Raw genomic sequence first — 72089 nt, 5'->3', positions numbered from 1 at the left:
GTTCTCACTGCTACCATCAGGTAGGCGGTATCGCAGCATCAGGACCCGCACCAGCCGACTCCATGATAGCTTCTTCCCCCAAGCAATCAGACTTCTGAACTCTTGATCTCCCACGATCAAAATACATCAGCCCTGCACTTTATTACTCTTTTATCTCACACCGGACTGTCATAAATTATATTACTGTCATTATATTATGTCTCTCTTAACAACTGACTTAACAACTGACTATCAACCGACAGCCTGAATGTCAATACAGTACAATACTGTACATTCTATATATATACTTTTTTCATATATATTTTAATTTTTATTGAATAATGTGTATCTATATAGTATCTATATAGTAAAAAAAAAAAAAAAAAAACAGCATATTGTATACTGTACAGTGTATGTTATTATTTGTATATTGTTGAGTGTAATTGTGTATAACAGATGTTTAAATTGTGTTGTGTTAATTTGATGTTTTAAGTTGTGTAATTATGTATAACAGATGTTTAAATTGTGTTGTGTTAATTTGATGTTTTAAGTTGAGTGTAATTATGTATAACAGATGTTTAAATTGTGTTGTGTTAATTTGATGTTATTGTAAATTGGTATATGTCTCATCACTGTCACGACTGCTATGTTGATCGGAACTGCACCCAAGAATTTCACACACCATTGCACTTGTGTATATGGCTGTGTGACAATAAAGTGATTTGATTTGATTTGATTTGAGGTATACTGTACAACATACTAAGAAAGCTTTCTTTGGCTGTTATGTTATTTGGGGTTGTTGATTTCCGTTGCTGATCCAAATCCACCAAAACAGGCAGCTGTTGCAATTGGTCTGGAGGCATGAGCTGTACAAAGTGGGGCTGGTGATGCTGTGGATACTGAGGATGGCTGTAGCAAAGCGGGACTGGCGGCGGTGTGGGTGGATACTGGTGGAGAGGCTGGGTGGATAGAGGGTGGTACTGTGGCTTGGTAGGTGACGACGACTGGTTAGGTGGTGGCTGGCACTGTAGCCCGGGAGGTGGAGATGACCGGGTAGGTGGAGGCTGGTACTGTGGCCTGTGAAGTGGAGATGACTGGGTAAGTAGAGGGACACTGCGCTCCACAGTTTTTGGGTATTGCTGTGCAGAGGTGGACTGAACGGCTTGAGGCAGTGATTGGAGGTTATAGAATTTCTGGGCAGCTGCATCTCTTTTTTTAATGTCCTTCTTTGAGCCCTTCTTGGCATCCACTGTCTTGTCAGCTATTCCAATGTAATCCACTGTGGCATTGTAGAACTTGTTGTCAGACCATCTTGCTAGTACTACATCACCTGGCTTCAGATCTCTGAAGCAAGTAATGGGTTTATCATCTTTGTTTAGTACGTCACAGACCGTAATTTTTTTTTCCATGTATCCATCTTCAAAAGTCAAAAATACAAAAAGACCTGAAAATGAAGACAGAGTGAAAAATTGAGCTTTTGAGTAAACAAGTACATACTAAGATATCATAACTTTAATTAAACATACTACTATATCTCCATTCATAAATTAATAAACTACTCAGAATAGGGTAGGGCAATGCCTAATGAACTGTGACATCACAGTGTCCAAAGTGAAACATTGTAATGAACAATGGTATCGGCCCAGGGGGTGAGGGAGTGGTTATTTTACTTCACATTATATCACATTTTATGGTATGTTGTTGTTATATGAATTACATTGATATTTCAGTGTTTTAAATTATTTGAACCTATTTATGTTTTTCATGTTCTTCTGTATTTCATCTTGCCACCGGATCATCCCATGCATCATAGTGATCGCATGTGATAGTGACCACAACAATATTAAACATACTCAGCCCTCAACCTCTGTTCAGTCTCCTGCTCTTCATTATCACTTCTACTGTGTTTTAATGCAGCCGGAGTCATGATATAGTTCTGTCCCTTTCTGTCATCAAACAACAAAATAACTATGGAGTTGTGTTTTATTATGGGCCAAAAATCATATGAGTATGAGCAAGTGCACAGTGGTCGGTTCTAGGCCTGTTGTTATTATTTCAGTATTTAATAATTTGTTTAAAATGGTTTAATATGCTGCAAATGAAGTAGCTTTTTACATTTATTTATAATTCATTTAGGCTACCAGGTAGAGTGCACTCAGTCCACTGCGGCCCTAACCCTAGAAACTAAATATAATTTTGTATAGATTTTTGTAATCATAATATCATCCAAAACAATAGTTAAAATTAAGAAACATTTATTTAAAGAAATAACATCAAATTAAAAAGATGTGCAGTAAAATGTCAATGATTCAGTTACCATCCTGGTCATCTTTGGGTGAGCCAGTGTCTGATTCATAAAATCTCATCTTCTTTGGTGGGATGCGTGCTCTTTTGGGCATCTCTTTTTTTAAATTTCCCACTTGGCATTCCATTCTGTAAAATACATGAAGGCACAGCACACGTAAATGAAAAAAGCAGTTTTTGCCTATACTGCATTTTATTAACATAAAGAGTCATACTCATAAAACACATTTTCACCCATTTGAAAATGCCAGTTTTTCCATCGCCAAAGTAGCCTAACTTTGGTGCACTATTTAGCCCCCGACAACCTGTGTCGTCTAGTTTCATTTGATAGGTATCTTCACCGGCATCCTCGGTGAGGTTTAAGAGGTTACCTTGGAGCTGTAGCTTAAAAGCTGAGCCCCCTACACCCTCTGAAAGAAAGTAATTCGGCCGAGGTCGCAGGCTTTCCCGCGGGTTTTAACCCTACCATGCTGCAGTAATAGTTAGCTAACATTTACAAGTTCATAGCCACATACGGTCAAGGTTTAAGGCTAGCTAACCTTAGTGTATGCAGTATGTGTGGACCAGATTCTTCAAAAAGTTTCAGAACCCAAATATATACCTTCTAAATGTTACAAAATTAAACTTAACAAAGATTAAACGTACCTTCTTTTGCGAGGCCCCGTGGTTCTCCGTTGCTCCTGGCCACTTTTGCGCTCCCTGTGTTCCCCGTAATCAGCCCAACTTTTAGATTAACCAATCACGATGCAGGCAGAGCTCTTGTCCAATGAAATGTCCTAATGCTGGTTAACAGTTCACATCTTTTTGTGCTAAATTTGTTCAACCTCCGAAACCAGTAAGTGGATAAAGCTTGATATTACTTTTACCAAAAAGTAAATGATTAATTAATACTAATCAAGTGTAGTTATGCTGCATTTGATTGTACTCAGAAGTAGGAAAAATCTGTTGTGGAAGTTTGAATCAGTGAAAAAATTATATGTGAACAGGCATATCCGCTAAAACTTTTAAAAATAAAAGGTTAATATAGTTAACTAATAATGAAATTTTTTATTCTATACTCTTTATAATAGGTTTATCAAAATTGTTTATTCACACTATCAGAAGTGTTAAGCCAGGAATTCTTCTTCATTCTCAAAATGCCACTGTCTATAATAAACTGGACTTTTGCATGGACTTTGCTGGCTTTTGAAAGAAATTAGTGGTTATGATATGCCAGTAACAGTTCTAATGCTTTTTATGTGAAATCAGTGCACAGTTCCAGTGTTGAAGTGTGCCAATCAGCTATCATAAATGTTACAACTGTGATTTTTTTTTTAATGATTATATGCTACATCTTCATCTTAATCAGTTTATTAATAGGAAAAGTTGGACAAATGTACAATTGTCCTATTACTGTAACACTCTTCAGTCAGGAGATAAATGTATATCATAATCATGTGCACCAGTGTATGCAAAAAGTTGTAAAACCAACTGGTATGTATTAACTGTGTAAGAGTGTGCCTTTTCTGTCATCACTAGTGTCACCATTGTTTCAGCTCCATTTCTGACACCAGTCAAGCATGAATATTGCTCTTCCATAGAAGTTACATGTGTGTGTTTGATGGTATTGGGGTAAGTCTTTATTACACAACCTAGCTCTATGTGTTACAGACAAATACAGATGGATAATTTTTTAAAGGAAAAACCAACATTTAGTGTCTTAGCAAGATTTGGGCACCACAGGCCACCAGAACAGCTTCAGTGGGCCTTGGCATTCTATTTTCCAATTCTCGAAGTGAAGGGATGAAAACCAAAAGATCTGTATAGAGAGTGATAGAATGACACTGGTCTACAAAGATGTGGAAAAAAGTAATATGGTCAGATGAGCCATCCCTCTCCATATTCACGATTCAAGTGGCTGAGGTCATCTGTGGCGTACACCAAGAGAACAGGAGAGGCATGAATGCTGCACCCCTACAACAGGGGTCCGCTGGCTCTGGGGAGCTGGCATGTTTTGGGTCCTCTTGTCCCCTTAGAAGAAGAGGTTACTGCAAATCAATACAAAGTTGCTCTGAGTGATCACATTTATCCTACGATGAAACATTTCTATACTGATGGGAGTGGTCTCTTCCAGGATAACAAGGCCCCCATCCATAGGGCACAAGGGGTCACTGAATGGTTTGATGAGTTCACAGTCACCAGATCTCAACCCAGTTGAACACCTATGGGAGATTTTGGACTGACGTGTTAGACAGTGCTCTCCGCCTACATCATCACCATCAAAACACCAAATGAATGAATATCTTTTGGCAGAATGGTGTTCATCCCTCCAGTACAGTTCAGAGACTCGGAGAATCGATGTCAAGGTGAAACTGTTCTAGCAGCATGTGGTGGCCCCGCACCTTATGCTGTTTTTTCCTTTGTAGCCTTACTATAGTATGGTCCATGAATTAGTTGCAGTTGGAAATGTAAGGTAACTGAAAGAGAGAGAAGTCTTTTGATTTTGATTATATGATTGATATTTTATTCAGTTTTCAAATGCTTATTTGTACTCAGAGAGGTTATTTTGTATCTGTTGACATTTTTTCAGGCAAACGCAAAAGTTGACGCTTACTAAATTTGAAAATGGCACAGAGGTACGACTCACGCTGGAAAAGAAAAGTCAAAAGCCAGCAAAGTACTTGCAAAAGATACAGAAGAAAGGTGAGAACATTTCAGATGTTTTTGTTGTTATATGGACAGCTGTTATGTTCTTCTCCCAGCCACCTTTCAGCAGCTCCTTTGCTTCTGACAGCATTGCTGAATACTTTTATATACCTAAGAAACTGGTTTTGTTTGAAATGACTGTTTACTAAGAATATTAATTTACTTGCCAATTTATTAAGTACACTTGAATAAAAATAATGCAGTATAATCCAACAGCCCTTCAATAAAGCCTCCTTCATGGGGATTATAATATTCAGTTTTATTGATTTAATGTTCATTTTGTAGGCTGTAATTTGTGGTGCTGTTGAACTGTACTGCATTATACTGAAAGGTTTTCCTAATATTTTGCACATCCCATTAATATGCATTGTGGTTTAAGTATGGTAACTATTATTTCTCTCTAATTTCAGCTGGACACACAAGGAGTGGAGAACACAGGTAACAACTGTTCAAAAATGTAAAACATCTAACTCCATAGAGTAATGAAGCATGATAAGTTTTCCACACAAAGGATTTTGGTTCCATACTAACTGGGAAAATGAATATGGTATACTGTAAATTATTCCATCCAATGTCAGCACTGAATATTTTGGTTGACTGTAAAAACAAAGAATTGGCTGGAGAGGGCAAGGGAAACCACATACCTCCTCCAAAGCATGTGAAGTGAACTGCCACTCGGACAGCAGCACACTTATCTGAAAGCTGAAATGTGTAGGAAGGTGCTATGTCCCTGTATCCATCCAGGTGTGTCTGCACAGTTGGCTGGCATGCTTACTGGGCTACCATAATGTCATTTGCACTGTATTCATATAACTGTATAATAAATATTCAGATGTTTCAAAGATAGCATCTGGTCTATTCATATAGTGGCAATGTAAGAAATCCTATGTTATAGAGCTTTAAATTGTGATCAGTAGTAGTGTTAATTTCAAAGAAAAGCGAATGTATCCAATAAAACACTGTTACTGATGTGAGACTTGCATACGTCAATTGGTTTGCCAAGCTTTAAATGGCAGCGCAGGTTACTCTGACACTTTGATGTCTAGTAATTGGTAATGTGTTTAGACTGACAGATTTACTATGGAAAATAAACACAAGTAGACTAGTGAGCTCAAACTCACCAATGCTGCTTTTCAACATTTTGTGTACGTGACTGATTACAACAAGACAACAGATCTGTCAAATGTATTACAACTTTTTTGTTTCTAGAATCAATGTGGAGGCCAGTTGACTGCTGCACTGGAGGAGTACCTTATTCTGCTACTCTGGAAGCTGAGGACTTTGTTGATCTGGAAAACCCGTCAATCATGAATTCCTGTGACGTCTGTAACTCCAATCATACATTGTCCCAGTATTATGAACACACAATAGTGATGCATCGCACTGGCCTTAATGCAGAATCAGAGAGTGAACCGTCTTTTTACACAGGTACATTGGTTGATCAATTTGTTGAGGAGGGGACTTCAGATGATAACTTGACATTTTATGATGACCTATCATTTGAGGACAGTGTAGAGCTAAACATAGAGGAGGAAACAGGACTCAAAAACTCAACAAACACTGGAGATAGTTCACTTCACAGAAATGCACCAATTTTTGTTGCAGAGAGCCTTCTACTCATAATGACATTTGCAAACAGACACAAAATAACAGGAAAAGTGCTAAGTGACTTGCTCACACTAATCACTCTGCATTGCCCCTCTGACATCCAGACTGAATGTCTGCAGAATTTACAGAAATTCAAACAATTTTTTGATAACTCCTCTTCCTCTTCTCTACTTTTGCACAAATATTGTAGTGCATGCCTTATGTCTATTGAGAGTACAGTCACCCACTGTAAATCCTGTGAAGCAAATGTGTTGATCGAGGGCTCAACTTCCTATTTCATTGAGGTTCCTATTGAAGCACAGTTGAAGTCGTTGTTTGCTAAGGAAGGTTTTGAGGAAACACTAAAGTTCAGGTTTAATAGACAGAAAATGTGTCATGACAGTATCGAGGAAATATATGATGGAGAAGTTTATCAGAAATTAACAACTTGCAATGGGCCTCTCAGTGATCTGAGAAACATTTATTTAACTTGGAACACAGATGGCATACCCATTTTCAAGTCTTCAAAGTTTTCTGTTTGGCCTTTTTATTGTGTCATAAATGAGTTAAATTTTGTTCAACGCACAAAACGCAAAAACATGATATTTGCAAGTCTTTGGTTTGGGGACTCAAAGCCATCAATGTTGACATTCCTTGAACCACTTCTGGAATTTCTGTTCAGTTTGCAGGAGCTCAAGAACCTTTCATATCCAGAGTTTTTACCATTGCTGGAACATGTGATTTGCCAGCAAAAGCATTAGTCCTTAATTCTGTTCAGTTCAATGGACAGTTTGGGTGTCTGAAGTGTGAACAGCCTGGTCAAACAGTAAAGACAGGAGAGAGAGGTCATGTCCATGCCTTTCCTTTTCAGGAGGCAGATCCAAAAGGCCCCCCTCGTAGCCACAGGGGGTTTTCATCTATAAAACTATGATTTGGTCTTGGGTACCGGCATAGACTACATGGACTCTGTACAACTGGGAGTCATGCGTCTGTTGATGTTTTTGTGGTTTTCCACAGAGTTTTCCCGATGCGCTTTTAGTGTGGTCAAGTCAATCAGTGAAGTAGACAAACGGATGAAAGAAATACAGCCACCATTTTTTATTAGATTCCCTTGCTCTGTGGCTTCTCACAGAATATTCTTTAAAGCGACTGAGTATCGGTCCATTTTATGGTTTTTTGGGCCAGTTGTATTCCGGGGCATTCTTGCAGGCCTCTACTATAACCACTTCTTGCTCCTTAGTGAGGCTATTTTCATTCTTCTGATGGAGTCAATAACGCCTGCACAAATAGATCATGCTGAAAAACTGCTGTGGAATTTCTGTTCTCAGATGAGTGGCCTTTATGGTGAACGATACATGACAGTCAATATGCACTTGCTTGTTCATCTAGCAGATAGTGTAAGAAGTCTTGGACCTCTGTGGACACACTCTTGCTTTCATTTTGAAGACAAAAATGGGCACTTACTTCGTCTGATACATGGGACCCGTGTCCAAATGGTGAATGCTGTAAAGATTATACAATGTCTCCCTAGCAGCACACAAAACATAAAGCTGAACACTGCAGCCTCCGAGTTCTTGGCCAGTGACAGTAGTTATCAAGCAAGTAATGTTGTCAGCACTGTGGCAATGATTGGGTCATCATTGAGTCTATGGCTTGAATCTGAGGATAAGTCTCTTGTGGAACAGTTTTTTGGTCAGAGATTACATAATAAAGTTGTGAAGGCATATAACAGAGCTCAAATAGGGAAAACTATTTACACTTCAAAGCAGTATGTCAAAGCTAAACGAAGGAACAATTATACAGTGTTATTTTATGATGGGATGCAGAACAAATATGGCCAGATTGAATTAATGTGTTCTTACAAAGAAACCAGTGAATGTCAAAATGAGACCAAATTTGCATTTGTGAATGAATTCTCAGTTGCAGGCATAAATCTTCTACAGGATTCTCTGACAGATGGGACATGTTTTCACATTGTGAGCTTACTAGAAGTTCCAGTAAAAAGGACAGTAGTTGCACTTCAAAGTATTTTGGGAAAGTTGATGTTTATTGATTTGTCCTCAATTTCTGGTATTGTGTTTGTTGCACATTTCCCCAACAGGCTTGAAAGGGACTGAACATAAGTCAAAGAAGAGGTCATATTCTGAACAGAAGAGCCCATGATCTTTACAACTAGTTAAAATTTCTAATTGAAAATTAGAAGTCTAAGTTGATGGACAGATATTACATAGTTTGTATTGTGATGCCATACCGAAACAAATACTAGTGATCTCACAGTGGTCTTTTCAGGCATATCTATTGTCACACTAAAAGGTCACTTTTGGGCCCTGCATAAGAAGATAAAAAACATCTGAATATACTACACTTACTTACACCAGTTATGAGTCTGTTCTGAGATTTTGGCAGTTTTGCTTTGATACAGCTAAAATGCTGTCTTGTCCTTGTCTAAATGGCTGCATTACATGAAAGTGATAATTTTATAAACTTGAAAGACACTCAGAGCTGAGTGATATTAATGATATACTCTAACTGGTTATCATCCTCATTACTAATAAGCAGTTTTCCATGTGTATGTCCTATTTAAGAGCAAGTAATAATGTTAGATTATTGATGTTGAAAATATCCAGTGAAAATATTGTTATATTTGTTTTTGTCTGCATTATGTAACCCCAATTTTCACCATGTAAATATCAAAACATCTGTTTAAAATGTCTTGGAAGTTTGGTAATGTCATGGACAAGCATTTAATCCCATTACAATGAGGGCCATGTATTTGAGTTTCTTTTCAAAAAAATTCTTTATTTATTTTTTTAAGAAAAGAATGACAGTTCAGAGTGCTTGTGGAGAGCTCTTTATTTGCTCTGTCTGAGCTCAGCATGAGATGCATGAATTAGACTGGGGTGAGAATAGATTGAGTTCATAAAAAGAGCTCTCTGGTTTCTCTGCCTGAGATCAAAAAGAGGCACCAAACTTAAGAAAATCTGAGAATTATATTAGAGCTTGCGGAGATCTATTTTGAAACTAATTTGAGATTTTGTGTAGCTTTTTCTTCAGGAGAAAAAAAATGAGAAACAGGAGAAATAAGCCATAATCTCGTTTTGGTTTCTCACAGACCTCATTGTTGTCTAGGAGAAATACATCAGATATTTTTGAGAGCTCTTTTCTAATTTTCTTTTCCTCTGGGTTGAGAGTATGAGCCATGCTTATCAGGGATGGGCAGAGCACAGCAAGTCTTCTTTTAGCCCACCCTGAGATTTATGTTATAAAAACTGCAAAATATTGCTGGTAAAGGAAGGTTAATCTGAACGCTTCAGTGGAATCCAGTTGTACTCATCATTTGCAGTGGTTGATTTTTTTTGTGCACTGGAGCTTACATGAGCAGCCATCATAAACTTTGCCATTGTCATGACAATCACAGCAAGAGTTAAGAAATGTGTCCTCATAAGGCAAAATTTTGTCAAAAATGTAACATTCGGGAAGTGAAACTTTGATTCTCACGATTGATTAATGTAGACTGCATTTAAAAGTGTGTAAACACACATTTTCGTGGTGTAATATAGCACAGGCATAAGCCCGGAGAAGTCTTCCCGTGGTCACGGCATGATTATACAGTTACATACAACGTGGAAGATCGCTGACTTTTTGTGCATCCAAATTGTTTTGTTTTAAAGCTGCCCATAACTACTTCTCTAGGATCAGTTTGCATCAGAACTGCTCAGTGTTAAAGCATTTAACATTCAACATTTGGTTGAGTGAAATGCGATTGATTAATGTGTAAATACACACTGCATTAAAAAAAATCAGTAAACACGTTTAGGCAGAGGGATTATAAGACTAGTCTTCCACTGGCCACGGCATGATATACAGAGTGAAATACTCGCTCAGTTCACTGACTTATGCAGCCAAACTGCTCCGTGTTAGAGCTTCCTATAACTAGGAGAATGGGATGAGAAAAGCTGACTCTGGATCAGCGGCTGCGAGCAACGTTCTACGTGGTTTGTGTACGCAGACAAAATGTCTTAATTTCTTAAAACATTCAACATTTTTGTTTAATATTAAACAAGTAATGTGTTTTGTGAAACACACAGGTCTTATAACATTTTGGTAGCATTAAAAACGATTCCATTCAAGTTGTATCAACATGTACATTTGTAGTAGGCTGTCTGCAGTATGCACCGTGGATCAACTCAAAACAAGCTTGCACTGAGATGACTTAAGTGAAAAATATACAGTGATTATTCTTCATTATTCATGTTGGCTGCCATGTCGATGGAAAAATAAATCATGCATATTCCTGTTATTGAGTCCTACTGGTTGTAGACGTTCTAAATGTCTGTTTGTTTAGTATGTTGTTTTGACAAGAGTGTTGTACAGTAGCTAGCATGACCTGTAATGTCTCTTGTATGCAATGCATGGGTTATTTGTATGGAATGCAAAGCATAGAAGAAGAGTGGCGGTGAGAAAAAAATATGCAAAAATAAAGCAAAAGTAATGCAACGCTTTACTTTCCATAAAAAGTAACTTTTTATTAAGTTACTTTTTTAAGGAGTAATGCAATATTCTAACGAGTTACTTTTAAAAGTAATGTTACCCAACACTTACCAAGAGTATTGTTGTTCATCCGCTTTGAGTAAACAAACACAAACAGGAAACTTTCTAAAAAGATTCTTTAGAATTCTTAAAAGACTTTATAAGTCTTTAGAATTATCTGATCCTCCATGCAACCTTTTCTTTGATAGAGCCATCTAAATATGTAAATAAATGAAATTGAAAAAAAAAAAAACATAAATCTTGGACTATTGACCAACTTCCAACCTACACACTGTAAAACTTAAAAGATACTCAAGAGACTATTTGATTGCCACACTGGTGGAACCCTTTGGAGAACCTCTCTTAAAACCCTTTTAAAGAGGACAGTTGTCTAAGAAACTTGCAAAAAGGAACCAACAAGATGCAAGAACTCCACAGACTGTCAATGGTAACCACATTCTAAAGGCAAGGCTCTTAAAATATATATCAAAGTTTTTTAAGTACACAATAGGATTTCTGAGGCACCCTGAAAAGTTTCTCCAGAAGGTTCCACTAATGTGGCAATCTGAGGGAGCCCAAATGGTGCCTTTAATTTTTACATTGTATAATGTAAAAAGATACTCAAGGCACCAGTGGAACCCTCTGGAGATCCTCCAGACACCCTTAAAAGGAGACTAAAATATCCTATTTATTTACTCAGAGTATAATATATTCACTTTGAAGCCACTATATTTATAATGAACAGTCTGTGTGCAAAATTGCAGATTAAAGAAAGAGGCCACTTTAGCTTTATGCTAATCCTAGTCAAAAGCCCAGATAATTTTTTCCTCCATCAATCTAAATGTGTTCAGAAGAATTTTGCTTTGTATTTGATGCATTATAGGAGCTTTTACATATACCAAAATATGCTATTTAAATCACACATCAAAGATGCTATAGCAATCTCTATAATTTTTCAATTATGGTTTATACTGATAATTGCTATTTATTGCAAAGCGATAGCATTCTTGCCTTCCAAAACTTTCAAATTACTTTTTCATTAGCAAAACGTAACGTATGAAAATACTTGTCCCAAAATAGGAACAGGTTTTATCAATCATTGTTCTTTTTTTCACCCACCTAATAAGGTTATTAACAGTTTATTATAATCACTGTGCTGAGTCAGCCTAAATTCAGCACAAAAATCAATATTTGGCAAGCAACAGTGAATATGTTAAATCTAATGAGCATGCACAAGAGGAAAGGAACATTGCAAAACTCTGTACAGATTCACTCTTCAGCAAGCCATTAAAAGTCCTATAAAAGTATTTCCTGCACAGTTGACTTTGGTAACACTTCAGTGCTACTAAAGTGTTTCTGTAGTTCACCTGGCAGAGTGAGGTCAAGGCCAATGTCAAGGTCAAGTGTTTGTTCCCAAGAAACACACTTACTGACCAAATGTATACCTTGAATGTAAACATTGGGTAAAAGTGTCTTCCAAATGCACAAATGTTAACTTTACACTGCTGCTCCATCTCAAAAAATCTGTAGATGCAGAAATACAAATATGGATTTCTATTTGAGCCCACATAGTAGTATTGTCACCACAACTCAAATCAAGGGTGTAACCATGTCTTGAACATTGGGGGGGACCAAAACATTTTGGGGGTGGGGGGTCACGGGTGTCCTCGGTCCTTTAAAATAATAAATGCGGTTAATGCAATAATTTTTTGAATAAAGGATTTAAATGCATTAAAATTTATTAAATGTGACCAAAATTTGATAATATTTGATCAAATTTGATTTAAATATGTTTTTTTAAGTTCACACTGTACAAGACAAAAACTGTGTCGCATTGCTAGCAATTAGCCCATTTTAGTCATCTTTCTTTTTTGTACTGTATCAAAGAAAAGACAAATATAATTTGAATTTATTTTAATCATTGACGTATCTGTAAAATGACATGACATCAGCTGGCTTGCAAAAAGAAAATACACAAAATTACTTACTGTTCTCAAGTTGTCCTTCATTGTTTTTTCCCCCATAGAATCTTAATCTTTTCTTAAAGAATCCTAATGATGCTCTTTTACATACAAACATACTTCATATTGACCACTGCTGTCAGAATCAGAATGAGCTTTATTGCCAAGTATGCTTACACATACAAGGAATCTGTCTTGGTGACAGGAGCTTCCAGTACACAACAATACAAAACAGCAACAAGACTTTTAAAAAATTAGTAAAAATTTAATAAAAAATAAAGTATATATAGAATACACAATAGACAATATATATATATATATATATATATATATATATATATATATATATATATATATATATATATACACACATACATACACATACATTTATATATATATATATATAAATATGTATATATATATATATATACATACATATGTATATAAATACATACATATATACACATACACATATATATATACATACATACATACAGTATATACACATACACACACATACACACATACACATACGTAATGCAAATCTAAATACAAATCGGTTATATACAGTGCAAGGGAATGTAATGGCAGAACAGGTTGGATGTGCTGGATAATATAAAAAGACTAAGTTGTGTATTGTACATTAATTATTGCTCAATGAGGCAGTTTTATCTGTTCATGATATGGATAGCCTGAGGGAAAAAAACTGTTCCTGTGCCTGACAGTTCTGGTGCTCAGAGCTCTGAAACATAGGCCAGAAGGCAAGAGTTCAAAAAGTTAGTGGGCAGGGTGAGTGGGGTCCAGAGTGATTTTTCCAGCCTTTTTCCTCACTCTGGAAGTGTATAGTTCTTGAAAGGAGGGCAGGGGGCAACCAATAATCCTCTCAGCAGTCCGAACTGTCCTTTGTAGTCTTCTGATATCCGATTTCATAGCTGAACCAAACCAGACAGATATTGAAGTGTAAAGGACTGACTCAATGACTGCTGAGTAGAACTGTATCAGCAGCGCCTGTGGCAGGTTGAACTTCCTCAACTGGCGAAGGAAGTACAAACTCTGCTGGGCCTTTTTCACAATGGAGTCAATTTGGGTCTCCCACTTCAGGTCCTGTGAAATGGTAGTGCCCAGGGACCTGAATGACTCCACTGCTGCCACAGTGCTGTTTAGAATGGTGAGGGGGGACAGTGTTGGGGTGTTCCTCCTAAAGTCCACAATCATCTCCACCATTTTGTGCATGTTCAGCTCAAGGTTGTTTTGACTGCACCAGACAGCCAGCTGTTTAACCTCCCTTCTGTATGCAGACTCATCGTCATCTCGGTGGTGTCATCTGAAAACTTCAGGAGCTTGACAGAGGGGTCCTTGGTGATGCAGTCGTTGGTGTAGAGGGAGAAGAGTAGTGGGGAGAGCACACATCCCTGGGGGGCACCAGTGCTGATTGTACAGGTGCTGGAAGTGAATTTCCCCTGTCTCACAAGCTGTCTCACTGACAAATAGACGTGGGAACAGAGAGTTGGTGTAATTTAGTCCGGAGAATAGCTTGGATGATGGTGTTGAAAGCTGAACTGAAGTCCACAAAAAGGATCCTTGCATATGTCCCTGGTCTGTCCAGATGTTGCAGGATATGATGCAATCCCATGTTGACTGCATCATCCACAGACCTGTTTGCTCGATAAGCAAAATGAAGGGTATCTAGAAAGGGTCCAGTGATGTCCTTCAGGTGGGCCAACACCAGTCTCTCAAATGACTTCATGACCACAGACGTCAGGGCGCAAGGTCTGTAGACATTAAGTCCTGTGATTTTTGGTTTCTTTGGGATGGGGATGATAGTGGAGTGTTTGAAGCAGCATGGGACTTCACACTGCTCCAGTGATCTATTGAAGATCTGTGTGAAAATGGGGGCCAGCTGGTTAGCACAGGATTTAAGACATGCAGGTGAAACACCATCTGGGCCTTGTGTTTTCCTTATCCTTTGTTTGCAAAAGACATGGCACACATCATCTTCACAGATCTTAAGTGCAGGTTGAGTAGCAGGAGGGGGGAGGAGGGGGGTTGCAAGAGGTGTTGGTGTTTGTGTGAAGTGAAGGTCAGAGCGGGTGTGGGATATGAGATTGGGACTTTCAAATCTACAGTAGAACACATTCAGGTCGTCAGCCAGTTGTTGGTCCACCACAGGGTTGGGGGCAGGAGTCCTGTAGTTAGTAAGTTGTTTCATGCCACTCCACATTGATGCAGGGTCGTTAGCTGAAAACTTGTTTTTCAGCTTCTCAGAGTATCTTCTTTTAGCCACTCTGATTTCCTTATTCTGTGTGTTCCTGGCCTGATTGTACAAGACTTTATCCCCACCCCTGTAAGCATCTTCTTTGACCTGACGAAGCTGCCTGAGTTCTGCTGTAAACCATGGTTTGTCGTTGTTAAATGTTAAATAAGTCCTAGTAGGGATGCACATATCCTCACAGAAACAGATATATGATGTCACAGTATCAATGAGCTTGTCCAGATTGGTGTCTGCAGCCTCAAAAACACTCCAATCAGTGCAGTCAAAGCAGGCTTGTAGTTCCAGCTCTGCTTCATTGGTCCATCTCTTTACAGTCATTACTAAAGGCTTAGCAGATTTTAGTTTCTGTCTGTTGTTTGGAAGAAGATGAACCAGGCAGTGATCAGAGAGACCCAGAGCTGCTCAGGGACAGAGCGATATGCATCCTTTATTGTTGTGTAGCAGTGATTCAATGTATTTCTGTCTCTGGTTGGGCATGTAATGTGCTGTTTGTATTTGGGCAGTTCACATGTGAGGCTTGCTTTGTTAAAATCCCCAAGAATAATAATAGCTGAGTCCGGGTATTGTTGTTCCATGTCTGTGATTTGATCAGCCAGCTGTTGCAGCGTGGCATTCAAACACACGTTTGGCGCGATGTAAACACACCAGAATAAATGAGGAAAACTCACAACCTAAAAACTCAATTGAAGCAACAAGTCACAGGTCTTACCATGTTCTAGTTTTAATCTGAAAATGTTCAACTTTGTGTTTTATCAATCATTTTCTTTGACAATGTCAAGTGAAGTTTCTAAAAAATTTCCTTCAATATACACACATTTGCATATACAGGTGCATCTCAATAAATTAGAATGTCGTGGAAAAGTTCATTTATTTCAGTAATTCAACTCAAATTGTGAAACTCGTGTATTAAATCAATTCAATGCACACAGACTGAAGTAGTTTAAGTCTTTGGTTCTTTTAATTGTGATGATTTTGGCTCACATTTAACAAAAACCCACCAATTCACTATCTCAAAAAATTAGAATATGGTGACATGCCAATCAGCTAATCAACTCAAAACACCTGCAAAGGTTTCCTGAGCCTTCAAAATGGTCTCTCAGTTTGGTTCACTAGGCTACACAATCATGGGGAAGACTGCTGATCTGACAGTTTTCCAGAAGACAATCATTGACACCCTTCACAAGGAGGGTAAGCCAGAAACATTCATTGCCAAAGAAGCTGGCTGTTCACAGAGTGCTGTATCCAAGCATGTTAACAGAAAGTTGAGTGGAAGGAAATAGTGTGGCAGAAAAAGATGCACAACCAACCGAGAGAATCGCAGCCTTATGAGGATTGTCAAGCAAAATCAATTCAAGAATTTGGGTGAACTTCACAAGGAATGGACTGAGGTTGGGGTCAAGGCATCAAGAGAAAGGAATTTGGCTACAGTTGTCGTATTCCTCTTGTTAAGCCACTCCTGAACCACAGACAATGTCAGAGGTGTCTTACATGGGCTAAGGAGAAGAAGAACTGGACTGTGGCCCAGTGGTCCAAAGTCCTCTTTTCAGATGAGAGCAAGTTTTGTATTTCATTTGGAAACCAAGGTCCTAGAATCTGGAGGAAGGATGGAGAAGCTCATAGCCCAAGTTGCTTGAAGTCCAGTGTTAAGTTTCCACAGTCTGTGATGATTTGGGGTGCAATGTCATCTGCTGGTGTTGGTCCATTGTGTTTTTTGAAAACCAAAGTCACTGCACCCGTTTACCAAGAAATTTTGGAGCACTTCATGCTTCCTTCTGCTGACCAGCTTTTTAAAGATGCTGATTTCATTTTCCAGCAGGATTTGGCACCTGCCCACACTGCCAAAAGCACCAAAAGTTGGTTAAATGACCATGGTGTTGGTGTGCTTGACTGGCCAGCAAACTCACCAGACCTGAACCCCATAGAGAATCTATGGGGTATTTCAAGAGGAAAATGAGAAACAAGAGACCAAAAAATGCAGATGAGCTGAAGGCCACTGTCAAAGAAACCTGGGCTTCCATACCACCTCGGCAGTGCCACAAACTGATCACCTCCATGCCACGCCAAATTGAGGCAGTAATTAAAGCAAAAGGAGCCCCTACCAAGTATTGAGTACATATACAGTAAATTAACATACTTTCCAGAAGGCCAACAATTCACTAAAAAATTTTTTTTTATTGGTCTTATGATGTATTCTAATTTTTTGAGATAGTGAATTGGTGGGTTTTTGTTAAATGTGAGCCAAAATCATCACAATTAAAAGAACCAAAGACTTAAACTACTTCAGTCTGTGTGCATTGAATTTATTTAATACACGAGTTTCACAATTTGAGTTGAATTATTGAAATAAATGAACTTTTCCACGACATTCTAATTTATTGAGATGCACCTGTACACACATATTAATGACATCCGAACCACGTACTGTACTGACATATTTTCAATTCAAAACAGTGAATTTCGCAAAATGGAAAATAGTTTGCACCCTTGGAAATTACTTATGCTTGGTACAACATTTTAATCATAAAACAGTGGTCAAATTTTTCATATTTAGTTAGATACTTACATTTTACATGACACTAACACTCTACCTGAACTGTTTGCTGATGCGCGGCACAGGAATAATCCATGAGGTTCCCGCTTAACATCTTAAACTTGAGACCTACCTTAATCGATTTGATTGGCTATATCAAATAACATTGACGAGTGGTGTTAGACTACTGTGCACGCTAAAAATGAAACTTTTTTAAACCAGTATGTTATTCCTGCAACAACTTAATGACAATTATACATATGCACATAATGGACTGCATCAGAACATCAACAAGGATATAAATTATTGGGGGTGGGGGAGGACAATTTGGCCATATCTGATTATTGGAGGGGACTTTTGCCCCTCAATGTATATTGCTTTTACAGCCCTGACTCAAATTCATCAATTTCATTTTTAAGCTTAGACATTTTTGATGTACTCACCAAACATTTTTAGCTGGAGAGACAAGATACAAGTCACTAGCCAGGTGGCTGTTATTACACTGACATTTGAGCAGTCTCACTAAGCATTTTACCACTAGATTTACAAAAATAATGTACTTTTAAGGAGACACAGGGTACAAACATTACTGTGCAATGTAAACTCTGCCTTCCAAAACTTCATATCCTATCTACTGCAAACGATTCCATGTCAAATCTAAAGAATTCTAAAATGTACATGGCATATCTCGCCAACTCCTGATGAACACATTTTAATAATTATTTAAATTATCACTCTGTGAGACATATAATCATGTCTGTAGGGTGTGGTGTCTGGGTCCTGACTTCCTGTCTAGTTTGGTTCCGGTCTGTGTCGGGACCCAGACATTCATACTTCTTATCTCTCGCATCCGCTGACATGCATTGCACTCGCTTTGACAAAGGCAGGCCTGCACACAGTCGTAAAGCCTGACTGAGGCCTACACACACAGTCATATAATCTTACTGATAACAACCGCGCCAAAATCAAACAAAGGGAGTCCAAAACAGACTACAAATCCCATGAAGCCTTGCTCACTTTACACATATGTGTGAAATTCCAAAGGATCAAACTCTCAACTCCTTTTGGACGAGTCGCACGACAGAACGCCCCTCAACCATGACGTCATCAAGAGTAGAAATACTTGAGATCCTTCTGGGCATCGCTTCCAGCAACTTTGCATGCCGTGCATAGACGCAGCTCATCTCTGCTTTCAGGTGTAGCCTCGTTGCACAAGGAAGTATCGCAAGACTTGAAACTGTGGCCATACAATCTCCATCTCGCCGGACGAGTTGAGATTACTCTGCAGTCCACCGAACACTCTAACGGATCCGAAGGAGACTGCCGAGCAATCCGCATCTTCATCCGTTTGCCTGCAGAAGCGAATAAAGAAGATTTCTCTTCCCTCTTCAACAGAGTCGATGTCGCTGATTTCTCCACCAGCCCATCAAGAATCAGCAGCCGTACCGCCCGCCGACAGAGCGAGGAAACAAACTCCTGTCATCACCCGAGCCTCAAGGAACCAAGTCAGAGTCAAACGACGGATGAACACACATACTACCTGTGTCCTCACGCGATCCAAGTAAGAGGTTTACGTCTGGGCAGAGATAGAATATTATAGTGTATTATTCTTGTGTATCAAGGTTATTGCTTGTACAGTTTACGGACCGCTGAGTCTGCTCATTGCTGCTAATAATACTTAAGGTATTACTGTAACGTAATGTTATCACGAATGAGAGTGGTTGTAGTCAACCACGTTGGACTGCTGTGTATTTCCGCCATCTCGGATGAGACCGGCACACTGAGTTTATCTATTAAAGAACCAAAGACCGCGGGATGGTTTACGAGCCATTCACCGCGTCTCTGAGTGATAAACTAACAGCTGCTTTCTCTCCCACGATCGTGAAACCGGCTCCGGTGCCGCCACTTTATTCTCTCTCTCGCTCTCATACTAACCACACACACACACGCGACCCCTCACAAACATACCCGCACACACATTTGGCTAGAAGATAACTTGGTGATAAAGTTTAGCTTTGTCCCTAAGTTATCGTACAAGCGGAGACACGCGGTAAATGGGCAGACACCATTAACCGGCTTCTCTCCGCCCACATTCGTGGCCATATTGTCTGGTTATTAGTCCCTGATTCCAGGGTGGTGCCCCGGCGATATTAATCCTTATTAATATTCTATTGATTTTGATAATTATCTTTGATGACTGTTGAATTTACAGGATCAATAAGCTAGTGTTAATTCTAATCAATGTTTCATTGATTTTAATAATTAATGATTATCTTTGATAATAATTAATATTCTACTGAATTTGATAATTGATGGTTGTCTTTGATGATTGTTGATTTAAAGGATTAAAAAGCTAACACTGATTCTAATTAATGTTCTATTGATTTTAATAATTAATAATTATCTTTGATAATTATTAATTATTGCTAATAACCAAATCCACTCCTGAACGTAGTGCACAACACCCGGGTCGCGAGCTGTCTTCATGTTTGTGCTGAGTTTTGGACACTTCGGTGAGGTGTCAGGTGTGCGTGTGGCCAAACTCTCACACAAGTGTCTACTCTCGTCTTGTTTGTCGATTGGCGTATATTGCCTCATTGTCTTGGCGATGTGTGCTCATGGAAGAGGTGGAAGGGCTGGGGCCCATCTCCTTCTGAGATTTTGTGGGCTACATCTACCACCAGAAGGAGTGGATAACACCTGAGTACAGGCAGCTCTCCCACACTGGCCATTTCACCATTCCAGCCGGAGACTGTCAAGTCCCCAGCCGTTCCCGAACCCATACTAGGAGGAGGAGGAAAGGGGCACCTTCTTCTCAGTCACTGCCAGTGCCTCCAGCCATGAAGGCTGCTCCCCTGCTGCTGCCAGCACCAATGGCCAATGAGCCAGCGCCAACACCTGCCACGGCCAATGAGCCAGTGCCTACGTCTGCCACGGTCAACGAGCCTGTTCCCGAAGCCTTGTCCGGCCCAATGCCAGCATACCTGGTCTTGATGGCTGCTCCCACAGCAGTGCTGCTGGCCGTCCAGAAGATGAGGAGGAGAAGGGCTCCTGCTTCTCAGTCGCTGCCAGCGCTCCTGGTCATGGAGGCCGCTCATCAGTCCCTTCCTGCACTCCCGGCCACAGAGGCCGCTCCCTAGTCCCTTCCTGCGCTCACAGCCACCAAAACCCAGACTGACAGAGAGACAGGACCGTGGCATTATCCGCCCATGTCTGTCTTCATGTGAGTGTGTGGTCCCTGTTTTATTCCCGGTCGTGCCCTCTTCTGTATGTTGTGTTTCATGTCTGGAGTGTGGTGCCTGGGTCATGACTTCCTGTCTTGTTTGGTTCTGGTCTATGTCGGGACCCAGACATTCATACTCCTTGTCTGTCTCTCACATTCGCGGATGTGTGTTGCGCTCGCTTTGCACCGCACACCTGGGTCAAGAGCTGTCTTCGTGTTTGTGCTGAGGTTTGGTCACTTCGGTGAGGTGTCGGGTGTGCATGTGGTCGAACTCTCATACAAGTGTCTGCTCTAGTCTTGTTTGTCAATTGGCAGGAGTGTATATCGCCTCATTGTCTTGGCGATGTACACTCATGCCAATCGAATGTGTTGCCTCCTTGTGAGACCGTGTTTCTCGGTCTGTCTTCACACCCCGCCTCCTTGTTTGCTCGTTATTGTTTCATTGTTAACACCTGCCCTGATTTAACCCACTTGATTTCTCTGCCTTTTTAGTCTCCTTGTGTTTGCTGTTCAGTGCCAGTTCATCTTGTATTGTTCTCTAGTCAGTACCTGTGTGTGTACTTCCGTATTCCAGCCTTCCTGTGTCACCTTCCTTTTTCTGTGTGGTCCGGTTGGTCTTGTTTCCCTCTGCCATTCCTTGGATTAATATTGTCCCCTTCGGGGTTGTTTATGTTTTCCCCCTCATGGGATTTTGTTTGTTTAGTTAATAAAGTATTTTTGGTTTTTTGAACTCTGCGTTTGGGTCCTTCCTCTCCCCAGACCCATGACAACACATAGCCTAAATGCCTTACCAATTGCATTAGTATGGTAAAGTTGGTTTCAGTTTCGCAAATTGCTTTTGTACTCGGATTCAAATGTGCATGAACGTGCATTTTTGATTACTTTTGAGACATTTTTTTTTTTTTTGTGACATTGATTTATATAACTGTTCTGATCTGTTACCACACATGGATGGTGTTTTTTTATGCCGAAATTGCTGGAGTAAGACCACATTTGTTAAAAATCCCTGAATAACCGGTCCATAATTCTAGAATCTCTCATAAGAAATGCATGTTAACAGTACTTTATTATCCTTCTAAAATGCATGTGACATCAAACAAAAGCTAGGTCAGAGGTAATCCAAAACTAACCCAAAATAATTAGATTAGATTGCTTAAAACCGGTAATCTAAGAGATAAATAATTAATGGATTAAAATTTTAGTCATTTAATTTGTAATGTAGTACAATATTAAAATGAAGTAGTAATCTAACCAGCACTGTGATCCCAAGTTTTCAACAATCTCTCAGAGCTCCCTAACTTATTTACAGATTTTCTGAAGAGTTTTATTTGATTATGTAATGTAAATATAGTGCATAATTGTTCACTGCAAACTAACTTGCTAGATCACTCCATGTGACATTTAAATTTCACAGTGGTACATGATTATAACTATGCTGGAATTTAGTCAAAGAGTCCTGAAACTGCTTTTACACTTAAGAAATTATTATCAAAAGCTGCTACTTCAAAAGGCCTAATACCACTAAGACCAAACATAAAACCAGAGGCACTTTCAACCCCTGCTAGAGCAGTCAAGCCGAGATAAGCATATGCTTTTCCCAGACATACAACACATAAACAGTAAATACTTGCTGAATTCAACACACAGGCAGTAAGACAGAGAGATGATAGAGTGTTTAACAAAAAGAACTTATTTTTATTTGAAAAACATCTGTTAAATTATTATTTTTTTTTTTTTACAAAAGTGTCAGAAGATGACAAGTGGAAGTGGGGAAAAAATGAAATGCTGATATAAAAGAGCAGATTATGTCTCTGATGGAGCAAGAGAAAGAGAGCAGGAGAGTTAGAGGGTGGGAGGGAAAGCAGTCATTTTAATAGCCTGCACAGAACAGTTAAGGATTTGGACTCAAACATCATTGTCATTACATCTGCATAAAATAAGCAAGATCTTCCCATGTGGTTAAGAGGGATGAGACACACTGAAAAAACTGATTAATTAAACTCATTCTAAACACAAATTATTTGGCATAATTGGGTCCTGATTTGTCATTTTAATTCTGGAATGCAGCCATGTTACAACTCAAAGTTATTTATAGATCACCCACATTCTTGACTAATTTCATCCCATTTTCACAAGGCTGCCTGTTTTTCCTCTAACACAGTGTCCTAACCAGGCATGCCGCCTCAAAGCAACAAGCAATAAGCTCTTTATAATAAAATCTATTCCATGTTAATCCAAATTCAGTTGTAAACAGCCATGGCAATGACAAGTGACGAGTGACAATAAATTTGGTCTATTTCTTTTTTGTTGCATCAGGTAGCCCCGCCCACACCAAAAACTCACTGGGAAAAATCCTACTCTGCATGTATATTAAAGGGGTCATGAAATGGAGAATCAAATTTTCCTTGATATTTAGACATATAAGAGGTAACTGTACTATAAAAACATACTGTAAATTTCAGAACTCAGAACTTCCTCACCAGTCTAAAAGGAGCATTTAGTGTTGCCACCCTGCTAAAATGTCTCATTTTTAAATCTGTCTGTTCGTGACATCAAGACACATTGCTGATTTGTATTTTCATATCCCACAATAAAATCGCACCCTTGGCCCCGCCCACCGGTGCGTAGTTCGAAAGAGCAGGCTTAACTATTTCTGAACACCAAAAGGGACACATATTTGAATTCATTTGTAAACAAACTTGAACTACATAGACTCGCTGACTGCTGCCACGTATCTCGGCACTTTTAAAAGACATGGTGTCAAGTTACAACTCTGAAAGGGAGAAACAACTGTCTTTCATTCAGCTGCATCTTGTTGTTTTGAGCACAAACATGTCATGGACACTTTCTTTCGGCCATCTGCGCTATTTTTAATTGTTGGTGTATGTAAACGTGAACTAGATGGGGGCCTTGACCGTTTCTATGTGTTTCTGGCAGTGTCTACCTCAGTGGGCATACAGTATGTATATGTGTGTGTCATTTCACCGTTCTTTGGACTATGTGTGTGCTCATGTCAGTGTGGATTGCTTGTGAACCAGTCATAATACGATTCAATCTTTGCAAAGGAACTGCTATGGAAGAATGGGGCAGTTAAAAACATTTGGACCCAATCAAAAACCTAAGAATACCATTTAATTCATGAATATTTCAAATGTCATGACTGTTTGATAGTTTATGGTGCTGAGTGTTAACAGTTGAGGTTGGGTTGAACAGTTTATTATATTTGGATGCAAAGTGTTGTATGTGCATTATGTGTAAACCCTGCAATTTTGTTTTATAATGTTGAGGGGCTTGTTCCATCTCTTCCGTTTGAGTTTTCTGAATTTGAGGGGCTCCATTATGTCAGCCAATCATAACATTGGGCATTTACGTTGAAGTTTTAAGGAGGCGCTTAGGCCAAAACTGAGCATTTCAGACAGAGGGCCAAAAACAGGGTAGAAAATGATCATATATTACTAATTTATGACTGATATGGTGTAAAAAAATATATAATTTATAACATTATTAGTGGTCCTCAGGGAAGATAATAAAATGATAAAAAAAAACACTTCATGACCCCTTTAAACAGCAAACATGGACGAGGTGAAATTGATTGAGAAGTTGTGGAACATCGGATATTATATGACAAATCCCTCAAGTTCCACAAGGAAAACCATAAAAAGAAGGCCATCTGGAGAAGCATCACTTAAGTTATCGAAATACAAGGAAAATGCTCTTAGTTTTAAGCTCTTCAGCCAGTGGGGGGGCATCTTACTGGTGGTTTTCCGCCTTTACAGAAAAATCTGGAAAAATGTATCCACAACAAATGATTATTTCTCTAAAAATTGCAATCAAATTACATTATGGATTACTTCATGAAAAAAGTAATTACATTACTAATTTACTTTTAAGTTACTTTCTAAAACACTTTTTCGCTCAACAAATTCAAAATAATCTTTATTTTCCTTCTTGTTTATTTTTGCGCACAAGTCATACACTTAAAACCGACACGTTAGTGACTCTTCAGCTGTCACAGAAATGTACATATACTTTATGGACGTATATGAACATAATTTATGTTATAAATGTATTCAGCATAAATAATTGTATTTAGAAATCATCTTGGTTACTGATGTAACCTCTGTTCCCTGATGGAGAGAATGAGACATTGTGTCAATGACACTAGGGGTTCGATCTTGAGAGCCCCAATCACCTTTGCTTAAAATAGAAAAGGCCAATGAGACTTGGCGAGTGAAATTTGCATGCCATTCTCTGCCCTCCGGACATACGGGTATAAAAGGAGAAGGCATGCACCACTCATTCAGATTTATGCTGAGGAGCCGATAGAGAGTCCCAGCCATGTCAGCGGCCGGTTCAGCACCACGGCAGGAGGGACACAATGTCTCGTTCCCTCCATCAGGGAAGAGAGGTTACATCAGTAACCACGACGTTCCCTGTCTGTCACTCACTCGAAGTTGTGTCGATGTAGTGACACTAGGAGTTCCTATAGTGAACCATGTCACGAGGTACGGAAGAGTGGAAATGGGCAAGCTGCTGCGTGCCTCGTCATGACCTTCCAGCGAGTTAGGTAAGGCATCTTCCTAGTCCTGTTAAAGGGGGGGAGGAGGCACTTACCCAAGTAGGCTACCGGTGGTGCCTTTCCTAATTTGCTGTTAAGCAATTTCCCGCCGAGCACTTTCTAGAATAGCGCTGGGAAGTGCTCTTCCCTCTCCAGGAAAGAGAGCACTACGGAGACCACATCCTACCGGAGGGAGGGTGACATGTGGAGAATACCTCACATGGACCAACGGGGAAGTTCAAATATGGAATGATACCACCGGAGGACCCTATCTACAGAGAGGGTATGCAGCCACAATGGCCGAGGCAGAGAAAGATCTGGTGAGGGGAAACACAGGGTTCACCTAAGGGGAAACTGAACAGTGGAAACTCATCATACAGAATTACCAAGGGGGAACTACCACGCATGGAGCACATGGGCTCACCTGAAAAGGGGCATACCACGAGTACTGGGCCTGGTGTCATTACTCCTCCGCCGAGTTTGTCACCGAACAGTGCTTAAGAATTAAAGAGGTGTCCGGGGTTCACCGGATACGAGGAACTGTTGTGGACAAAAAGGCGCACATTATCACCTTTGAAAAAAGGGGAAAGGCACAATTCAAGCTGTACACCCAACCGGCCACCCGGTCTACCTGCTGTTACCGCGTAACACTCGGGTCAAAACCGGGTCTATGCATAGGTTATAAAACCTCGCAAAGGTATTGGGTGTAGCCCAACCCGCAGCTCTGCAAATGTCTGCTAGAGAGGCCCCCCTTTCTAGTGCCCAGGAGGATGCAACACCTCTAGTGGAGTGCACCCGGACTCCCAAGGGGCACGGCAAGTCCTGAGACTGGTATGCAAGAGAAATGGCATCCACAATTCAATGGGCTAGCCTCTGCTTGGAGACAGCTTTCCCCTTCTGCTGTCCTCCAAAACAAAGAGGTGCTCCGAGCGTCTAAGGCTCTGAGTGCGATCCAGATAGATTCGCAGGGCGCGAACTGGACACAGCAATGACAAGGCTGGGTCTTCCTCCTCTGAAGGGAGCACTTGCAGGTTCACCACCTGGTCCCGAAAAGGAATGGTGGGAACTTTGGGCAAGTAACCGGGCCAGGGTCTCAAGATCACGTGAGAATATGCCGGCCCGAACTCCAGGCATTCGCTGGTAACAGAGAGCGCCTGCAGGTCCCCCACCCTCTTGATGGAAGTGAGTGCTACCAGGAGGGCCATCTTCAGAGACAAAGTGCTGAGCTCGGCCTGCTCCAGGGGCTCAAAGGGGGCTCTCTGTAGGGCACGTAGGACCACAGAGAGATCCCAAGAGGGAATCAGGCATGGTCAAGGAGGATTCAACCTCCTTGCGCCCTTGAGGAAACTGTTGATCAGGTCACGCTGTCGTGAGGGCCTCCCATCCAGTGTGTCATGGTAAGCTGCTATGGTAGCCACGTACACTTTCAGGTTAGAGGGAGACAGCCATCTCTCCAGCCCTTGCTGAAGGAAAGACAACACAGACCCAACGGCGCATCTCTGTGGGTCTTCCCACGGGAAGAACACCAGTTCATGAAGAGATGCCACTTCAAGGCATACAGCCGCCTCACAGAGGGGGCTCTGGCCTGAGTGATTGTGTTTACCACCGCTGGCGGAAGACCCGCTAGGTCTTCCACGTCCCGTCCAGGAGCCAGACGTGGAGATTCCAGAGGTCCGGCGGTGGGTGCTGGAGCGCACCCTTCCCCTGAGTGAGAAGGTCCTGCCTCAGGGGAATGCGCCAGGCAGGTGCTACTACCAGGAGCATCAGATCCGAGAACCAAGTCTGGTTGGGCTAGTATGGCGCAACGAACAGGACTTGCTGCTCGTCCTCCCTGACTTTGCACAGAGTCTGTGCAATGAGGCTCAATGGAGGAGATGTATACTTGCGCAACCCCCGAGGCCAGCTGTACGCCAAGGCACCCATGCCGAGGGGAGCCTCGGATAGGGAGTACCAAAGGGGGCAGTGAGAGAACTTTTGGGAGGCGTACAGGTCTACCTGCGCCTCCCCGAATCTCTCCCAAATCAGCTGGACTACATGGGGGTGGAGTCCCCACTCCCCACAGAGCATTACCTGCCGTGAGAGCGCACCCGATGCATGGTTGAGGACACCTGGAAGGTGAGTGGCTGCAGCGACTTCAACGTCTGCTGACTTCAGAGGAGGCGGCGGCAGGCGAGTTGTGACGTGACGCGAGCGTACACCACCTTGGCGGTTTATGTACGCTACGGTCACTGTGTTGTCGGTCCAGACCAACACATGCTTGCCCTGAATCAATGGCTGAAGCCTCTGCAGGGCCAGCAATACCACCAGCAACTCTAAGCAGTTGATGCTCTGCCAAAGGAGTCAGGACCCTGTCCAGAGCCCTGAGACTGCCTGCCCGTTGCACACAGTGCTCCAGCCTGAGTTTGAGGCATCTGTCATGACCACGACGTGCCTTGAGACCTGCTCTAGGGGAACACCTGCCCGTAGAAATGTCAGGTCTGACCAAGGGCTGAAAGTCTGATGGCACTGCGGCGTGATATTCACACGGCGGGTGCCGTGGCACCATGCCCACCTCGGGACTGGAGTCTGTAGTCAGTGCTGAAGCGGTCTCATATGCATCAACCCTAGGGGGAGAACCGCCACCGAGGATGGCATATGTCCCAGGAGCCTCTGAAATTGTTTCACCGCTACCTTCTGCCAGTGACCGAGTCCAACACCATACCGAGAAAAGAGATGCTTTGCACAGGGGAGAGCTTGCTCTTCTCCCAGTTGACCTGAAGCCCGAGTTGGTCGAGGTGCTGAAGCTCAAAGTCCCTGAGTGCACACAATAGATCTCGCGAGTGAGTAAGATTAGCCAGTCATCGAGATAATTGAGAAAGCGAATGCCCTTCTCCCTCAGCGGGGCCAAGGCAGCCTCTGCGACCTTGGTAAAGACGCAAGGGGACAGGGACCGCCCGAAGGGGAGGACCTTGTACTGGTATGCTTATCCCTCGAAGGCACACCGAAGAAAGGGTCTGTGTCGAGGAAGGATCGATACATGAAAGTATGCGTCTTTCAGGTTGATGGCCACGAACAAATCCTGATGTCGTACTGACACCAGGATGCGCTTCTGCGTTAACATCTTGAATGGAAGCCTGTGTAAGGCTTTGTTCAAAGCATGCAGGTCCAAGATTGGGCGCGACCTTCCCCCTCTCTTGGGCACGATAAAATAAGGGCTGTAAAAGCCCTTGCGCAACTCGGCTACGGGAACGGGCTCTATTGCTTCCTTCGCCAGAAAGGTGGCAACCTCTGCCCGGAGGATGGAGACACCCTCGCCCCGCACCGTAGTGGAGAGGATGCCACTGAACCTGGGCGGGCATCTGGTGAACTGGATCGCGTAGCCCAGGCGAATTGTCCTGATGAGCCACAGCGAGGGGCTGGAGAGAGCTAACCAGGCCTCCAGACTCCGCACCAGTGGCACCTAGGGGACGACCCCAGAGACCAGCACACTTACCTGTCTCTCAACAGAGAACGAGGGAACGGGAGGTACTCGCGTTCGCCTGATTGACCAGAAAGACTTCCAGCGCCTGGCCGTCACGAGTGCGCTGACCCAGGGAATGAGGAAACTGCTGTTTTACCGACCATATGGGCGGCGAGGCCCAGAGGGCACCCAGCAATATAATACTTACCATGCGCTGGCCCAGGGGCGATGGTGGGGCTGGAGAGTTCACTCGGGCCAGACTGGACCGGACTTCGGAGGTCTGAAGGCAGCCAAGTCGTGCCACGGCAAGGTGAGATGCCGAACACAATACATGCATTCGGCTCTGAAGAAAAAATCTGAATGATTGGTGCACGCCTTCTCCTTTTATACCCGTATGTCTGGGAGTGGAGGGTGGCATGCAAATTCCACTCGCCAGTTCTCATTGGCCTTTTATATTTTAAGCAAAGGTGATTGGGGCTCTCAAGAATGAACCCATAGTGTCACTAATGTAGTGTGAGTGACAGACAGGGAAATGTAGTTATGTACTTGAAATTAATACAATGACTTTAAAGTAACTGTAATATTATTACAATAATTTAAAATGTAATTTGTTACACTACTTTTGACCAAAAGTAATAAGATTACAGTAGCTAATTACTTTGTAATCGGATTATGCCCAAGACTGGCCCTGCCTGTTTACAACATGGTGTGAGGGTTTAGTGAACTGATCTACAGTATACAACACATTTCTTCATGTGTATAAGCTGGATATCCTTTACTCTGGTAAGGAAAAGACCATCATTGTCTGTTGCAGACTTTCCTGAGTTGACTGTAGTTGTTGTTTAAAAGAAGATGGCCATTTTGTTTTGTATAAAATGGCATGTATCATGTGAGTCTAATCATGTGGAATGTAATGCTTGAGTTGTGGCAACAGAACACCAATCAGTCTGATTAGTATTCTTATGGAGTAAGTGATATTGACATTAGAAAGTTCTAAGTTGATTACAAAGTTCTGCAATTGTCAATTTTTAGAGTCCCTGATTGTTAAAAAGGCAAAGAGTAGTCTCCAAGTAGTGGCAGATAAAAAAACATAACACCTAATTAGCTATTTGCTGCGCAAGGACATCAGTATATAGTTGTAGAGTTTTGCTGTAGTGACAGAATAAATGTGATTTGAATTAAATATGACAGCATGTCAGTGACTCAGATAATTGTTAAAACAGATATTAAGTGTCTTTAGTTGGTTGGAACAGGTACTGTAGGCTGACATCTGTGTTTCATTGTCAGTTATGAGAGGAAGCCAATGAGAGGTTGTAGAAAGAGGCCCAAAGTCCCAAGCACACACACCAGCACAAAGACCCACAGGAAGATGCGGTCAATCACCATAGCAACATACTTCCAATCATCCTCCACCTAAGAGAGAAAGGGCACACAATAAACAGAGAAAAAAGGGGGAGAGAGGGAAGGTTAATAAATGAAAGAAAAGAGAGGTTAGAGGTAACAAGTAAAGAAAATGAGAGAAAGGAGGAAAATGTGTCACGACCCCGTCACTCTGTCAGTCCGGTTTTTTGTGTGACAGGGTCATGACATCATTGTCCTGTGTCTGTCATGGTGCTTCGTTTCTGTCTTTGTGTGAGTGCACGGCTTCGGTTGTTATTTTCCTACCGTGCGCTACTCAGTTGGTCTCATGTTTCATGTTCGGAGCATGATGTCTGGATCCTGATTTCACTGTCTGGTTCAGTTTCAGTTGGTGTCGGGATTCGGACACTCATGCTCCTTGTTCTGTCTGTTATTGGCGTGAGTGCATTGCGCTTACATAATTTTGGCGGCATGCACTCATGTCAATCATTTATGTCTGTCTCTCATGACCACTAGTGTGCTTTGCGTTGCGCTGTGCACCCGGATCACGAGCTGTCTTCACATTGTGCTGAGGTTTGGTCACTTCGGTCTGGGGTGTCGGGTTTGTGTGTCGCACAGGTGTCCTGTCTCGTTTTGTCGCCTGTTGCGTGCATCGCGTGGCGTTTCCTTCCCTATTTTAGTCTCCTTGTGTGTGCTGTCCAGTGCCAGTTCATCCAGTGCTTGTTTCATGTTCATGTCGGTCCTGTTTGCCTTCCAGTCTGTTGGTTCCGGTTGGTCCTGGGTACAGTTCATCTGCCCCCAGCCTGTCATCTAATTTGTTGCCCTGGACTGTTTTTTCCCCTACTGGGTAGTTTTTGTTTGGTTTTGTTTATTTTCTATAAATAAATCCTTTTGTTTTTTAACTCTGCATTTGGGTCCTGCCTCTGCTTCAACCCGTGACAAAATGAGAACACATTAAAGCCAGGTAAAAAGTTGTTTACGCTTGTGCTAGATGTTAGTCTGTAATGCATAACCTGTGCTTGTAAGGACATACATCCAAAGCTTGATATAAATTTGCAATCTGAGGTTTTTGAGTTGAGGTTTGCCACATTTCTGTTAAAACCATCTTGTCAGAGCTGTGGCCAGGCAGTAAACGGATAAGCTTATGCAGGCAACACAAATTAATCTGGTTTGAGTCATTTGCCGAACCCATTTCCCCCTCTTTTCACCACCATTTGCTGTCACTGCTCTACTTTCCATATAAATAGAAATGGCAAAAAAAAGAAAAGAAAAAAAGAACTGTCCATCACTAACTCTCTTCGGAAAACAATAAATATAGTGAACTGTGGTATGCTAGGAGCTACAGGGATGAGCGAGCATATTAGAGGAAGGTCCCCCTTTAGAGCCGACAGGCTGATCAGCTTTACATGCTCGTAAGGGTAGGATTGTGGGGGTTAGAGTTATAGCTTCTTATTGTAAGCCAGTCAGGCACTAATGAGGCTAATTCCTCCAATAATTTATGAGGTTCTGATGACAGATCAAATCTGATGATGCCATACCAGGCAAACAAATCAAAGTGATGTCATACAAGTGAATGGAACAAAAATGCAAGTACAGTAAATGTGTTGCCATGTTAGTGAACCTACAGTATAATCAAATAAATCAAGTGTAGCATTAGTTCTGTCAGGTCACGTGAGTCATGATGCTCAGCTGATCATGATGTCTACCGATACAATTCAGACGTTTATCAGAGCGGTTCTATTTAAGTCCTCCATATATTCGTTCATTCATTGCATAGCTGTCTTTTCATTGCATGGATGCAAGCTGCACTTAACACCCTCCTCCATCCCCAGCTTCACCTCTGTATGGCAGCTTGCCTTTAGTTTCTCTACATCTGTCTTGTTGTTTTGTGCTCTAACTCTACAGTTGATTGCCAGTTTGGAATTCCTATCTTCAGTGTGTTATTCTGTCTTGTTCTTGATTGCCAACTTGATATACAGTATTTGAAGTTCTAGTAAGTGTTATGCAAATGAACAATTGTATCATGTAGCGCTGTCAGAATGTTTAAAAAATGGAACAATGTTGTAATAATTCTGCTGGATCTGTTCTGTTACCCCTATTGCTACACTCTGCTCTGTCCACGCATGGCTGCATGGACGGGCGGAGAATTTGCCCAGGACAGAACCATACCCCCCAACACCAACAGATTGCTTCACTTGTCTATAAGTGAATGAAGTATTCATTCAAGTATTCATTTGGTGGAAGTGTATCTGATTGAACTATTGTTCTCAGAAGGAGGTGAGGTACAACATGTTGACTATGGGAAATCGCACTCTCTCGTACACACACTGACAGTGGCATGCACTAATTTTTACATATTTTATATGCTTTCTCTCATCTCTGCTTCCTCAATTCATCCTGTCATCTCTGCTGCTTTCACTCTTACCTCATCATCCTCTTTTTAGAACTGACACTTTCTATAATATTTCTCTTATTTTTTTTCTTATTACTATAACGTTATTTTACTATATCCACACTTTTCCTAAGCAATCACTGCGCGGCTCCATTATGATTCTAATTGCCAGTTTTCTGTTTCTTGTCTGGAGAAGTAATGTAAAACTAACCGAAATGAGTGATCCAGACAGAGAAAAACAAACATTTAAGTGTTATTTGGAGTCCAAATTAATTTCACACACAACTTGTGCAGTTGTTGGCTGTCATAACAACTTAAAATAAATAATGATATCAACATAACTAACCTCGGATCATCGCTTCATGTCATCTACATACTCAGGTGAGGCACTTTAAAAAATATGGTCATCTCAACTCTGTGACGTATCAGCAATATAGAGCCACGTGTTTTTTTGACAATTTCTGAAAAAAAATGAAATACTTTACCCGCTAAGAATATACGCCGATGCGGGTGAAAACATTGGAGAGTGGAAAATGAAAACAGGCGAATCATGGAACACTTCCTCGTTCCGGAAAAAGGTGGATACTGGCATTAATATTTATGACCTTACAGCAATAATGTAAAAGAATCATGGTACAATGATGGTTTCAAGATAAATAATAAATAAACCATGGTTCTGAATGTCTAACATGGCAGCCTACTTTACTGGTACAGTCCAAAAACTGGCAATACCATTGTACTTTTTTAGAAGTGATTAGTCTAATGGCTAATTAGTTTAAACAAAAAGAAAACTGACTTTGGCTGTATCAGACAGTTCCTTCATTTTATGACAGTATTCTATTAAAAATGTATTACATTTCTATCTACACTTAAAGCAATGCTACCGCTCCCATTCTAATTAATAAAGCTGTCTAAACTGCAATTGTGCGATGCCGGAAATGTGGTAACAATCGAGTATTATTTTTAATGAACTTACAGCACAATACATACAGTTTATTTTTGTATCTGAACAGTTTCTCATATGAGGTCTCCAATGTTTCGATCTGTTTAGCTGGCTTAGCTACAACCACTATGCTAATCACTAAGAGTGAGAAATGTTCATCAAGATATTTGTATACCTGCTGGTATACGGGGTAAGTTTTGTTGCTGTACATTAGCGGCCTTTCAGCTGTGAATAGGTAGTATCTTCACTGTATGTATGTACACGAGAGCATGATTTCCCATAATCACTATGTTGTACCAAGTGGACTGACTAAATGGGAAACTCTTTACCTCTTTGGCTTTGTTGCGGCTCCTCATGTTCTCAGCAATGTACTTCACACTCTCAATGGCCTGTTTGATCTCCGGTGACATGACCGAGAAAGCTACAACTGTGTTGATGGCCTGCGGACTCAACTGACGGCTGGCTTTCCCACAATCCCCCTCAGGTGCCTCTTTCATTGGGTGACATGGGCATCCCCCTTTCTTTCCCTCTAGTACTGCTTTTCCCTCTCCAAACTCCAAAGAGTTCATTGCTCCCTGCTGGGATCCACTATTTTTCCTCTTCTTTCCCTCCCCTCCTCTTCCTGCTCCACTCCCGGATGAGCCCCCACTCTCTAGTTCTTCTTTTCCAGAGGACTCCGACAGGTCGAGAGGCCGACGCATAAGCATGATACGGGGTAAAGCTTGAAGGAAGACAGTACGAACCCAGCAGGGCATGGTGTGGGTCATAGGGGTGCGATAGTGCACATTCAGTACAAAGACTGTAATGACAATGGAGAGGGTGACGAAAATCATAGTGAAGAGAAGGTACTCGCCAATCAGAGGGATCACGAGTGAGGTGGATGGGATGGTTTCTGTAATGACAAGGAGGAACACAGTGAGAGAGAGGAGTACAGAAATGCACAATGTCACTTTCTCGCCACAGTCTGATGGAAGGTAGAAGACGAGTATGGTCAGGAAGGAGATAAGGAGGCAGGGGATGATTAAGTTGATTGTGTAGAAGAGGGGCAGTCGGCGTATGTAGAAACTGTAGGTAATGTCTGGGTAGATCTCCTCACAGCAGTTGTACTTGATGTCATGTTTATAACCTGGTGCATCAATGATCTCCCATTCTCCACTCTCCCAGAAGTCTTTCAGGTTGACCTTTGAGCCGATGAGAACTAGGTCAATCTTGGCTTTGTCGTAAGTCCAGGAACCAAACTTCATAGAGCAGTTCTGATAGTCAAAAGGGAAGTAAGTGATGTCCATAGGGCAGGAGGATTTGAAGATTGCAGGAGGGACCCAAGTGATTGTTCCATCATATTTCAAAAGAGCTTTGGTTTTATCCTCCACCAAGAAGTCCCCAACAGCACTGTGTCAAAAAGCACATAAGAATATTATGAGCTTTGATGCATTTACATTTTCTCAAACTATTACTTATTATTATTGTTCCTTTGGCTCCAAAATAAAATGAGGTTGAAATTAAATGAAGTTGGAAGACTTGACTCACTTGTTGTAAAGTACGATGTCTGGCCTCCAGATTTTATTTGATGGGACTCTGATGAACTCTATTCCATCAAACTCTGCTGGTGACCACTTCAGCTTGTAGTCATTCCATATCTATAAAAAAAAAAAAAAAAATCACAAAAATGACATCATATACAGTTGACAGTTTTTACAATCATTTTCACACATTTCTCAATACTGAGAACACATTTTCAAGACTCTTCACACAGTCATCTCTACCAACATTTATACTAGCATAACTTTCATCCAAAATGCCTTCAACCATCACAACACTTCATACACCTCTCAAAATAATTTCATTTCACCAAAACACTGGCAAACTGTTTCTCCCAATATAAATATTTTGTCACTCAAAAACACATGACTTTTTTGGCTTAAGGTATGCTTGATTTTATACATATGTAAACCAATATTCTGTTACAAAACAAGAGATGCACTTCACTGTGTAGAATGTACTCCATTCTACACAAACAGTATGGAATGAATCTCAAATGCTGCAGTTTTCTTCAGTGTGCTTTATTGTATTTTCTCATATGTGTGCATGGGCACAATAATTTCAAAATACAAAAAAGCTCAAAATGGAAAAAAGTCTCATAGAGCATTTAGAAGCAATAAAGCTATTGTGCCACATTCTAGGACACTTATAAATACAGAAGTTTAAGAATAAGTAGAAATAATGAACACCATGTCTGCAGTTTACAATCCTGATTGTGTTTGTACATTTGTCTTTGTATATATGAATGTGTGTGACTGTGTGAAAGTGGCTTGACTGTGCATGAAACTTTTCAAAATGTCATCTGTTTCCTGTCATAGTCTGCACTAATAACACTGTGTGCTTGAGTGTGTGTGTGGGGGGAGGGGGGTGGACAGGTTTGGGTGGTTTACGAAGTTATGAGGTTTTTAGGCTATGAACTGGTAATTACAAGGTATTATGCTATAAATGTGGTTTATGAGGACATTTCTAGTGTCCCCATAATTCAAATCGCTTAAACATACTAAACAATGTGTAACACTTCTCAGTGGAAAGGAGAAGTCAAGAAGCAAGATTTCCTGGTTCAGGTAGGAGTTTAATTATGCACGTTAACGCTTACAGCTTCACAGTCCACAGCTTTACAATCAAACATTCACTTAACATTTCACGTCTACAATATCATGTGGTGTCGTGGCCTGTCTTGCGCCAGTCTCTCTCTCTGCGTCTACTGGCGGTGTGGCTCTTTTATGCCGCTCTCCCCGTGCTCACTGAAATTAGGGACAGGTGTTAGACATAATTTAGCTCAGGTGTAAGCGCCCTTACCGCTTTCTCTCTCTCCGGAGAGATGCTTGACCACGCCCCCGTTGCCACATATCCCCACTGCCCAACTCAGGCCGGGGAGGCATCCGGCCTGCCTACCACTCCCCCCCATTACTGGAAAGGAAGTCAGCGACAGCAATCTGTGCCCCCGGTCTGTGGACCACCTTGAACTTAAACAGCTGAAAAGCCAGATACCAACGGGTGATCCGCATGTTGGTATCTTTCATGCGGTGGAGCCACTGGAGCGGGGCGTGATCGGAACAGAGGGTGAAGGCCCGCCCCAACAGGTAGTATCGGAGAGTGAGGACTGCCCACTTGATGGTGAGACACTCCTTTTCCACGGTGCTGTACTTAGTTTCCCTCAACGAGAGCTTACGGCTAATGTACAGCACCGGGCGCTCCTCCCCCTCCACCACCTGCGAGAGCACAGCCCCCAGCCCTCTGTCTGAAGCATCTGTCTGTAAAACAAAAGGGAGAGAGAAGTCAGGTGAATGTAAAAGCGGTCCCCCGCAAAGTGCGGCTTTAACTTGCGTGAACGCCCGCTGACACTGCTCCGTCCACTGGACCAGGTCTGGAGCTCCCTTTTTAGTGAGATCAGTCAGCGGGCTGGTGACGTCTGAATAATTAGGCACGAACCTTCTATAATAGCCAGCCAGCCCCAGGAACTGTCTCACCCCCTTTTTGGTCTTGGGCCTCGGGCAGGTCGCAATTGCCGCTGTCTTGTCAATTTGGGGACGCACCTGCCCGTGGCCCAAGTGGAACCCCAGATACCGTACCTCCACCCGCCCAATCGCGGGTATAACTTCTTTGGGTTTGCTGTGAGTCTCGCTCCGCGCAGCGATCTCAGAACCACCCTCAGATGTTGCATGTGCTGCTGCCAATCATTGCTGTAAATGATGATGTCATCTAAATAGGCAGCGGCGTAAGCTGAATGCGGTCTGAGGATTCGGTCCATGAGACGCTGAAACGTAGCCGGGGCTCCAAACAAACCAAACGGAAGTGTCACAAACTGGTGTAATCCAAACGGTGTGGAGAAGTTGTTTTTTTCACGGGAAATTGGTGTCAAGGGGATCTGCCAATATCCCTTTGTCAAATCCAATGTCGAATAAAATCGAGCAGTGCCCAACCGATCGAGCAACTCATCAATGCGAGGCATTGGATACGCATCAAATTTAGACACCGCGTTGACTTTCCTATAATCCAACCAGAACCGTACAGACCTGTCTCTCTTAGGCACTAGAACAACTGGGCTGGACCAATCGCTGTGGGATTCTTCTATTACCCCCATATTGAGCATTGCATCCAGTTCTTCCCGAATGATTTTCTTCTTGTGTTCGGGTAATCGGTAGGGGCGGCTATGTACCATGACCCCCGGCTCGGTCTCGATGTGGTGGTGAATGAGGTTTGTACGCCCCGGTAGAGGGGAGAACACATCCGCAAACTCCTGTTGCAACCTAGCAACCTCCGCGAGTTGACTCGGTGAGAGGTGGTCTCCGCAAGTGACCGGGGTGAACTGTTTATGTTTTGAACTCACCTCCTGTCCGAGCTCCGCCTTCTCGGGAACTACCGTAGCCAACGTCACAGGGACCGCCTCCCTCCACAATTTCAGGAGGTTGAGGTGGTATATTTGACGTGCGCCCCCTCTATCGGTTCGTTTAACTTCATAATCGAGATCTCCCACTCATCGTGTGACCTCAAAGGGTCCTTGCCACTTGGCGAATAATTTAGAGCTCGATGTGGGAAGCAATACAAGCACTTTATCTCCCGGTGCAAATTCCCTTAGCCGAGTTCCCCTGTCATATAGTCGGCGCTATCATTCTTGAGCTTGGAGCAAATTCTCCTGTGTTAGTTGTCCCAAAGTGTCAAGAACATATTGAATTTCATTCTTACTATTTGAAGATCCCTCCTCCCAGGCTTCTCATAATACATCAAGCACACCGCGTGGGCGTCGCCCATACAGCAGCTCGAATGGGGAGAAGCCAGTGGAGGCTTGCGGGACCTCTCGTACTGCAAATAACAGGGGGTTGAGCCATTTATCCCAATTTCTAGCATCGTCGTGCACGAATTTACGAATCATGTTTTTGAGGGTTTTATTAAATCGTTCCACTAGGCCATCCATTTGAGGATGGTACACACCAGTGTGAATTGATTTAATACTCAACAATTCGTACAGCTCACGTAGTGTCCGTGACATAAACATTGTGCCCTGATCGGTGAGGATTTCTTTCGGAATCCCCACCCGGGAGATTATTTTGAAGAGTGCCTCCGCAACACTGCGTGCTGAGATGTTGCGAAGAGGCACTGCTTCTGGATAACGCGTTGCATAGTCCACTAGGACAAATACAAAGCAATGTCTGTGTGCTGACCATTCTAATGGCCCAACGAGGTCCATTCCAATTCTCTCAAAGGGGACCTCGATCAACGGAAGAGGGTGCAATGGCGCTTTTGGGGTGGCCGGTGGGTTAACCAGCTGGCATTCGCGCCATGCCGCACACCACCTGCGGACATCGCTGCCAATGCCCGGCAAATAGAAGCTTATTAGACGGTTCAGTGTTTTCCTTTCTCCTAAGTGACCCGCCATGGGATTATAATGAGCCGCCTGGAATACCATTTCCCGACGGCTCCGTGGTATCAAAAGTTGGGTTGTATCCTCTTTAGTCTGAGCGTCCTGTGTCACTCTATGCAACCGCTCATTTATAATCGCAAAATAGGGGTATGAAAGGGCTATGTCGGGCTGGAGTTGTTGACCATCGATGACTCTCACTTGGTCAAAGGCGTGTTTGGGGGTTTCGTCTCGCGACTGCTCCAAAGGGAAATCCCCCTCAGGGAATTCCCTGAGAAGGGGAGGGGCTGCAGCCTCTCCCCCTCTCTCGTCATTATGACGTGGATTTGTTGAGGACGGCCCCGGCTCCACCTCCCCTGCCAGAGCATCGCACATTGCACATCTCCCTAATTTCATACAGGACCCATCCGCACAAATTCCCTTTAATAAAACTCTAAAGTCAGTCCAATTGGTCCCCAAAATCAGCGGATGGGTGAGGCGGGAACTAACCGCGGCCTCCACTCTATGCTTTTTCCCCCGGAATTTAATCGTCAGGGTCACCACCGAATACTTGTGAATGTCCCCGTGCACACATTTCACCCTCACCGTTTTAGTTGTGCCCAAAGCCTCGGGTTGAACCAAGCGTTGGTGGATAGTGGTTTGATTACACCCGGTGTCCACCAATGATTGGTGAGTACCCCCCTTGACACTTACCGGTATCCGGTACGCTCCAGCCTGGTCGGGGGCAGCCTGCAGGAGGTCAAAGTCCCGCACCACCGTCCCCAGCTCCATCAGAGGGCACTGATCCCGGAAGTGGTCCGGGTCCCCGCACCTCCAGCAGGCTGGCCCAGGCGCTACGCCCGCACTTGCATCGGCGGGCGCCCCCCCTGAGGGGGAGAGCGGCGGGGCATCGGGGTAGGGGAAGGCGTCGCCTCCCACGCCCGGGGAACTGGTCTCGGTGTCTTAAGTCCTCCTCGTCTGCAGGACGGGCCCTAAGGAGAGAGCAGAACGAGAGGAGTTAGGGGAGGGGAATGAGACAGGGGGAAACACAGGGGGAGGGGAGAGAGAGTAGGAGGGCTCTTCCGCCCTCGGGATCGCCGCCATGTGGTCCTCTGCAAGCCGGACGGCTTCCTCCAGCGACGTTGGGCGGTGGCACTGGACCCACTCCACCGTCCCTTTCGGCAGTCGATGTATTAATTGCTCCAGTACCACCTGGTCGATGATCCCGTCGATGCCGCGGTCCCCCGCTAGCAACCATCTTCGGCAGGCGTCGCAGAGCCATTGGGCGAGAGCAAACAGGCGGTCGGAGCTCTCCAGCTTCAGGCTCCGGAAGAGTTGACGACTTTCTTCAGGACTCCGACCAACCCGTTGTAGGATGGCTTTCTTTAAGTCTCCGTAAGCCAGGAGGCTCGTTGCCAGCAGTTGTTCAGCCACGAGCTGGGCTTCCCCGGACAATAGCGGAATGAGTCGGGCCGCCCACTGGCCGAGCGGCCAGCCCCAGATCTCAGCGGTGCATTCGAACAGGTCCAGGAACACCTCGGGGTCGTCCGCCGTCCCCATCTTCTGTAACGCAGGTGCGGGCAACGGCGTGTGGGTGTCCGGGGTCGCGGCTTGGGATGCCTCCTGGCTGAGGAGGCTCCGGATCGCCTGTTGGTCCTCTGCTTGAGCGCGCATGAGCTCCACAAACTGGCGATCTTGATCTTGCCGGAGCTCAAGCAGGGTTTGCTGGTGGTTCCGATGTAAGCCAGCAAGGGCTTGGAGGATCTCAGCCAATTGGGAGGACTCTACGGGGCGACTTCCGTCCATCTTCAAACCTTTTCCCGGGCTTCGGCACCAGTGTAACACTTCTCAGTGGAAAGGAGAAGTCGAGAATTAAGATTTCCTGGTTCAGGTAGGAGTTTAATTATGCACGTTAACGCTTACAGCTTCACAGTCCACAGCTTTACAATCAAACATTCACTTAACATTTCCGTCTACAATATCATGTGGCGTTGTGGCCTTTCTTGCGCCAGTCTCTCTCTCTGCGTCTACTTGCGGTGTGGCCCTTTTATGCCGCTCTCCCCGTGCTCAATGAAATTAGAGACATGTGTTAGACATAATTTAGCTCAGGTGTAAGCGCCCTTACCGCATTCTCTCTCTCCGGAGAGATGCTTGACCACGCCCCCGCTGCCACACAATGTTTTTTTGAAAATGTAAAAATGCAGAAAGTTTTTTTGTGAGGGTTAGGTTTAGGGGTAGGGTTAGGGAATAGAATCTATAGTTCGTCAGTATAAAAATTATTATGTCTATGGAGAGTCCTCATAAGGATAGCCGCACCAATGTGTGTGTGTGTGTGTATGTTTGTGTGTGTGTAGGTGGGTTTGGGTGGTTTATGAGGGCATTAATTTAGGTTACAAACTGGTAATTACAAGGGTATTATGCTATAAATGCGGTTTATGAGGACATTTCTAATGTCCCCATAATTTAAATAGCTTAAAAAACATACTAAATTATGTTTTTTTGAAAATGTAAAAATGCAGAAATTTTTTGTGAAGGTTAGGTTTAGGGGTAGAGTTAGGGGATAGAATCTATAGTTCGTACAGTATAAAAATCATTATGTCTATGGAGAGTCCTCAGAAGGATAGCCGCACTGTGTGAGTGTATGTGTGTGTGAGTGTATGTGTGTGTGTTTTGTGTGAGTGGTTTTGTGTGTGTGTGTGTGTGTGTGTGTGTGTTATCTGCAGAGAAGAGAAAAATAACTTTTTTTGCAGGAGCTGCTATGTTGCTTATAGAGGTTGTCTATAAATGTGTATAGTTGTATAGGGCTATACGAGCAGTATGTTTGTGTGGATTTCTATGTATTTGTGCACATCTTGGTTTGTTGACATGTCTGTGTAGAAAGATATGTTATTAAGACTGCTGGTCTCTCTGTGTTCAGAGATATCAAGAATTCTGCTATCAGGCATTGCACATATTTATTTTACAATACTGCAGGGTGTGTCACAAATGCACACATCCTTTGATTCTGCAAAACCCATGTACCAAAATCCACAAACACCCCAAGACACAATCCTGCTAAAGCAACACACTTTCAGTACGGTACTACACAATGCATTCATAAGCACACATAATCACCCTCAATTATGAACCACAAAACCCAAATGCTGATTGTAAGGGGGTTAGAGGGAAAGGAGGAGGCGAGAACTGGCTTGAGAATATAAATAATAGTTTAATGATCAACTTAACCAAAAACACACAAACATAACCACACACAGGGCAGCTGCCTGTAATTCTCTCTCTCTCGAACTGTCGTCCCCGGCCGCCTTTATCCCTCGCGAGCCCCATCAGGCTGATTGGGGACCGGGCATGCATCATTCCAGCCCGGCCCCGCCCTCCTCCGCTCTACACTGATGTCAACAGAAATTGCAGCAGTAATGCTGGAGCATCTCGTGTATAGAACTCATAATTGTTATCATCATAAGGTATATACTGTATGCATATATCTAATCCTACTGTATATTTAAACCATACATTCCTGTAGAAACCTTGTGATCATGAAAGTGATCCATGATCCAAGTATTATGATTTTCAATATAATACAACAAAAGGAAAAAGACAAACATATCATATTCTAGAAGTTAAAATAGTGGATTTATCTGTCCATATTTAAAGGGTGAAAATATGTTACAAAAATAAATTAAAAAAAATCTTTGCTGATTCAGAACTCTTGAGAGTAGTAGATAATTATTATTCTGCCGATTATTGCAAATGATAAAGTTAATTATTATCTGACCTGGCTAGACTCTTTTTTGCACATACCTGTGTATTTCCATCTTTTTAGCTAACCACCTATGCTAAGTTTCAGTTTTCCTTTCTTTACATGAATTAGATTTTTCTCTACCATCGTATCCTGTTTCACTGAGTCCACTGTTCTGTTTCATGTATATATCTATATTCTCCCTTCCCTTCCTTCATCTCTAAATCCCACCCTGCTATATATATATATATGCTATACAAATTTTCTTGTAATGTTCTTATCAACAGTGGCTCAGCAAGACATAAAGATGATGAGATGCTGGAGCTGACACACACACACACACACACGTGCATGCGTAAGGCCTCCATATGGCACACAGACATCACTTACATGTCTCAGCCATAGATTGGTCTCCATGATTTGATTGACTTCGTCCTGAAAAGGGGAAAAGATGAACAGAGACAATTACAGTGACAGAGACAATCAGAGAAAAATACACACATCCTCTTTTTTTTTTTTTTTTAGAATGGAACATGATCTAACAATAAAATCTATACAGATATTGTCTTATGGGAGAGAGAGATCTGGCTGTTGCTTTCAGGACCATGATAAGTGGTTCTACCCAACAATATGCAACATTATTAACATGACGTGGCCAAATAGGAAATTGACAATTTTGTAAATGCTTAAACATCAGCAGAAGATTGACGTACCACCCTATCATCAAATGAACAGGGACAAAGATTACCAAGATGAATTTGCACAAAAAATACCATATTGTTTGATTGAATGCACAGCCTTTGATGTCAACAACAAAAGATATGAGGCTCTATTTTCGTAGCTATGCGCTACGACCGTGCGCAACATCTTATCCAATATTCGTGAGAGCGCTAATGCTAGGTGCAATTTTCATGCCAGCGCAAAGGGCAAGTGGCCGTGGGTGGGGGTGTTTGCGCTATCTGTGGGTGTATGCACACAAACTGGTGGTGTACTGTATGTTAATGACATATGCTCATTTCCTGAGAAATAGGTTATTGTGCTAAGATATTTCAAAAGCAGGTCTTTTTGCAGCACTCAGTTCCTGCATTTGCAGTTTGGAGATTCCACCAGCAGATGGTAAAAAAGTCCATGTCCAAACTCTGAAAATATAATGAAACATCAAATTATGTCCATGACAATGTCATTTGACATCTTGTCATTGTTTGCTTTATTAAACAAATATTTATGCGATTTGCATTAAACTATCTTTTGGTCATGGTTTATTTTTCAATTATTATTATTATTATGTTTATATTTACAATTGTATTTATGATCTACTTTGTATTGGTATGTTTCCACCTGTTGTGATTTTTAAGTCACTGCAAAAGTGGTCAGTGGAAGAAGTTGGACAGAGTAAAATGTTTGGATTGGGTATAATTTTTTGGCAATTTTGTTGTTTTGATTATATTTTAGTTTCATGTGAAGTGTACTTTGAATTTTGAATATTAGCCATGATTTGTGTGTAAGTAGATGAAAATTATAAATAATACATTCTCTATAATTTAATGGAGCATAAATCCACCAATCCTGACAAGAACCACATTTTCCATGCGTATAAAAGGAGTGTGTCACTGTCATAGAAGCCTGACATTCAACAAGGATGCAGATAATGCACAAAAGAACGTGAATCCATATTTCTATTCTTCCAATTCATTGCATATAGTCCATATAAACTACCAACTTCTTTTAAATGTGCTGTCTTTGTTTATATCGCTGGTGCTTGACAGGGAATGGACTATATAACAGGATGCAGATGGTGCTGGACAAGAACCTCTTAATTAAATGGCACTTGACTCAGACCATCAGCTCTTTGTGCACGTAAATTCACCAAACCCACTTGCGCCTAGACTTAGCGAACGATTGCACGAAAATACCAAAATTTTCTGGCCATACCCATTGACTTTGCATGTATAAATTACGGCATAGCACAGAGTTTAGCACTATCACTCTTAAAATAGGGCCCATGGGAAGTGTTTTCTCCTCCCTTTTAAAAGTTGATACTCCTTTTTATTTTGCGATCCTAACGGTATATATGATTGTATGGTTAGTTGCAATTTGCTCTTTGCATTTAGCATTGTATTTCCCCTGCTGTCTGCTGTCAGAACAGACTTGTGGCCCATTTTTGGGTCACGACCAACCAGTTGAGAACTACTGATGTAGAGTAATACATTCAAGAAAACCTACGTGCTCTATCTGCATAACATATGCCATTTATCGCAGTAACCTATATCAGTTGTATAAGTTGATAATAGCTCTTTTTAAAACACCTGCATATTCACAAGAAAACTACTATAAATGCTTGCCCAGCTAATTTTTCTTAATCCTGTGAGAGTGATCATAATCTATAATCCAGGATTCTGTTCTCTAAAGTGGTGAGCTATGTCTTGTTAATCTCTCAGGTGTCTGTCTCTGTGAAGTAAGAATAAAGATGTGCTTATAATCTTGGTAGCTCTCCCCTCTTGATGTGAAAATGTAATCCTGGAATGCTGATTTGTATGACGCCACAGAAAGCTTAGAGTTTGCACAACTTTCTGTAACAGTGGAGCACAGAGGCTTTTAACTCAAATGCTCTCTCTGACCACGGTAAATGAAACAAAAGCCCCTACAACAGCATAGAATTTCCCTTATAGAAAACCACCTGCAGAGCGAGTTTTATTTTTCCTTTTTAAAAGATCACAAGTATAAACATTAACAAAATGATGATTTGGATGTCCTATACAATTTCTTCTTTAGATACATATTGATCTTAACTGAGGCCTAGAAACTTTTTTTACAGGGTCACAGTTCTGTTCAAACACAATTTCAGGACAAAATCAGGTCATGTGTTTTTGAGACAGGGGACACTAGAACGTTTTTCTTACCACTTTAACAAGCTGTGAGATGGAGACCTCAAACTCCACGGTGACAGGGTCAGACACATTTTCCACTGGGCGAATGAACTGATTATACCTCCTGAATAAACGACGAAACAGCCTATCTTCTCCCTTAGATGAGAAACAATCTGCACAAACATGCCCATACACAGACAGACACACACGCAGGAATATGCTTAGCATAGAAATCTACTTATTAAGCAGTGCACTGGGAGAGACCCAAGGATAGACTTAATTCATAATACAGTGATTGGCCAAACATGCAAGCATATTTGGGAATCTAATATGCTGTGTATAAGCAATTCTGGCAATCTTTATTCTAGTTGTTTTTCTATTTAGGTCTAAAAGTCGCCATTTCATATCTTATCTATCAATATAATTAATGTTATGCTGTCTGCTTATCTGTTTAACAATTTATTTTATATATATATAAATATGTTGGGTAGTATTTTGAGTGTTTTCTTTGTGTGTGTGTGTGTGTGTGTGTGTGCGTGTGTGTGTGTGTGTGTGTGTGTGTGTGTGTGTGTGTGTGTGTATACTCTCTTGCTTTTAGCATGTTCTTCAGGGTCAGAGCCAAGCTCCTGCCAGACACTCTAAGTGCACTAAACATAGTTCTCAATGATAAAGGTCATCATCAACTATCACCAAAGAGACCAGGTGTATCCAAGTGGAAAATGAAACCACTTCAAAATGTTGCACTCTGATGCAGCTAGCTACATCATAGTGAACACCAAAGAACATTAAGTCACTTCAGAACATGAGAGAAGTCAAGAACAGGTGAATGGCTACAGACTGCTATAGAAGGTATAAAAGAGGCATTTGTGCATCCCTAAAACATTGACTAAAAATACCTTGTAAATCCAAGAAAATCTCAATTACTTGAACTAGTTAACCCCTCGAGGAGTTATATTTTATGTTAAAGGTTTATTTGTAGTTCACCCAAAAATGTATGTTCTGCCATCATTTACTAAATCGCATGTCGTTCAAAACCCGCATTACTTTCTTACTTTTTTGAAACATAGAAGGTGAAAGTCAGTGGATAGTGATTGCTGTAGCTTTCAAAAATAATTTGCACTTGCATAGAATTCAAATTATTGAAACAACACACCGTGATTGATCACAAGAATACGAGAACCAATAATGCTTGAACACTCCTTGAGGCGCCATTGTTTAATTGCGGAAGGGAAGATTTTAAATTAATAACACAAAGTGTGATGGTTTTTATGGTGCTTTTTGTCTTTTTTGGATCTGGACATAATAACCACAGCTTGGACATTCTGCAAAAAATCTCCTTTTGTGCTTCATGGAAAAAAGAAAATAATTTGGGTTCGGAACAGCATTTAGGTTTGGAATGGATTACTCATTTTTGAGAATTTTCAGTTGGTGAACCATTTTTGTAAATCTTATACTGTGCTTTCATGTGAAAAATATGTAGTCATATGATACTGAATTGTATCATATCTGGATAAAAGAAATAGTATAGTTTTATGTCTAGAACAGTTATATTACACTATTTATCTGCTAAAAAATTAAAATAACAGTAACTCTTAACAATAAGAATGTATTTGTTAACTTTAGTTACTGCAATAGTTAACATTAACTAACAATGAACAATACTGTAAGAGCATTCTTGGTTAATATTAATTTTATATACTAATACATATTTTACATGAAAAGTTATATACATTAGCATTAGTTAATGCAATATGAACTTACATGCACAAACAAAGAAACAAAGGTATTATGATAAATTAAAGTATGTAATTTCTGCACCACTAGCGCAACCAAATGGATTGCAAAAATAGACTTGAATATGAATATGTTGCCATTGGTCAAACAAAGAGATAGTCCCGCCCCCAACTCACGGCATTTGTTGAGTAACGTTGTTGGGGTAGGTCTAAGCGGGTCACTCAAAATAAACAGAAACATTTTCATAGTGCAGCAGAAATACAGTGTTTACAGTTTTCGAGAAAATTAACCTATGAATGGCTTAATAATAGTTGTCTCTGCATATTAAGCTGGGATAGAAGACAGTATTTTAACACAAAAAAAACAGACATACATACATTACATACTTCAGCTTTAATAAGTGCTGTAAATATTTTCACTTTTGTTCATTGTTAGTTCATGATACCTTATGCATTAATGTTAACAAAAAGAACCTCAATGTAAAGCGTTACCAAAATAACTAATATAGAAAACTCTCACATAAAAAAGATTCAATAGTCTAGAAAATAGAAAACCTAGTAAACATTATCCTAATATGTCAGCAGAAAACAAGATATTTACTAAAATGCACACAACAAAAGCATCAATTTAAAATATTTGTGGACCCTCCCTGGTGGTTATCATCTCTGTAAATCCCTAGTTGGTTAAAAAAAAAAAAAAAAAAAATGGAAGAGGACTGAATGTAATGAGCCTTACATCTAGTAATTTCAGTCAGCTGCCATGAACTTAGAACTTGAAACACAAACACATGCACAGACTCAGAGCATTCAGTGCTCCTGTCTCATGTATTAATTTCTTCTTTTAATTACTTCAACTACTTAACTCTCCAATGGCCTCTTCTGTTAATAGGGTTAGCCAAGAATAGCAAGGCGCTGCTTTCGTTAATTAAATGGACTTCACCCTCACTGAAATACATAAGATAAAAAGCATAGCATTTAAGTTTAAAGTTGGTTTTCTGAACCCCATCAAGCTTACGATAACCCTTCAAAATTAAAGTGCCACAGTATCCACACTGACCATACAGGCTCTTAAAGTTGAACTCTTACGCAGGCCTTGGTGGGAAATTTCAGAATGTTCAAGAACAAGAAAAGTTTTTCCTTCATCCCATTGCCCAGTGTCCTTGGTGAATGGATTCAGAATCCTTTTTTATTGAATGCTCAGAATAAGGAAAATTATGAATAGATGAAAGCACAATTGCTCCCTCGAGTACTCAACTATGCCAACAAGTCAGTTTTCTTCAATCCTTGATAAATATTTGACAATCAACCTTATCAACATGTCATATTAACAACAAAATTATTTAAAAAATAATACAACAAGATTATTTTTTTAGTTTCATTTCAGAGCCTGATTAAAATAAAAATGTAGAAATTCTATTCATTAACATAATTGCAAGGACAGCCATCAGCAGTCACAATGACTATGGAGTCTAAAACCGAGGGTTTGATCAAAAATAGCTGCGGCTCCTACGTTAAAATTACAGTTAATAATAGTTAAACCCTCCACATTTGACTTTGTCTAATGTATTCTGTGATGAAGCCCATTCAAATTGCAATTACATCCTATGGAACTTATTCCCTCATCACATGTAACTTATTCCCTCTTTACTGAAATTAGTTTTTTTTTTTAGAGAGAAAAAAAAAAAAAACACTGTATTTGAGATTGTGTGTGAGAGTGTACTCAATGTGTACATTTCATTCTCTGAACAGAGATTTTATTGTCTTCTTTTTTAACTGTAATTTTGTATTAATTAAACACATCTAGAGATTAAACTCCAAAGGCACATTGAAGGAAAACAAATAAACCTCTACAATTAACCTTGAGGGTTTAATTAAAGGCCTTTAATAAAAATATTAACCAAAATACATTCACAGTGCATACAAATATGACAAAACTCTTTCCTGTCTCTCAAAGCTCTGGAAATTAGTTTGATGGAGGAGGATGTGCATTGAAGAGGCAACAGGGATAACGAAGAAGGATCATTCAGACGGAAGGACTAAAGAGACATTAGTGATAATATAAAGCCATATGTAATTCACTGCTGCTGAATACATACTGTAAGCCCTCATTTCTCACAAGTAATGAGAGAGAGAGAAAGCGTCAGTGGGACACTTAGTGTGTTTCTCTGTCAGTGGAGGAAAAGCAAAAATTGATAGAATCAGACAGGTGAGCTGTTCTTGTTGCCCAGAGAATTCAGCCTGCAGCAGTACACACATGCCTGTTCTCACAGCAGACTGTGTGTTAGGTGTATGTGTGTGAGGTATTTCAGGGCATGCGTCACGGTCTGTCCATGTGGTAAATGCATGCGTGTGTGTTCTGTGATTCTGCTGTACTATGTGGCTTCTATCTAGAACAAAGAGTACAGAGGACATGCATGTCCATGTGTATTTGTGACAAATTCCAAACCCACACATCACATTTCCAGTACTGCCATCCATTCTATAAGCAGTGAAATCCTCTGATGGTCTCAAGGGACACTTGGGGCAATCATCTTATATCATAATTTCATCTTCTCTCAATTTACCCTACATATGAATTGGAGCGTTACACTGGAAGTTATCAAATTGTCCAACTGCAGGGTCCTTGAGCTCCAGGACCCTTCACACCATCTACAGTTGTGCTCAAAAGTTTGCATACCCTGGCAGAAATTGTGAAATTTTGGCACTGATTTTGAAAATATGACTGATCATGCAAAAAAACGTCATGGTTACTTGTGTAACCTCCATTCCCTGATGGAGGGAACGAGACGTTGTGTCAATATAGTGACACTAGGGGTCACTCTTGGGAGCCCCAAACACCTCTGGTCTTTGATAAAAGGCCAATGAAAATTGGCGAGTAGTATTTGCATGCCACTCCCCCGGACATACGGGTATAAAATGAGCTGGTATGCAACCACTCATTCAGGTTTTATGCTGAGGAGCTGATATAAGGTCCGGCCATTTCAGCGGGTAGTTCAGTGTTGTGGCAGGAGGGACACAACGTCTCGTTCCCTCCATCAGGGAATGGAGGCTAAACAAGTAACCATGATGTTCCCTATCTGTCACTCACTCGACGTTGTGTCGATGTAATGACACTAGGGGACCCCATACGAAACGCCACAATTGGCTGAACTGTGTTACATGAACTGGTGATGTGTGGTGGGCAGACTACTGTGTGCCTCGTAGTCAGCACACCAGGTCGACACGAAACCTCCCCCAACATAGTTATGAGTGTTGAACGGCCCTTTTTGGGGACAAGTCAACTACCCAAGAGATAGAGACAGGCTTAACCCAGTCGTAGCCTCTTTTCCCCTTCTCTTTTTTCCACTCCCTAAAAAGAAGGGGGATTATCCGACTGGGCTGCCAGGTCTAGTCGGGGGGTGTCCCTCCCAAGGGGAAGACACAGTGGAGACCACACCTCACCCAAAGAGAGGGGGGATATTTAAGTGGAAGGATACGTCACATGGTCTTTCCAACCATGTGGAGAATCTTCAAGGTAGATACTGCCCAATGGGGGAGGAGTTACTACAAACATGGAGACTGGGGCAGAGGGGCTTTGCCCAAGGAAGATGCAGTTTGCCAAGAGGGAAACGAATAAGCGGAAGATATATCGCATGGTGTTAGCCTTACAGGGAACCGCCACATGCGGAGCACCTACCCCAGAACAGGACTCTTAGTTAGCATGTGTACTGGGCCAGCAGCGTATCTCTCCAAAAACTCGACTGCCACAGGGCTCGGAGGAAGTCAACCAGGGAACAAACTTGTGAACACTACTGGGAATTAATGGTGCACGTCTTCAGCTCAAAAGGAGGTGGAAGGCGCTATGTGCAAGTGATACACCCGGCCGGCTATCCCGGGCTTATCCTCTTGTGTTGCGTGCCACTACCTGGGACGAAACCGGTTCCACCCGGAGGTTGTAGAACCTTGCAAAGGTGTTGGGCATTGCCCAGCCCGCTGCTCTGCAAATGTCTGTTAGAGAGGCACCTCTGGCCAGGGCCCAGGAAGCCGCTACACCCCTGGTAGAATGGGCTCGTAGCCCTACCGGGGGCGGCATGTCTTGGGCGAGATATGCCATAGTTATGGTGTCAATGAGCCAGTGGGCGATCCTCTGCTTGGAGACAGCGCTTCCTTTCCGCTGTGCACCAAAGCAGACAAAGAGCTGCTCAGAGAATCTAAAGCTCTGCGTGTGATCCATATAGATGCGTAAAGCGCGCACCAGACACAGCAACGACAGGGCTGGGTCTGCCTCCTCCTGGGGCAGCGCTTGCAGGTTCACCACCTGGTCCCTAAAAGGGGTGGTGGGAATCTTGGGCACATAGCCCGGTCGGAGTCTCAGGATCGCATGAGAGTAACCTGGACCGAACTCCAGGCACGTTTTGCTGACAGAGAACGTTTGCAGGTCTCCTACCCTCTTGATAGAAGTGAGCGCAGACAGGAGGGCAGTCTTCAAGGAGAGTGCCTTAAGCTCGGCTGACTGCAAAGGCTCAAAGGGGGCTCTCTGCAGACCCTGAAGAACTACAGAGAGGTCCCATGAGGGAACGAGGCGTGGTCTGGAGGGAATCAGCCTGATGATCAGGTCGTGCTTCCCTAAGGACTTACCGTCGACTGCGTCGTGGTGTGCTGCTATGGCAGCAACATACACCTTCAAGGTGGAAGGGGACAGCCTCCCTTCCAATCTCTCCTGCAGGAAGGAAAGCACCGATCCGACTGCGCATCTCTGGGGGTCTTCGCGTTGGGAAGAACACCACTTAGCGAACAGACGAAGGCATACAGGCGCCTCGTAGAGGGGGCCCTAGCCTGAGTGATCGTGTCTACCACCGCAGGTCATCCAGGGGCCAGACATGGAGATTCCAGAGGTCTGGTCGCGGATGCCAGAAGGTGCCCCATCCCTGAGAAAGAAGGTCCTCAGGGGAATTCGCCAGGAGGGAGCTGTCGCGAGCAGTGTGAGGTCTGAGAACCACGTCTAGGTGGGCCAGTAGGGTGCTACTAGGACGACCTGCTCCTCGTCCTCCCTGACCTTGCACAGGGTCTGTGCAAGCAGGCTCACTGGGGGAAACGCATATTTGCGTAGGCCAGGGGGCCAGCTGTGTGCCAGCGCATCTATGCCGAGGGGAGCCTCGGTGAGGGCGTACCAGAGCGGGCACTGGGAGGATTCTTGGGAGGCGAACAGGTCCACCTGTGCCTGTCCGAATCAACTCCAAATCAGCTGGACCACCTGAGGTGGAGTCTCCACTCTCCCCTGAGGGTAACCTGCTGTGACAGCGCGTCCGCTGTAGTGTTGAGGTTGCCCGGGATGAGAGTGGCTCGCAGCGACTTGAAGTGCTGCTGACTCCAGAGGAGACGGCGGGCAAGTTGTGACATACAATGAGCGCAGACCGCCTTGGCGGTTGACATATGCTACCTTTGCCGTGTTTTCTGTCCGAACTAACACGTGCTTGCCCTGGATCAACGGCTGGAACCTCCGCAGGGCGAGCAGAATTGCCAACAACTCAAGGCAGTTGATGTGCCAATGCAGTCGCGGACCCATCCAGAAGCCGGCAGCTGTGTGCCCATTGCAAGCAGCACCCCAGCCTGTTTTGGAGGTGTCTGTCTTGACCACGATGCACCTGGAGACCAGTTCTAGAGGAACACCTGCCCATAGAAACAAGAGGTCGGTCCAAGGGCTGAAAAGACAGTGACAGACCGGCGTGATGACCACACGATGTGTCCCGTGGCGCCATGCCCATCTCGGGACTCGAGTCTAGAGCCAGTGCTGAAGTGGCCTCATATGCATCAACCCGAGTGGGTTGGCCACTGCTGAGGATGCCATATGCCCCAGGAGCCTCTGAAAAAGTTTCAGTGGAACCGCTGTTTTCTGTTCGAACACCTTCAAACAGGCCAGCACCGACTGGGCGCGCTTGTTCGTAAGGCGCGCCATCAAGGAGACTGAGTCCAACTCCAAATCGAGAAAAGAGATGCTCTGAACCGGGAGGAGCTTGCTCTTTTCCCAGTTGACCCGAAGCCCTAGTCGGCTGAGGTGTGAGAGCACCAGGTCCCTGTATGCGCACAACATGTCTCGAGAGTGAGCTAGGATTAGCCAGTCGTCGCGATAGATGAGAATGTGAAAGCCCACCTCCCTTAACGGGGCAAGGGCAGCCTCTGCGACCTTTGTGAAGACGCAAGGAGACAAGGACAGGCCGAAAGGGAGGACTTTGTACTGATATGCCTGACCCTTGAATGCAAACCGCAGGAAGGGTCTGTGTCGAGGAAGGATTGAGACATGGAAGAACGCATCCTTCAGGTCTACAGCCACGAATCAATCTTGATGCCGGACGATTGCCAGAATGCGTTTTTGCATTTTTTTGCATTTTGTGCTCAGGGGCGGAAAGGCCACCACTGGAGCGCCAATCCTGCAAGAAAAACCTGTGGATGGTAGTCGTAGTGACGACCATGCACACCGGGTATGTGACCCAGGGAGGAAGGAAGCCGCTCTTTTGCTGAACTGTTGGGTACCGCAGCCACTTGGGCATGCGGCAAAATCAAACAAAAAGGCAACAAAAGATTTTCCGCCCGGCCCTCCACCAGGGGATGGAGTGGTCTTTTTACCGGCTCCAAGTGAGTGGGTTCCCTCGTCTCTGGGTCGCCCATCTCAGGGGCGCTTTGACAACCTCCGTGGGTTCTTAGGCGCTGGTTGTGAGACGGGTGGCGTCTGCTTCCTGCGGTGGGCTCCACACCGGGGCCGGGCCGAAGGGGTGGGCTGCGGCGGAGCCGGTGCAGTCACCGCAGTGGGACGCCCTTGGCGACGAGCAGACGGGGTGCGGGATCTTGAGCCGCGCCGGGGCAAGATGTGCCGGATTGCCTCCGTCTGCTGCTTCACTGCCGAGAACTGCTGGGCAAAGTCCTTGACGGTGTCGCCGAATAGGCCAGCCTGGGAAATGGGGGCAGCAAGGAACTGTGTCTTGTCGGCCTCGCCCATCTCGACCAGATTTAGCCAAAGGTGGTGCTCCTGGACCACTAGTGTGGCCATTGTCCACCCGAGAGACCACGCCGTAACCTTCGTCGCTCAGTCAGTCGCCAAGCGCAGTTCCTGCATCAAATCTGGGGTGGAACTACCCTCATGCAGTTCTTTCAATGCCTTGGCTTGGTGGACCTGCAGGAGAGCCATGGTGTACAGGGCAGAGGCAGCTTGTCCAGCAGCGCTGTAGGCTTTAGCCGTCAGGGACGACGTAAGCCTACAGGGCTTGGACGGGAGCTTAAGGCGTCCGCACTAGGTGGCGGCGCTCTGCGGGCATAGGTGCACCGCGAGCACCTTATCCACCGGGGGAATCGCCGTATAGCCCCTGGCCGTCCTGCCATCGAGGGTTTCTTACGAAAGCAAGCCACGACCGCAACGTTGCCATGGTCATGTTCTCGCAATGAGAACACGAACCATCCACAAATGCTGCCTCTGTGTGGGTCGCGCCCAGACACGAAAGACAGCGATCACGACCATCCAAAGTTGAGAGATAACGACAGCAACCAGGAATAACACACAATCGGAAAGGCATCTTTAAAAAGACACGTCTTTAAAAAGACGTTCCGTGTGTGCCGCTCTTTCAGAGAAATATATCCTCTTTTAAAGGAAAAGGCTCTTTTAGAAAATATACCCTCTTGTTTTTCTGCCGAAGCGCCCAGGGGCGTTCTATGCAGTGCACCCGTGCAGAGGAGGGAGAAGCCGCTGAAATGCGCCGTCAGATCCAGCAGAGGTGAATGAACAGTAGGATTCAGCTCAATGAGCATGACCGTTCGGCTCCGAAGAGAAAATCTGAATGAGTGGTTGCATACCAGCTCCTTTTATACCCGTATGTCTGGGGGAGTGGCATGCAAATACCACTCGCCAATTTTCATTGGCCTTTTATCAAAGACCAGAGGTGTCTCGGGCTCCCAAGAGTGACCCCTAGTGTCACTACATCGACACAAAGTAGAGTGAGTGACAGATAGGGAACTGTCTTGTATTTAAGGATAGTGATCATATGAAGCCATTTATTATCACATAGTTGTTTGGCTCCTTTTTAAACCATAATGATAAAGGAAATCACCCAAATGGCCCTGATCAAAAGTTTACATACCCTTGAATGTTTGGCCTTTTTACAGACACACAAGGTGACACACACAGGTTTAAATGGCAATTAAAGGTGAATTTCCCACACCTGTGGCTTTTTAAATTGCAGTTAGTGTCTATGTATAAATAGTCAATGAGTTTGTTAGCTCTCACATGGATGCACCGAGTAGGCTAGATACTGAGCCACGGGGAGCAGAAAAGAACTGTCAAAAGACGTACATAACAAGGTAATGGAACTTTATAAAGATGGAAAAGGATATAAAAAGATATCCAAAGCCTTGAAAATGCCAGTCAGTACTGTTCAATCACTTATTAAGAAGTGGAAAATTCGGGGATCTCTTGATACCAAGCCAATGTCAGGTAGACAAAGAAATATTTCAGCCAAAACTGCCAGAAGAATTGTTCGGGATACAAAGAAAAACCCACAGGTAACCTCAGGAGAAATACAGGCTGCTCTGGAAAAAGATGGTGTGGTTGTTTCAAAGAGCACAATACAACGATACTTGAACAAAAATGAGCTGCAAGGTCGAGTTGCCAGAAAGAAGCCTTTACTGCGCCAATGCCACAAAAAAGCCCGGTTACAATATGCCCGACAACACCTTGACACGCCTCACAGCTTCTGGCACACTGTAATTTGGAGTGACGAGACAAAATAGAGCTTTATGTTCACAGCCATAAGCGTTATGTTTGAAGAGGGGTCAACAAGGCCTATAGTGAAAAGAGTACCATCCCCACTGTGAAGCATGGTGATGGCTCACTGATATTTTGGGGGTGTGTGAGCACTAAAGGCACAGGGAATCTTGTGAAAATTGATGGCAAGATGAATGCAGCATGTTATCAGAAAATACTGACAGACAATTTGCATTCTTCTGCATGAAAGCTGCACATGGGACGCTCTTGGACTTTCCAGTATGACAGTGACCCTAAGCACAAGGCCAAGTTGACCCTCCAGTGGTTACAGCAGAAAAAGGTGAAGGTTCTGGAGTGGCCATCACAGTCTCCTGACCTTAATATCATCGAGCCACTCTGGGGAGATCTCAAACGTGCGAAGATGACCAAAGACTTTGCATGACCTGGAGGCATTTTGCCAAGACGAATGGGCAGCTATACCACCTGCAAGAATTTGGGGCCTCATAGACAACTATTCCAAAAGACTGCATGCTGTCATTGATGCTAAAGGGGGCAATACACAGTATTAAGAACTAAGGGTATGCAGACTTTTGAACAGGGGTCATTTCATTTTTTTCTTTGTTGCCATGTTTTGTTTTATGATTGTTCCATTTTGTTATAACCTACAGCTGAATATGAATCCCATAAGAAATATATTACATATATTACCAATTCTCCAAGGGTATGCAAACATTTGAGTCAGCCTGAAGGCCCCGATATAAGTTATTCTTGGTTCTTCATTCAGGGATAAAAAGACGATCGAAACAGTTGAGCAATACTGTTTGTGAACACTCAGACACCCACAACACCACTGTGAGAGGTGTTTAGAAGTACAATTAAATATGAGAACGCTCCAAAGAACCTTAACTGATGTGACATTAAAATGTGTTATCAATTACTTTATGCCTCACACTAGATCAGAAACAGATGCTTTTTGAACCACTAAATAATGATTTAAAGTAATATATGCTGTAGAAAATGTTTAATTTGTCTTGTTTACATTCTGAATTCATGACACTAATGCGCTAACACTCTATTCGGGGACATAATATGCGCCGATAACACTGTTATTGTAATTTATGATGACACTGATACAACTGCAAAGACTGGTGTATAAAAGAGTGTTCATGGGAAGAATACAGACAACAGAAAGATGATAAGAGGGGCATATCTTACTATGGGCAGATGTGTGAATGGCTTTCACTGCAGAAGGCACATGAGTGAAGTAGCATATACAACAAAAGTGTAAATGGGCACTTAAAGAGTATTTGAGTAGATCTGACTGGCAGGCTAGCAGTTACGAACCACCGAAACGAACTCAAAAACATATTTTGGCCAGATTTTGTTCTAAATGACGTAACATCCTTTTGTTCTTCATATAAAATATATCGGGACCTTGAGAAAGCCAGAAGATATAGAGGTGGCACAGCATACAGGGATGAGAAAGAAAGAAAAAGGAAATACAGAGGACAACATTTTGAAAAGTCTTTCCACCCATCCTCAAGGTGAAAAGAATTTTTTTGTGTTTTTTTTTTTTTTTTACTTGTGTTTTATTGCTTCATTCCCCTCTTTTGGAGCAGAGGGCTTTACCTCCAACCACCTCTCTCTCTCTCTGCTGGAACCTCATTGATTTCTCTCTTCAGCACCAAAACACAGATGTGAAGCTATAAAAAAGATCACTTGAGTGGATAAAAGAGCAATCCGATGTTTCTCCCTAGAGATCTGGAAATGTGTTCAATCTAACACTGGATAGCCTTTTTCATGTGTAATAACACCACAGACTTTTATTACATGTATATTACATAATAACACCTGATATGGAAAAAACAAATGCCACAAGGTGCACATATTACAATAAATATCTATTGTCTACAATACGTTTTGTGATTGTAGAAAGAGACTAAATCTATCAAATTAATAAATCATCATCTACAGCAAAGAAAGAAATTTCACTGATTTTGTATCTAGCTGTGATAAAATAAGAGGATGCAATAAATCTGTCCACCCTCATTGATGACAATGAATGGATTGTTTGATTAATATTCCACTGCAAAAATGGTTGGAGTAATATGATTAATGTCAGATTTAATCAGGGTTATTTATAACCACCATGTAGATTGCGAGGGACACGTCCCCTCCAATATTGGGAATAGTAGTTGGTTGTTCAATATGGGTTTTTCACTGACCCTTAAACCTTTAACATTGGTTTGAGCAAATCATAAATATTTGGTATCCTGTACTTATTATTGGTAGCTTTCATGCTACATCTTACAAGAGAGAGCAGTACCCTTCTAAACTGTGCAACAAAAACTGATGTCAATCTTGACCTTCTCTAGTCTTTCCATCTCCTGAGGAACACTTCCAGGCCTTTATTGATACATGTCTTTCCATACATATTCTCTCTCTCTCTCTCTCTCTCTCTCTCTCTCTCTCTCTCTCTCTCTCTCATTGCTTTTTCTCCCCCTCACTTCATACAGCCTTGTTATCAGTACAGACAGCATGAATGACATTTGACGGAAGTTGAACTCAAGTTCCTCTTTTCTAAAACTCTGAGCTCAAAATGGCATTATGAATTTATGAAAAATCAACAATCCTTGTGTCCTATGAGTGTGTGTGAGTTTCTAAGTTTATCCCTTGTGTGTGTGACTCACTGTTGAGTGACACAGATGCATGTGATGGGAGGGAGACGAAGACTGAGCCTCGATCTTGTTTCTTGATTAGCTAGATGTAAATTTACCAGCTAAACCAAACAAGCTGAGATGAAAAGTTACTGACCTAATCAAATGAAAAGTTGGTGATCACGACCGATAACGCACTTGTTGCAAATTTCACGTAGACAGCGGTGTCGCCAAAACGGAAAGGTTCATTTGGGTCGGGAAGACTTTAAATATTTTAATAGTCTGACGCAAAAGCCGAGGTTCATGAAAGTGAAAATGAAGAACTGATTAGAACCTACTACCCGCAATTCATTTTAATAACGCCACTGGGTTTGCCTACCGGTTCCTTTTATGCCGATAAAAGGCTTTAGAGCGATTAAACAAAATTCTGCTGTCGCGGTTGCCAAAAATAGCCGTTAGATTCCCTGCAGTCAGTGTCTCCCGAGCGAGACAAATATGCGCCCGAAACTCCGCGATACACGCGCACCAACAGTGTGGAGAATCGGTGTGACTAAATGAAAATGTTACACTTAAATATGTGCATAAATCTCCATTAACATCGCTATCAAAACCAAATAGCCTAACTATTGTTAAATATGGCGTGAGACCCACTTAAACGCCAGCAGACCGATTACTAATTTAGTTAAAAATATACAAACACAAGCAGTCAATTTAAGTGCATAACATTCCATATGTTTAACATCGAAATCATGTTAAATCATGTAAACTGAGAAAATATCCTCAAATAAACTTGATAGGACAGAAGAGCTAGTACATTAGTTCACTACTGACAGAGTTAAACACGCTTTTTATGCTACTTTTTTCTTGAGCACGATAGGACAGGGGGCACAAGAAACGCGGAACAGGTCATTATTTTGCAGTGTTATTAAAAATATTAAATATCGTAAATGGTAAATACAGTAATATCCTGAAAACAGACTTACCTTGTGTTATCAGGACAATAAAAAGAAAAAACAAAATGACTCTCCCCGCAGAATTCATCGAGCGTCGCAGGATAGGGAGTTCGTCTCCCTAAAGGAAAGCAACAAATTCGTGAAAGAGTCGAGAAGACTATAAAGGTAAAGAGCTTGTTTGCAGAGTTGTGGCTTTCAGCTAGCAGAAGACGTGCGCTTGGTGGAGTTGAATTCGTCCCTCCCCTTTGGCGCGCGCATCAATCCCCACGCGGATCTTCAAGCAAGTGCCAGTAATGAGACGCACAATTACAAACAACAATTTAAGAATTTAATCTACGAACAATCTATTACGTTATAGCTGTTTGTGAAACATCGACCTCACTAACCAATCTTTGCGCATCAGAGTGCCCATATATACCATATAGAAATCTGATATATGGCAATATATGTAAAACAAATATATGTTCATATATGTTTTTTTTACTGATATAAAAAAGTCACATACTTGTAGATATATGGTTCAAAAATGTCCGTTTTCATATAACATGTATTTTTCCATATAGTAGTGGAATTTTAATACCTACATACTGTATATGGCCGTAAATAAACACACACACACACACACACACACACACACACGTATATATATATATATATATATATATATATATATATATATATATGAATACAGTAATGTCTGTATGTGATGTTACATACATATTACTAATTAGTATAAAGTGCTACAGAAAATAAATAATTAGGTAGTAGTTCATACGTAATTACACTGCAGCCTAACATAAACACATTATGTGATCATATTGACTACTTTATAGATTGAATGAAGTCAATGGAATGGCTTTAGCCAACATTAAAATGCATTCTGTTCCTATTGGCCCTTTTTTACAAGATTACTCTACAACATGTTGCCAAATCACCCCAACACATAACATTCCCTTAACATTAGTGTATGGTTCCCGTTTGGTTATTTTTTGGGAACCCATTCCTAACGTTCTAGGAGCATTCTCTTTAGGTTCTATTTTTATAACCATAAACTAACGTTCCCATAACGTTGCTGGGAGGTTTTTGTGTTACAACGTAAAATTAACTTGTACAGAATGTTCTCTAATGGTTAACTTTAGGTTTTATTTTTTTATAACCCTAAAGTAACCTTCCCAGAATCTTGCAGTCACCTTAGAAAACAAGCAAGAAATGTGGCTATTGTGTAAGGCCTTATCTTTCCTTAATTGCCCATTGAACAAGCTTTCTGAGGTGCATAAAGTTCTGTGGCAGGTTTTGAAAGCAGAGTGGTCTATAAAGAGTTCTGGGTTACATCAGGTGACTAACAGAATAGTCGCGGGAAAAGCCTCTGGAAAATCGATTAAATTTAGCCTCCATTATAAACGCATAGGGTTTTGATGTCACCAAACAGAGTTTTTATGACAGGATTGAGCAGAGATGGGCTTAATCTCACTTTAATTATAACACGAGCAAACACGAGTGACCTCATGTCCCAGAGAGTTTAAAGAGCAAGGTCTTTCATCTGTGTGAATCCGCACATTTAAAAATACACACGTGAATAGGCCAGAGGGACGCACATGGCACGGCAGCTGTTGTTTTGATATTATTGTTTTCATATCAACCGGCTGCGTTTATCTGTGTTTGCGTGTTGCATTGATAAAGCCACAGACATTCTGATGTTTGAACACATGAGCTAAGAGACCGTAAAATATGCATCCACATGCAAATGCATCCACACGAAAAAACAAATAGACTGAGAGAGAGAGAGAGGTGAAAGCTACGGAAGTCTTTTGAAATAAGATGTACATCGATTATTTAATGTCTGTGCCAATCACAGGTTACTTTCCTGTTGGCATTTGTGTCCCACTGTTGGCCTTTTCATATGGCTTTTTCTTCACACACAAACAAATTTTCTTGAAATAAAACAATTCGGATTCAGTCTAGGGTAAATAATTTGAACTAACTAAAATGTATCCCTTCAATAAATGTGATCATATATTAATATGTTATAAAATACCATTTTAAAACTATTGTCTATCTGTTAATTCCTTCATACAATATATTTGGCAATTGCTAATCCATCATAATTTGCTCTCAACACACACATAAATATAATACATCATATGTGTCTCAAACTGTTTGAATTTGAATTTCTCATTCACACAATTAAGACACAACAGCAGCAAAGGATCTCTGACGCTGTCCGTGGTTCTGAAATTGTAACAATGTGAGAGAACATGCATGTAGTAAGGAATCACTGTTTGTATGCATCCAGATTGGTCAATACTTTTCTTATTGAAGTGACTACTTGCACTAGGTGTAAATCCTGCCACACAGCACGGCTATTTGCACTCATTTGCACAATAGTCTGGTGGAAACAGAGAATATTTTTTTTTGGGGGGGGGGGGGTCTCCCCTTTTCTCCCCTTTTCTCCCAATATGGCATGCCCAATTCCCAATGCGCTCTAAGTCCTCATGGTGGCGTAGTGACTCGCCTCAATCCGAGAGGCGGAGGACGAATCTCAGTTGCCTCCTCGTCTGAGACAGTCAGTCCGTGCATCTTATCACGTGGCTTGTTGAACGCATTATCGCGGAGACGTAACACGTGTGGAGGCTCACGCCATTCTCCACGGCATCCACGCACAACTCACCACGTGCCCCACCAAGAGCAAGAACCACATTATAATAACAATGAGGAGGTTAACCCAACGTGACTCTACCCACCCTAGCAACCGGGCCAATTGGTTGCTTAGGAAGCCTGACTGGAGTCATTTAGCATGGGAAACAGAGAAATGTAAGACAGTGAAGGTGAAGGTTGGGGAGTTGAGAGAAAGGTTTGATCCAGGTAAAATTAACCATGTTTTTTTTTTTTTTACTATAGTAATATTGTAGTAACCAAGTTTTTTGGCCATAGTTTTAATGCAATCAACCATGGTGTTACTACAGTAATATGGTGTTAATATAGTAACCAAATTTAATTTTGTGGTTACTTTGATTTTACTACCACAAAATACCACTGTAGTAATTTTTTTAAGGTAAGGTAAGGGTTAGGTGTTGGTGTAGGGGGCCAGTGGGACTCTAAATAAACACAATAAACATCCTGCAGTGTTGCCACTCTACTGTTTGATAGTATTTAATTAAGGGTGCAAATAGTATCTGCCACTATATGCAACGGGGTGTAAATAGCATCTAAAATTATTTTAACTTAGTGTAAAGATGCTATTTGTTGCTGTTTACACTGTGTAAATAGCATCTATCGCTAGCCTCTGCCATTTGTTATACTTTGGACTGAAAGGAGAATTAGACCATGTTATGGCAGTGGCACAGCAGCTGTCCATGGTGCTAAAACATGATGTGTGGTCAGGGCAATGTCGATGGAGCTTTAACTGTTTTTGAAGGGATTATTATGTGTAACACATAAACTGAATTGACTGTAGCTGGCAGCATGATCATTTTACACACATGTGAATAAGTGAATCCTAGATTTATTTCAGTATTAAGAGTAAGTGAGCACCTTTGTACCACTCAAAAATGTAAATGATCCAAATTACCATTGGGTATGTTTGCAAATTTTGGTGCATTAGTTTCTCTTTTTTGGTTGATCAAGTTGGGTGTGATATTATCAGGGTCAGCTGAGGTTTACATGGCTTACTATGGAGCAGAGAAAGAGAAAGCGAGCAGATGAGACAAATGCATGTGGGAGATGTGAAAAGGGTTTCTCTCTGAGATCAGTGGGATCTAAACTGGCATGTTGAAAAATTGATAAAGAAAAAGACAATAAATGTGCTTTAAGAACAAAACTTTTTTGTTCTGAAACCTTTGTCAATGAGTCAAAAACAGATATCAACGTTTTAACCTTGTGTGATCTGGCACACACATGCGTGGACGTTATATTTTGGCTTCACTATATGCAAAGCTTAATTTAAATTCATTTAAACCGACTGATCTCAGTTTAGAAGACTCTGGGCTGTCCGTAAAAGGTTAAACTTTTGATGTACAGAGTCATGTGACAAAACAACAAAGCGGAGTTTGTCTTTGGAAGAAAAGCCAACAAAACTACATCTGGTAAGAAACCTAATTAAGTTTTTACATTGAAACCTGTCAGAGTCAAAAGATTATAGTCTCTAGTTTCATTTGATATGCCATTTTTACAGTTTGAGTGATTTATCTCGAAACGCCACGCTGCTAAACACAATGTACACTAATGTGTACTTTAGCACATTCTTTCCTTAGAAATCCTATATTTGCTTTGCATTATTTATCACACTGAGAATAAATTGGTTTATCAAAAAGATTTCAGAGGCTTTGTATAGAGTTAGGATGAAAATAAGTTGCATTTCAAACTGTTCTGAGGCCGGTGCAGGCACACTGGAGCACACTGGAGTTAAGTCATTCCCTAATTAGGGAGTAAGGGAGCATCCTATAGCTTTCCTATGTAGCCAAGTGCATTCACTCCTAACATTCCTACATTCAATGACTAACAATTCAAAAGTTCAGTTTCAGGCTGCAAATGATGTTTGGACCACTCAACATGTTTGGTACACATGGGACAATGTTTATCAGTACATAGATTCAGAATTTATAATGTATAATTTTATTTTATTATGGTTGGAAATGATTGGATGATGCTGGCCATTACTTTGAATCAGAATTACTTATGCAAATTTTTGATTTAATGTCTGTAATGTCTCAAAAACAGGAATAACCAACAGATCTGGAAGCATAATAAACAATTTGATAAAAAATATACTATAGCTTAGTATTATTTAAAATTTCACAACTTAGTCCACCTGTTCACATATGTTGCCATCAATTTTTTTTTGCATGTTTATTAGGTGCTACTATAGTAGTAACAAATAAAAAAGGGAAATGTAAAATACACACAGCAGTCACGCTCGGGTCTGAGGAGGTTAAAATAGATTTTGAATAAATCAGTGTAAGTAAACACTTTAGGAATAAATGTCATAATTGTGATTTAGATTGCATTTTTTACAGATCTTGCCATGGAATATCTGTCCAATAATGTTACCCAAAGTAATGACAACACACTGTAGATTTCACTATACAAAACTAGCATGTGGTTTAACAGAAAGTTTCAGACCTTTAGTTCTGAATGTTCCATTGTACAGGGCAGACTTTCTCAGAGGCCTTGTCAACACCGTCAGCTGTAAAAACCATCAGATTTTCTGGCTAACTTTGGTGACAATTCAATGGCTGGAGCTAACAATCAGTTTGAAGTCATCCTGTTTTCTCAATTCATTCATTCATTAAAGTAAATTCTACAGTAGATTTGTCAATATTTATAAAAAATAAATTGAGAGAAAATGGACAAAGCAAGAGGTTGCATACAAACGTAAGTTTATACCTTGTTTAACAGAATAATCCAAAATAATTCCATGATAACTAAACTTCTATTTCAGTTTTTTAACCTGTTTTGTCCCAGTACTTCACTGTACAAATTTGATCTGTCCAGTAGTGGACAGAGCAAATAGGTCATGAGTGATGAATCGACAGAACAACACTAGTATAATGCCATGATTTCTCACTCTCCTTATTTCCTCTCTTCTCCATCTTTAATTCATGCCTTCCTAAAAGCAAGATGTAGTGACTCACAGGGCCATTAATATCTCACACTTTTCTCGTCTCTCTCACTAACCCTCTCTTTCAAATCTCGGAGTGTCTTCTTTCCCAACCTCTCTACTCCCACATCATGTCCCAAACACTCTTTTGAAAGCTTTTCCTCTCTTTGGAAAAGGACTGCCATCTTTCTGCACATATTAAAAATAGAAAAAAATAAAGCTGCATTGCCCAATAGGACTTGTAAATTATGGCCTTGTAAATTATTCACCCCACATATCTACAGTACCTAGATGATGATACCTGAGTGCTTTTATTCTTTGCCACCACTGGGTTAGTCTGGGATCATGCTCATCCATTATGGGTATACTGCTGACCTGGTGTAAGGTAGAAAACCAGAAAAAGCAGAGATCATAAGCACAGCTACAGACAGATCCACAATCCAACTGCTCTAGTTCTTGGTAAAAATAATTATATTTTCAGAAAAAAACTGTGACCAGTCACTGGCTGTCAAGTTTTCTGGAGCTTTTGTTTTGTCCACTGGAAATGTTTTTTTGTAAAGACGTATTTAGATGTTGTTTTGTTTTTTTTTTTTTGTTTTTTTTTTGTCGACTTAACGATCAACATCAAGGTATATAACAGTGCAGCTCATTAAAAAGACTTAATGTTTATCCCTCACAGCCTTTTTCATTCATGTTATATATAAATTAAATATGGCATCTACCCTGACTAAGGACAATTGTCTTGAAACGTATTTTTTTCCTAGCAAAGAAACAAATGCTTTCTATTAAACAGGCGTTCTTAAAGGAATAGTTCACCCAAAAATAAAAATTCTCTCATGATTGACTCACCTTTAAACCATCCCATATGTGTACATCTTTAGCAGAACCGAAATGAAGATTTTTATAAGCATATTGCAGCTCTTTTTGTCCATATAATGCAAGTAAACAGGTGCCATCAGGCTGCTGGCTGTTTGACAGTCCAAAAGGCATATTTAGGCACCATAAAAGTAATCCACACAACTCCAGACGATCAATTAATGTCTTCTGAAGCAAATCGATAGGTTGGTGTAAAAAATAAATGGATTATTAAAACTTTATTCACTTTTAAAAAACGCTTCCTGCTAGCAGGAGCTGTCGCATGACGCAGCGTGATGACGCGTTCATGCGTGAAGTCGGAAGCGCCCGCTTTGTTTACAACAGAGGAATGAACGTCAAGGGAGAGTTAGGTCATTTCAAACAGCATCCCAGTGCTGGCCGGAAGTAACGATTTAAAGTTAAAAACTTTTAATTATCGATTTGTTCTTACACAAACTGATTTGCTTCAGTAGACATTTATTGATTGACTGGAGTCGTGTGGATTACTTTTATGCTGCCTAAATAAGCCTTTTGGACCGTTAAATAGCCAGCAGCCTGATGGAACCTGTTTACTTGCATTGTACGGATATACAGAGCTTAAATGTGCTTATATAAATCTTCGTTTTGGTTTTGCTGAAGAAGGAAAGACATACATATCTGGGATGGCTTAAAGGTGAGTAAATCTTTCAGTTTGAATTTTGGGGTGAACTAATCCTTAAATAGCTGTACAGGAAACTATAAAACAGTAAAAAAAAAAAAAAATATATATATATATATATATATATATATATATATATATATATATATATATATATATACAGCAAAATTCATATAGCAATAGACTGTAATTCTTAAATACAGTTTGCTGTCAAATTGCATTCTGGAAGAGCAGGCTCATTGTGAAGGACTAGTTTTATGGTAAATAACTGTTATTTGCAAAGCATTCTCAGAAAATGAACATTAAAAATTCTAGTTCCATCTTGGCAAAACCTAGTGACATTTTGAGTCATATATTTTAAAATCCCCAAACAATAACAGAGCTGTGACATAATGTTAATCTTCATGCTGTTGCCACATAAAGCATGAAGTCCTCAGTTTCCAGTCCTGCCACCCTGCAGCCTTTACCCATATTGTATGTCTAATAAAAAGTACAATTCAGCCTGTGAAGCAGTGTCAATTAACTGAAAAGTATTGCCAAGTTTTTACTACGTTTTTTTCTTCAAAAAAAAAAAAAAAAAAAATACTGTACATTGCAAAATAACGGTATTGCACTGCATTATGGGATGCTAAAATGGTGAAATAAAGATAAGCCTTTGCACTTGAATAATACTACTTGAGCAATGCTTTTGGGGCTTTATAGGGACATGTACAAAAGTTTTTATTCAGAATTTATAGAAGTCTTAGCTGTATTTAGTGTTGTTTTGTTATAAACAGTTGTGTTTTTTTGAAGTCACCATTATAGTGATTGAAGTTCTTCCTGCCAGTGTATGTGTTGTAGTAGAACACGACAGATTGCACTGTGGAAAAACAATAAAAAGCTAAACTAATGGTCAGACTGTTAGTCTGAAAAATAAAAAGAACGCATGCACATCCAAACATTGTTTAAATCCTGGTGCACGACCTGGAAACATCACATTCATATATCGCTTTATAAGCTCAGCCTGTCAGGCTGATCATTAATTCCACTAAATATGGAAATGTTTTATATCACTGTAAAGCAATTATATATTTAGGAGCATTTAAAGGGAGTTCTTCAAATGTGATTTTAGAAAACTGAGTCTGTTGTACCTGGTGAACTTATGAGTTGCCAAGCAGACACACACGGATATCAACACTCAGCACACAAAACTCAACAATGGTGACAATCAACAAACATACTTTTAGATAAAAAGTAAAATTTGAACATTACAAAACAAGTTACAAGTTAAGAGTGCAACAAAAACAACAGCAAAATAAAACCAGTAAATAGTCAAAACATTCCATCTAATTTCTTAATGCCACAGCGCATGCGATATTAAGTGATATCGTAGAACTGTGAACACAACACAATTACAGTTAATGTATATACAGTGACTAAACCATGATGGGTGAATACCCGTAAAGCCGTGGGTCCAGACGGCATTCTGGGCCGCGTCATCAGAGCGTGCACTAACCAACCGGCTGGTGTTTTTACGGACATTTTCAACCTTTCCCTCTCCTTGTCTGTAGTCCCCACATGCTTCAAAATGTCCACCATTGTGCCTGTACCAAAGCAATCCAAAATCACTTGCTTAAATGACTGGCATCCTGTTGCTCTGACCCCCATCAAATGCTTTGAGATTAATCAGAGATTACATCTGCTCTATGCTGCCTGCCTCACTGGACCCATTGCAGTTTGCTTACCGCAACAACCACTCCACTGATGATGCCATTGCATCTACACTACACACTGCTCTCTCCCACCTGGAACACTTATGTGAGAATGCTGTTTGTAGACTACAGCTCAGCAAACACCATAGTGCCCTCCAAGCCTGATGAGAAACTCTGGGCTCTGGGCTTAAACAGCTCGCTGTGCAGCTGGATCCTGGACTTCCTGTCAAGCAGACACCAGGTGGTTAGAATGGGCAGCAACATCTCCTCATCACTGATCCTCAACACTGGAGCCCCGCAGGAATGTGTTCTCAGCCCACTTTTTTATTCCTTGTACACACATGACTGTGTGGAAACACACAGCTCCAGTGCTATCATTAAGTTTGCTGATGATACGACAGAGGTAGGTCTGATCACTGACAATGATGAAACAGCCTACAGAGAGGAGGTGCACACTCTGACATGCTGGTGTCAGGAGCTCAACCTCTCCCTCAACGTCAACAAGACCAAGGAGCTTGTGGCAGACTTCAGGAGAAAAGACAGAGAACATGGTCCCATCACCATCAATGGAGCACCGGTGGAGAGAGTCAGCAGCTTCAAGTTCCTCAGTGTCCACATCACAGAGGAACTCACATGGTCCGTTCACACTGAGGCCATTGTGAAGAAGGCTCATCAGCGCCTCTTCTTCCTGAGACAGCTGAGGAAGTTTGGAATTAACCACCACATCCTCACACAGTTCTACGCCAGCACTGTAGAGAGCAGCCTGACTGGCTGCATCACTGCCTGGTACGGCAATAGCACCACCCACAACCGCAAAGCCCTGCAAAGGGTGGTGCGAACTGCCAGACACATCATCGGAGGTGAGCTTCCCTCCCTCCAGGACATCTATACCAGGCGGTGTGTGAAAAAAGCTCGGAGGATCATCAGAGACTCCAGCCACCCGAGCCATGGGCTGCTCTCACTGCTACCATCAGGCAGGAGGTATCGCAGCATCAGGACCCGCACCAGCCGACTCCATGACAGCTTCTTCCCCCAAGCAATCAGACTTTTGAACTCTTGATCTCTCACGATCAATATACATCAGCACTGCACTTTATTAATCTTATTATCTCACACTGGACTATCATAAATTATATTCTCTCTTAACAACACACTGGCAACTGACTATCAGCAGACAGCCTGAATGACAATACAGTAAAATACAACCTACTGTATATTTTATATATACTTTATATACTATTTTTATTGTATGTGTATCCTATATTGTGTGTATGTGTATTCTATATTGTGTGTATTCTATACTGTACATTGTATATTAAAATTGTGTTGTGTAAATCTGATGTTTATTGTAAATTGGTATATGTCTCATCACTGTCATGACTGCTATGTTGCTTGGAACTGCACCCAAGACTTTCACCCACTGTTGCACTTGTGCATATTGTTGTGTGACAATAAAAGTGATTTGATTTGATTTGTATATACAGGAGAAAACTGTACTAAAATACAGTTGCAGAGTAAAATACAGAGCTGCTTTTGGAAATACAAGGTGTGCTGTAAACAACTGTAAAAATACAATGTGTAGCTGTATTAAACAGTATTATACTGAAATGTACTAAAACATTAAGAGATACAGATACACATGTAGATTCATAACTGGAGAAACTACTGCCAGTAACATACTGTATTTATACATTAAGTGGTTGGCAACTGTACTGCCAGAACTTAAAAAACTTAGTGGCCTGTATTTAAAAATGCAGTAAAACTCTGTATTTGATCTTTGTATTAAGACACTGTACATTTTACAGTAATCTCATTAGTATAAACTGTTCACAATTTAAAAGAGTTTAGACCCATTACAACCTCAAGACCTGAAGACACAAACTAGTTTTAAACAACAATTCATTTTAAACAATGGAGTGCACCAACATTACAGTATACACACACACACACACACACACACACAAATACAATCTTTCAGCTACATAATACAGTGACTCAGAGTCTATGGCCTGATGTCTCGCCAGCCCTTAACCAGCTTACAGGAAGCGCAGCAGCCACCATGACTTTTACTGGCTGAGAAAGACGGGGAAAGTGAATTCCTGTCTCTCTCTCCTGCTTTTTCTACTTCACTTTCTCTTGTCTTGCCACGGGCTCTAGGAGAAAGGAGAATCACCATAAAAGGTTTATAGAAGGGGCAAGATACACCATAAAAAAACAGTTTTGTCAGGTAACATAAAAATGTGCTTCATGTGGTAACATCTAAATTGTTCAATTACCCTGACAAATTAGGTTACTCCAACAAAAGTATTTTTTAAGGGTTAGATAGTAGAAATAGGTCATTGAGGTAACCACTTTTTTCAGTGTATGCAAGAGCATGCCTTTTAATGCACTGAACAGTTACTATCCACATGGACTAAACTGTCATCATCAACCGGTCAGCTTTTCTAAAATAAGCCCCAAAACTATCAATTATAGCATTCTTGAGCTCCAACTGAGCTGAGATTAAGCATATATGGTGAGCAACCTGAAAACTGAGGTTATAGTCTTCAAGATTTCACATGTTTTAAAACTTCATGACCCCATGATGAAAACCATCATGTTATGGTCCATTATGATCCTTGTTCACAGTAATGCCATCTTGAATTTATTACGGGAATGACAATGAGTGTAACGAATGGCTGCTGGCGCTGACAATGATAAAGCATCAACAATACCTGACAAAGCACAATGGGAAAACATGAGGGCTTAAATACATGGACATGGGAGAACACATGACAAAGATAACCAATGAACAAACAGAACTGATAACAGGATAACAAGACAATAAACCAATGAAAACAAGACACATGAACATGGAGGGAAAACAGGACATCACCTTACTAGGGACACATGACATGAAACAGGAAATAATCTTTTCAAAATAAAAGACATGAAAAACATGAATCAACAAAATACACATGACAATGAGACTGTGAGGGATTGACTTACAGTCTCTTCAATGGGCTGAAATGTAGTTTAAAGTGTTTTTGATCATTTTGCTGATGAAACATAAAAAAACTCCAGAAAACATGAGTTGTGGGAAATTTTATGTGATCAAGGAGCTTGATACAGCTTTATACAGTGCATACCATTGAAGAGACTGTCTATCCCTCACAGCCTCATTTTCAATCACGTCACAAATCAAATATGGCGCTTCAGTAAATAAGGTCTATAGAACAGTATGTTGCAAGTCAGGCTTTTCATTGGTAGTCCACTGAAACATGCCCTCCGTGTTTATGAAAGGCACTTTTCTGCCTTTTAACTTTAGAATCCATTTGAAAAGTCTGAAAATAATGACCATCAGACACAAGGTCATAAGTTGAAGTGAGGGAGAACTCTGTGTCTATTGACTATGCAGCTCTAATTAAATGTATAGGTATATTTGAAAGATCAAAAACTCTTTCAGAAGCCACTTTGGAAGACATTGTCCACAAGTT

The 72089-nt window shown here is 41.6% G+C and overlaps 1 protein-coding gene across 1 annotated transcript; it reads right to left on the bottom strand.

The window, feature by feature from the left end:
- Positions 1 to 30308: 30308 nt before the first annotated feature.
- chrna6 (cholinergic receptor, nicotinic, alpha 6) lies at positions 30309 to 59977 on the bottom strand. The gene is made up of 7 exons (XM_051702368.1): positions 59844 to 59977; positions 45776 to 45915; positions 43266 to 43310; positions 35290 to 35399; positions 34438 to 35151; positions 34092 to 34380; positions 30309 to 30481 (listed from the first exon to the last, which is right to left on the bottom strand). The coding sequence occupies exons 1-7, from the start codon at positions 59899 to 59901 to the stop codon at positions 30356 to 30358; spliced, it is 1482 nt and encodes a 493-aa protein (XP_051558328.1). The 5' UTR covers positions 59902 to 59977; the 3' UTR covers positions 30309 to 30355.
- Between the last annotated feature and the right edge of the window lie 12112 nt (positions 59978 to 72089).

This window comes from Myxocyprinus asiaticus, chromosome 7 (assembly GCF_019703515.2).
Source record: "Myxocyprinus asiaticus isolate MX2 ecotype Aquarium Trade chromosome 7, UBuf_Myxa_2, whole genome shotgun sequence".
NCBI classification, from domain to species: Eukaryota; Metazoa; Chordata; class Actinopteri; order Cypriniformes; family Catostomidae; genus Myxocyprinus; species Myxocyprinus asiaticus.
This window is presented reverse-complemented; position numbering and strand designations above follow the sequence as displayed.

What these genes read in the sequence shown, in the direction of transcription:
- chrna6 (XM_051702368.1), bottom strand. Translation starts at nt 59,901, where the DNA reads ATGAATTCTGCGGGGAGAGTCATTTTGTTTTTTCTTTTTATTGTCCTG. An exon ending in TCTCACAGCTTGTTAAAGTG is followed by an intron (nt 43,311 to 45,775) that starts GTAAGAAAAACG and finishes TCCCCTTTTCAG; the next exon opens with GACGAAGTCAATCAAATCAT. An exon ending in GCCGCAACAAAGCCAAAGAG is followed by an intron (nt 30,482 to 34,091) that starts GTAAAGAGTTTC and finishes TTTCTCTCTTAG; the next exon opens with GTGGAGGATGATTGGAAGTA.